Here is a 72,089-nt window from a genome sequence, read left to right as displayed (position 1 = left end):
TTAAATTAATCCCAGATTAGTTTTCCTGGAAGTATTTTCTGTGCAATATACTTAGGGCATTTGTTTTAGCCTTTGTGATGTGGAGCTCTCCCGACACAAATCCAGCTGTCAAAAAGCAGGCATTTCAAAAAATAAATAAACAAATAAATAAATAAATAAATAAAATGAAACCAGCAGGCATTTCATTGTGTGTGAGAGTGTTGTCTGACAGCCTAATGGATAAATGACATATTTAAACAATTTTATTATATTAAAGATTTTTGACTAAAGTATTTTAGGGTCATTTTATTCCGTATAGTAAATGACATATTTTAGAAACTTGGAGCTGATGTTCCGTGTTTAACCTGTCAATTTTAGTTTCAAAATCCACAGCATTCAGAAGTCAGGGTCATAAGCATAGCTCTTTACATATTTTGTACATTGTTTTTTGCCTTAATAACTTCTAAGATCTGGTCATGCACTTGTGCATAACCTAAAAATATTGATTACTGATATTGGATTTCTCATTAAATACATCCCTTAGGAGAGCGTCAAGTTAAACGTAGCCTTTGAATGACAGTCCTCATTAGAAACTCTTATTTCTTTTGATTCTCTGATACATAGCTTTCTTCCCCTTCAAAGCTCACAACTAATTCTTCCTGATTGCTTTCTCTTCCTCGGCCTTAAAGATCCCGTGTTCTTTTTTATGTTCTTTATTAGATGCATTCTCTCCTGCCTCCAGAATTTATATTTGGGCTCAAATGTTTAACAGTCACTTCTCCATGGATGAAAAATTGTACAATAATAGGAAGACTAGGTTTTGCTTCCATATCAGAATATTTCCCCATGCTCCATATATGAATAACTTGTTCAGAAGGGACTAAGTCCGAAGAATATTTCCTGGAGCAAAAATGACTCTCACCATAGCGTAAGAAAACTTGCCCTAATCATTCCAGTCCACTGGTAAAGCAGTGCTGCTGCTAAATTCAGGAAGCAGAGGTTTTTGTTACCTGTTATCAATGTGCGAACATTCTGTTAGTAAACTCTCTCTTCTGAGAACACACATATGTATGTGTGCATATATACATAATATTCCCATGCACATGTTCATTGTCTATTAGATACACATTCAGGGGCACCTGGGTGGCTCCGTGATTAAGCGTCTGCCTTTGGCCCAGGGTGTGATCCTGGAGTCCCGGATCGAGTCCTACATAGGGCTCCCTGCTACTCCTCTGCCTATGTCTCTGCTTCTCTCTTTGTGTCTCTTATGAATAAATAACTTTTAAAAAATCTATAAAAATAAGTACGTAAATAAATAGCCATTCATATCACACTTCATTTCATCAAATTCAGGATGCCATTGATTTTAAGCTGTGCTGTTGTTTTAATTATCATTCCAAATATCAAAGCATAATATTAATAAACAATATCACTGATTATCAAAGAATATGTTATTATTATAAATTATGATATTAATTTGTCATGTGAATACATATTAATATACTAAATCATGTGATATGGTATATATACATGCACTATGTATACTGTATAGAAATACTAAACTATGTATGGTAATGAATATAAATACTACATATGTAAACACTATATACATCTATACTATCATAGTTATAGATACTTTATATTCTATTTCCACAGACAGTTGGGGAGTCTGCAAGCACTGGTCATTTTTCTGGCTGGGAGTTTTTTTCATTTTGTTTTTTTTTTAACAGGAGCTTGGGAAGACGGGATGATGGAATTAAGTAATAGAGTTAGGTAGCAAGTCAAAGTGTATACTATACCATGGAAAGATGGGATTCTATGTGGTGCATTGGCAGGGAGGATGGAGGGAGAAGCTGATGTCTCTCAGACAAAATACTGGAAAAATTAAAGGATAGGAGAGAGATGTCCTGTTGGGTCCTGAAAGGCCATAAAATATGCCTCACATTAAGGACAAGAGCCAGATACCATTGTCGCTATAACCCAACCTGGATGATGAGGTTTGATTTGGTCGCGAAATAAGCACGAGAAGCCACCCAGCATAACTTCCCGTTTCCAGTCATATGGCGTTGCTCAGTAAAGAGATCTCTTTCTCTGTTGGACATCTTAGAACTATGGAAATTAGGGAGCATAACACTTTTATGGATTTAAGTATTAGAGGAACTATTATAAAGTCAGGCATGATACATGTGTTCAGAAAGAGAGAGAAATAGTGCAGATGGAACCTGGATCTTGAAACAAACACTCAGGTCACAGTAAAACTTGACTTTTTTTTTTTTAGTTTTTTTTTTAAATTTTTATTTATTTATGATAGTCACAGAGAGAGAGAGAGAGAGAGAGAGAGAGAGAGAGAGAGAGGCAGAGACATAGGCAGAGGGAGAAGCAGACTCTGTGCACCGGGAGCCCGACATGGGATTCGATCCGGGTCTTCAGGATCGCGCCCTGGGCCAAAGGCAGGCGCCAAACCACTGCGCCACCCAGGGATCCCTAAAACTTGATTTTGGATGGATATTATATTCATTTTCTATTGCTGATGTAGCAAATTCTCACAAATTTAGTGGCTTAAGACAACACCAATTATTTCGCAGTTCAGGTGCTCAGAAATTCCAGGTGAATCCAGTGGGCTCAACTAGTTTCTGTGCTCAGGGTCCCTCAAGATAGAAATCAAGAATTGCCTGGCCTAGGGTTTATCTGGGAGCTGTGAAGAAGAATCTACGTCAAGAAAATTTGGGTTGTTGGTAGAACTCGGTTCCAAGCAGTCGTAGGACTGAGGTCCTGTTCTTTTGCTGGCTGCCCACCGGGAATTACTCTCAGCCATTTGCATTCCCTCCCTGCCTCATGGGCTCCATCCTCCTGGTCAGCACCAGCGAGTCACTCCCCTCCTGCCTCATCATTCTCGCCTCCTGCAGGAGAAAGTTCCCTGCTTTTAAGGATCATGAGATTAGATTGGGTCCAACGGTGTCATCCAGGGGAACGGTCCCTTTCTTTTGGGTTCCATAAACCTAATTGCATCTGCAAAGTATCCCCTACATATTTGGAAGGACCACTCTGCTATCATCTCCGTGTGTGTGTGTGTGTGTGTGTGTGTAGCCAAAATTTTAGAACCAGAATTTAGAGAAATACTTGTCTAGTCTGAGACTAACACAATGAATTTGAGTGCTTTATTTCTCCTCACAACTCTGTCATTTGAGTCCCCTCCTCATTCCCTAACTGCTAATATAAATGAAATTATAATTTTCTGTCTTCTATACTTCATTATGTGCTCAGGAAGGCTGGAGGTGGCATCTTATAGAATATGAGTCATGTTTGCATATCTGCCTGAAGGGAAACCACGCACTCCATCCACAAGTTATTTACATAACTATTGGAGTTCTGTACTTTGGAGAAGTTTGTCATTTAATAGCACTAGTGCATTTGTAGAATAAATCAGCACCTTTGTTTGCATTTTTGTTTGGTAAGTTCTTAACACTTATGGACCTAAATAATTTTTGTTTTAAATTGGCCTATGTTTATTCATTTTTGAACAAATATTTATAGAGTGTACAGCACCTGTCATGGTTTCTACTCTGCTCTAACTATCGGAGATACAGTAGTTTTAGATATAATTTTTGATAGATTAAAGTAGTGAAGGAGAACAAAAAGGTTTTTTTTTTTACGTCTTAAAAATTAAATTTCTGATGTAACAGAAAAATAAGTTTAAGAAAGATTGGTTTTAGTAACACTGCTTTTTTAAAAGTGTAGTTAAAGAAAAAAAATGTCAATTTTCCCTCTGCTAGTCCTTCAGAGGCTATTGACTTACTGCTCGAGGCTACTGGTAGCAATTTAATGATGTTGAAGGTCTCTTGTTCTGGCAATTAAACTATATCAATCTAATTGGTATCTATTTAATATTTTCATCCAGGGTTTTACATACTGGTGGAGGACCCTGGGTCATGAGCTACAGTATAATATAACAGGTAAGTCTTTAAACAAGACAATGCTGGATGGTATATGTCACCATATATCAAGACATAATTCAACGATAATTTTATGAATGTGTGTTGGTATAAGGATAAAGAGATTTTTAAAAATTATAATTGTTCGTCCACAAATATACCTATTCTCATGTGAGCCCTTGATTTATAAGAAAGAGAGAAAGAAGAAAGAAAGAAAAAGAGAAAGAAAAAGAAAGAGATGGCCTTGTATGACAATGGAAAAAGGCTAATCTCATCAATAAGTTGTGTAGGTTCATTGTCTATCTATATGAAGGGAGAGGTATTTTATCCCACACCACACATGCAAACCAACAACAATAAATTCAGTAGACTATGGGACAAAACATTAAATATAAAACAGTAAATTATGGATATTTGAAGATGAAATACATTTCATGACCATAATAAGACTGTCAAAGGCTTCTTGAACTGGACACCAAAATGAAAAGATTGATGAATATTAAAGATAAACACCTCTGTTCATGAAATTACACTCTTAAGGGAATAAAAAAAAAGCTGGAGAATGGAAAAAAATATTTTTGGAATAAGTATCACAAAGAAAATGCTAATATCCAGATCATGTTGAGAATATATGCGAATGTTTTCAGATAAATTAGAAAACAGAAACCTAAATGGTCGGGGTGCCCGGGAGGCTCAGTGGTTGAGTATTGGCTTTTGGCTCCAGTCGTGACCCCGGGGTCGTGGGATCGAGGCCTGTATCAGATCCCCGTGAGGAGCCTACTTCTCCCTCTGCCTGTGTCTCTGCCTCTCTTTCTCTGAGTCTCTCAGGAATAAATAAATAACATCTTAAAAAAAGAAAAAAAGAAAAAAAAGAAACCTAAATCATCAAGTAGCTGGAAATGGCAGTTCACCAAATAAGAATAGCTAAAATGTCAATGAATGTACAAGAAGAATAGTAAACCTTGAGATGACGTGTCACTACACAATCACTGGAAGATGAGCACATGGTGTATGTGGTATAGTGAGGTTGGGGCTGAAAATACTACGTGTTGGTGAGGAAATGGAACAATTAGAACTAACCTACATTATTGGTGGGGGAAGTCAATAGTTCGACAGATCCGCTATAATGAACACATGGTTAACCCGTGACTCAGAAATTTTGCTCTGAATATAACAACAATGCATAAAAACACAGACCGATGTATATGTCTGGGGATACTCATAAAAGCAGTATTTGTGGTATCCCCCATCTGGAAAAACATATTTATCCTAAGTACACTCAGTAAGTACCTTTTGGAATATCCGTTCACTGTGATACTAAATAGGCCTTAAGGGGACCAACCAATCTTACATATGGCGTGGATAAATCTTGGAAAAGATCTTGATGCACAATAATAAATATTGTAGGATTTAACTCATATAAGGTTCAACAACAGGGGAGACGAAGGCATGATGGCTAGTCATCCCAAGGGAGAATTTGTGGCAGGCCCCTAAGGGCTGCTTTGGGGCACTGGAAGTGTTCTATTTCCTTATAAGGGCAGAGCTTACGTAGGCGTGCTTACTCCACACTTAGAAATTGCTGCCGTGTGTACTCACTTGTGTAAACGACTCTGCTTTATATGTGTTTATATCTGTGGGCCCACATTCATGCTTGAGTTCAAAATAAAGCAAACAAAAACATACAGGTTTGGGGGCTTGTATGAGCCACGTACACTTTCAATTCTTAACTACTTACACCTTATGAGAACATCGGACAAGTTCTTTAACCTCTCTGAGCTTGTTTCCTCCCGTGTGAAAGTCAGGAATGTACTACTGAAGTCTAAGTTCTGTGGACAATAAAATCCCTAACATCTTTACATCTTTTGGAGTGCCAGTCCTTGTGTGCCACGTGAGGAGTTCCATCTAACGTTCGTGACGATACCTCAAGCAAAGTGCTCATGGAACCTCTACTGCAGGCATGAAAACATGAAGGCTTAGCGGGGATTAAAGCTCTTGCTTAAATGTCTTTTATGGCTGGTGAGTGAAAAAGCCACGATCTTTTATTCCTATACTGTTTATCATCCGCCTGAATCTAGTAAGAAATGGTGCGCGCTTTTGAATTACCACAGTGATCAGGACTCTTTGGGTTGCAAGTAGTAGAATAACAGCTCAAATTGGCAGAGGCAAATGGTGGAGATTCTATAATAGTCAAGAAACTTACAGAAGAGAGCGCATTATCTGGGAATTAGCAATGCTTGGGATCCAGTAAGAGCCTGCTAAGATGTGTCTCACTGCTTGCTCTTAACCCACAGAGAAGGACACTGAGCGTGTTGGTCTGGTCCTAGACCCTCCCCTGTGGCCACTGCACCATAGTATCATGACTTCATGACTAAGTGGTCTCTAGTGAAACAACAGGAGGGAGAAACAGCCCCTTAAAGGCATTTGTATTTGTGTATTAGGGATGGGTTCTGGGAAGACAAATCCTACATGCCCACTGCAAACAGTAGCGTGGAAATAGCACCTGTCAGTGGTTATGGTTATTTGCATCATGTTCAGAAGAAAGTATCCTCATGTTCATCTCCTAAGCCTTTTTCATATTTTATTTTATTTTTTTAAAGATTTTATTTATTTATTCACGAGAGACACAGAGAGAGAGAGAAAGAGGCAGATACACAGGCAGAGGGAGAAGCAGGCTCCATGCAGGGAGCCTGACGTGGGACTTGATCCCGGGTCTCCAGGATCACACCCCAGGCCGAAGGTGGCACTAAACCCCTGAGCCACTGGGGTTGCCCCTTTTTTCATATCTTAAAAGTAAAAAATATGCCTCTTCTTCCATCACGTTCTTCTTGTCATTTCTTTACAGATGCTGTGGATACTATTTTTACTTCTAGAATCCCCTACATGTAAGGGTCTTTTAGACATTTTCTTTGTGGCCGGCTGTCTTCAAGTGAAGAATATAGAGAAGATATAGATGGGAAATTATACATCTTAGGAGGTAAAATTGTGATTCTTCCCCCACGAGACTCCATTTTACCCAAGATGAGAGGGAAAGTGACACTCATCAGGTAGTAAGTACGCTAAATAGGGCTCATCCTTGATAACATTTTTATAAAAGATTTATGGCTTCCCCACTCTCTTTGTCATCAGAGTATGTCTCAAGCTGCTGACAGTAGGGCTAAGTCAGGAATGGAAGTCAGATTGATCATATAATTGCTTTTATGTAGGGCTCCTTGGCGTGTCTCTGCTTGAATATGAATCTCAAATTCAAAAGCCAAAGACAAATAATCTTTTGCTGATTCATTATCGGAGATTAGGCATGTGGGTTTAGCTAATCTACAGCTGTCTCTAATGTCCTAATGGCCTACGGAAATTAATGACTTCCAAAATAAGTCAGAACAGTAGGGGGATATGTTCAAATAATAGTTCTCATCCTTGGCTGAGCAGTAGAAATGCATTGGCAGCTCTTGGAAGTATGATGCTAGTCTTCATAACAGACCAATTAAAACATAATCTCTGAGTGCATGTCCTGGAAATAGAATTTTCTAAATTGCTCCCTAAGTGATGGAAAATTTCCCCAAATATTACCTAAATCTTAAGAGAAATGGGGTATCTAGTTAGAAACCATTGCATTAATGCCAGGAAAAATTTAGCTTAATAATTACTACACTTTTCCTCCCTGTGTACTTTAATATACTCTGGAAATATTTTTATCTTAAAGCATTTGAATTTTTAAGCAGAGGGGAGAAATGGTTTAGATTTCCCTCCTCTTCAGTTCATAACACTAATGAATCTGAGCACAAATGCTGAGTCAGACCTCTGTCTTTTTTTTTCATTTGTCTCAGCTGAGTAGAGAGAAAATGTACACCAGTTAGGAAAAAAAAAAAAAAAAAAAAAAAAACCTCAAAATGCTGAACTTGCTTTTGCTAAAAGTAGAACCAATTACTTTCCTGGCTTTTCTACACACATAAAAGGTATCTGATGCTCAAGCAAGCTTCAAATTACAGGCACGAGCTGGTCTTACATGTAAGTCTTAATCACCAGTGGCAGTGTCATTTCTAGGTCATAAACATACTTTGTCAGCAATTAGCTTTTTTTTTTTTCCAAAGATCCTGAGACTATCATTAACAACATGCCTATGCATGTGTCCATCAAACCCATGAAGCTTTTGTAATAATACAAACATAAATAAAATACTTGTCTACCCATTCTCAGATGCATCTCATTTTTTCCTAGCCAGACCCTTTCTTCTCCAAACTCAACTAGCAACAGAGTTTCATTTTCTTAACACTTTTTCCTTGTAAGAATTTTGCTTTGTTCCTCATTTTTCCATATATATTTGAATATCTAAATGTATATGTGCATATATATGCACATCTATGCGCATATATGCGCATATATATATAGAGAGAGAGACAGAGAGGTCACATATTTCACCAGTAAACTACTTTTATTCATTTACATGGGCTTACGCCCAGGTTACTTACTTTTTTTTTTTTATTAAATAATGTGTATAAAATATATACTTTAAGAGCAAGAAAGTTAAATAAGATTCCGGTATTACAATATGTAGGTGTTATTGTTGTCATGTAATACATATATGTTTATGATGATGTTAAATATGTAGGAATTTCTCAGTAAATTACTACATAAATAAATTATAAAATAAAAAAAAAGACAAATTAAGGAGTTATCAATATTTCTGGATTTTCTGGTGTATATATAACTAGGTGCTAGGAAAAAGTGGATATTTTTATTTATACTCATGCTCTCTAAAAAAAAAAAAGTTCTGGTGAAAATAAAATAATGTATTTTAGTTGCCTTCTTATAAGTACCAATGTGCCACATAAACATTCAAAGCTTTCCACAAATTCTTTATAACAAATATTCAATCAAAACGTAATAAAATTCTAGATTCAGAGCTCTATGTTTCTTGTTATTTTATTTTAATTTTTATGATATAAGATCAACTGTAAGACTTCAATCAGGTCAAATGATAAAATTTTATTGAAAGATACTATAAAGACATAACGAAGAAAGATATATACTACATTATGAATACAAAGAATACATTGGAGCTATGGATTTTCTCTAAATTTAAATATATTTAATGCTGTGTAGGCTTCAAAATGCAATAATTCATGAGGCTTATTAAGAAAATTCTCAGGGGGCATCTGGGTGTCTTGGTCTGTGACGTAGCTGACTCTTGATTTCAGCTGAGGTCATGATCTCAAGGTCGTGAGATCAGGCCTTGTGTGGGGCTCTGCGCTGAGTGTGGAGCCTGCTTGAGATTCTCTCTCTCCCTCAGCCCCACCCCTCTCTCTTCTCTCTCCCTCTCTCAAAAATAAAAATAATAAATATACAAGAAAATTCTTAAATATATAAAATATTAGTATAGAGAGGTCATTTCTGGAAAGGACCAAAAGGGACAACTGGCAATTCATCATACCAGGATTTAGTATGAAGCAGGATTAAGGCTGATATTGTGGCATTAACTTAGGATTAATCAATGGAGTAAAATAGACATCCCATAAACAGGCAAGTTTGGTAGATGACATAGGTGGTTGTCAGGTCAAGGAGGAAAGAAGGGACAGTTGGAAAAAAAATTGGAGCTGGAAAAACATGACATAGAAAAAACCATGGCCTTGATTCAGCAATGCACCCTCTATTCAAAGATCAATTTCAGACGGAATAAAGTCTTAAAGTTGAAAACACCAACAATAACAGAAAAACACAAAACCCTTAGAAATACTGATTAGTAAATAGAGTTGAAATCTTTAATACATTGGGGTCTTACTAAAGATTTCTTTAGTAAGATGTAACAAAATTAGTCATAAAAAATTGATTGGGGGCAGCCTTGGTAGCTTAGCGTTTTAGTGCTGCCTTCAGCCTGGTGTGTGATCCTGGAGACCAGGGATCCAGTCCCACATCAGGCTCCCTGCGTGGAGTCTGCTTCTCCCTCTGCCTGTGTCTCTGCCTCTCTCTCTCTGTGTCTCATGAATAAATAAATAACATATTTTTAAAAATTGATTGTACATGTACCTAGACTTAATTGAGAAAATAACAGATAAGAAAAGAGAAATTCATGGTTTATCTTTGGATCATAACTCTTAGTATTTTAAAAATACTGATTTTTCCTACTTAATCTCAAAAGCATTCATTGATCCCTTGAATCTTCCCTTTAGAAGGCAAGCTCCGTGAGAATAAGAGCCCCGTCTCGCCGTTCACTACTATAGCCAGTGCAGACTGGGTGCCTCGTACTTGCTGGTACTGAAGGATGCTCTAAAATGCTGTGATTTTGTTGTTTGATGAACTAGGATTCACCTAGAAACTAACAACTATGGAATAATTTATTGAGTTTATTTGTTAGACTAATTCACCCTCAAATAAATAATGGATATTCCATAAGAACATCAGTAAATAACTGGGGTTAATAATGGAAGAAAAATGATAGCTGTAGGCCATAAAGAAAAGTTACAAATACTAGGAATATGTTTAGAAGTGCAGAAACCATATCATTTTTTTATAGTAAACATCACTTAAAGGATCTAATAAGAGAAATGTACAAATGGAAGAATGGACCTTATTCTTGCTTAAGAAATTTCAGAGTTTTTAAGGTGTTTTAAAATCATGTATAATTTCAAATCCAGCCATTCAAAATACCAGCCCCACATTTATGTTTATTTTTTATTTAGGCGTGTATCTACTTATTAGGTCTGATTGAATGTCCTGGGAAAGGATCGATGGGGGGATTACTTTTTATCATGTGGCTGATTAATTAACTCAGTTTTCCTCTTAAATGCTTTTAAAAATGTCTTATGTAAACCTACATTTTAAAAATACAATTTAAATATAGTACAACCTGTAAGTCAAATGTATACTTTTATAAATATCCAATTACATCAAAAATATCAGATAGTAGAATATTATTTTCTAATGATAATGAATATGGAATTTAATATGATTTTTTTCCTTTATTGCCTCTTCATGGTAATTTAATTATGAGAAACTGGATTTTATCTCTAATTAACAAGGCAAATTTAAATCGATTTAAGGATAAAAATTGATGATATTAATGTTCACCCAGTCCGTGCTTTATACTTTGAGTTTAGATACAGACTAACATATGAGACATCTTTCAGGGTAGCCGTTTGTGCTTTCTGAGCTTTTAACTGGCCTTGAATTATCTTTCACAGATGGCCAGGTTGTTAAGCAGATGGCTGTTTCCTTGACCTTTAAAATCTTTGTTTTTCTTTTCATAATTACCTGTGGTTTATAATGGATCAAATTCTCCATTTTCTATAACTAGCTTTCATATTTCCATCATGTATGTGCTCTAAAATATTACTTAAACAAGGAGAAAGAGCACACGTATTTACAAGTAGATTCCAATAAAATGCATTTTCTATTGGGTGGGGAATTTTAGAGTGGAATAATTTTTCTGAATTAAAAAAAAAATATCCATTCCCGAGCACAGTGTGTAGATGGGACACTTTTCCTCATTGCATTTCCTCAAACAAAAATGTATACCTCACATAGATGTGATATTGGAGGGAGGACAAGAGAGGCCATAGTGGGAATAAATCCATTTTCCAGAATGAAGACAGAGGACTTTTTGTAAAGGATCTATGACCTGATCTGGTTACAGAGAATTGTTTTGAACGCTTATCTAGGCCGTGTGTCCCGGAGAGCTAACACTTTGTGAACACCTGTGTTTGCTCAGAGCCCATTGTGCAATGCTCAGTGACCATGTCAAGTGAAGTCCCAGAAACCTACACTGGCATTTCATGGTAATTAGGTATTCCTTGCCTACGTGTTGATGAAAGTGTTTGAAATTTCTCTCTAGAGGGTTAACTTTTGCAGATAATTGGGTGATACTGAAGCAAGGCAAAATGTGACAGCCACACTATGACTTTGTGGGATTTGGGAGATTTTCTGTCGTTAAGAATCTAAACTGATAAAATGTCTCCCACGGCATGGTCGAAACGGTCCATTTCACAGTTTGAGACTTTGAGAATTATAAGGTCTACATGAGTCACTTGGCAGCTTGAAAGGACACTGTGGAAAGGCTCTACCTCGCTCAAGTCCGTGGGGAATATTGCAAAGTACACCTGCTAGAACACTGGAAAGACACCTGGTGGAGCGAACCTTGGTCCCGTGTCACCCCCTTTGACTCTTGGTTGTGCAATTCCGGGCCAGACTCCCTCTTTACCCATCTGTGTTCTGCACCTCGCCATCCTCTCGTGCAAGTGCTCACATCATCCGTGCCTGGTCTGTTCTGTGGTGGAGACTGGTCCCTACCTCGCCCTCCCAATTCATACACATCTCCTCTGCTCTAAATCCTGGCTCATGACCCAACATCCGCGGCCTTTCCTTTCAGGCAGCATCCCAAATGTGGCCGACTCTTTGCCTGTTTCTCGGGTAACATGATATAATTGTTTGCTCAAAATTTGATAAGCCAAAAACTGTTGGTTTTATGATTTTTACATTTTGCAAGATACCAAATGATCCCTTTCAAAACTTTAGTGGCCTTATATTTAACAAAACATAAACTTATCACCATTTATTTACCTGGGTGGGGGTGCTTCTGTATGAATCTGGCTAGAAATGGACATTCTGGGGTAAACATCATACAGCTAAAAATTTTGACTCCACCTCAAAACCTGTTCTCACATTATTTCTCATTTGTATGGTAGCACCATATTTTTAGTTCTGATCAAAATCACAGGTTTTTGTTTCCTTCTCCCTTCTCACATGCAAATGACCAGAAATCTCTTTTCTCAATGCCTGACAGCATCTGACCCCGTATCACTACCTCTACTACTGTTATGTTGGCTCAAGCCACTGTGTCGTACTGGGACTGTGGCAATAGCCTTCTATGAGGCCTTCCCAATTTCTTTCTTGGTCCATCTGCAGTTCCAAATTCTCTATAGAACAGCCATATCAATTTACTGAAATTGAGAGTTCTTTGCAGCAAAAGCACCAAGGCTCCCCTTTAAAATTAGAATGAATTTGAAATGTCTTACCATAACCAGCCTATGAAGTCACCTAGGATATAATCTCTCCTCCCTCAAGAACCTTGCCAACCAGCCCTCAGCCTCACTCATGACACCCATCCATACTAGTTGTCCTTCAGTGCTTACCACGGCAGGAAAGCTTGCACCTCTGAGTCACAGGCATTACCCATTTTTCTAGCGTGCAACACTTTGCCTCTGTATCTTTTCACAGTTGCTTCTCATCACGTATTTTCTTAAATGTTCCCCTTCCTAAACTCGGTTTTATTTATGTCCCAGGATTTTCCACAATGTGAAGTTCACTTATTTATCTCTTTGTTTACTTGGGTGTTTTATGTCTTCTGCTAGAGAAGGAAAATTCACTGAGGTCAGTGACTAACTTTGTCTCAACTTTAGCACCTTATCTCCAGCATCCAAATTAGTATCTCACAGAAAACAAGTGCGTAAGAAATATTTATTTAATAAATAGGCAGCTAGACTTTCATTTCTGTTTATTTATAAGCTATGATTCTACTTCCTTTTCCAGATAACTGTCTTAAGTTAACTTGAATTTCTAGTTGGTTTTGGTCATTTTCTAAATTATTGTATTCACATTGAATCAAAATTCTGTTATTCTAAAATTATGGTTGCACTAATATTTTGATGTATTTATGAGAAGTTTGATTTCTTTTGTTTTTTTTTTTAGAAGTTTGATTTTTTATCTCATCACTCATTCTTTTTGTTTTTTTTCAAGAATGTTTTTTTAATAATAAAATAAAATAAATTTATTTTTTATTGGTGTACATACAGAATAACACCTAGTGCTCATCCCGTCAAGTGCCCCCCTCAGTGTACTCAAACATTTTTTAATAGTGCTATTATAAAAAAATTAATACTTAGGTGATACTGTCTTCTAATTATGATCATTTTGTATATGAGGAAGAACATTCCAAGCACTTAATACACACCTAGATTTGTTGTGTTGTACACAATTATTCCTCTGTTTCACATGAATCTTATTATATGCAGTAAAGTCATGGAGAATGAAATCTATTTATACCAGAAGATTTCTCATTAACTTAGCTTTTTTGATTTTAGACATAGTAATAATACAATAAAAGCATGAGTTTTATAATATTTTCTAAGAAGTAAAAGTGGCTTTTTTCCTGCACAAAAAAAGGAAAATGAAAAAAAAAATGTAAACTTATTTTGCATGTTTCAGGAAAGCCACCATTAAGCATTGGGAATTAAATGGCTTAGACAAATGTTGTCGACAAATACATACATACATACACATCAGGACAATGCTTTATTTGGATCTGAAAGACTAGAACCCACTTCTATGTTACCAGGTTCTACCCATGCTGAGCTCATGTAAATCTACTTAGCTTTTCATGGGTTGAATTTTAACAACACAACTTGTAAACTTCTAGAGAGGATGAGTCATGGACATAATACATGTGACACTCTGCCTATAGCCAGTATTTAGTAAAGATCCAATTTATATAATCTATTATCACCAGTTCATTTTTGCTGTAGGCATCGTCAGTTATCAGACATATGCTATTGGTTGCACAAAGGTCCCGTTGGATTTTCATATACAAATGACCAGAAATCTCTTCTCAAAGCCCCACAGCATTGACCCCATCTCACTGCCTCTACTCCTGTTATGCTGGCTCAAGCCCCTATCTCGTACCAGAACATGGCAAATGTTACCTTAAATAAATTTCAGATCGAAGGTAAGGCTCATGGAACCAATGGCACCAGTCCGTATGGCACATGGACATAAAAAACACTGGTCGGTGTGATAGCAACGAACAACTAAAGAAAACAAAATGACAACCTACAGTAGTTCATTCAAACTACTGAAGTCAGAATCTGAAACCATGCAACAATACTGCTTCCGACAATTTCTCATTGTTATCCCTTTCCTGAAGCAAGTTAATGCAGTTCCTGGCACTCGATGTACAACTTGAGGACATAGGAAGCCAATTAACATAGGTCACAGTACTCCTTTGCTGTGACTTAAGTTGAAATTGATTGTCTTACAAGAATATCACAGAATCCACTTTATAAATCATATTGTGTTTCTAGGACCTGATAGGCAAAAAATATGAGGTACTCCAGCAACCTTCCTTGAGGATATGCGTGGTAGGAAATGGAAATATGCCCCCCTTCCCACAATGAGTGGGCCTGCTACCAAGTTGGAAAGTGCTTTGTCAAGCCAAAGTAAAGAACCTGATGCTCCACTTTGTACTGACTCTCCTACCATAAAGGAAGAAGAACGATTATTTGAGGGCCTTACTGATTTTTAAGGGAATGTTTGCAATGTTTGGTTGTGCAGCTCTGACCTATTTAAGACTTTGAATAGGCCCTAGAGTAAGAAAGATTTATTGAACTGGTCTAGGGTGCAATTCAAAGAAATTTTTCACTTGGCCTTTATGACCAATTTGATCCAGCTCTACTCAAATCGTGTGTGGCAAAATGCCATGCAGTATGCAGTCTGGGGTGAGCTGTGATAGGATATGCCCACGTCAAGTGCCTGTGTTTTTGGAGAAAAGCCGTATCCTGTTTGGTAAAAAAAAAAAAACAAAACACCCTATTCTCATAAGAAACTGCTTCTGGCTTGTCCTTTGGCTCTAATAGATAATAAGCAACTGACCATCAGAAAACAAAAATTCTGCAGCAGCCCAGGTGGCTCAGCAGTTTAGTGCCTGCCTTCAGCCCAGGGTGTGATCCTGGGGTCCCGGGATCGAGTCCCATGTCAGCCTCCCTGCATGGAGCCTGCTTCTCCCTCTGCCTGTGTCTCTGCCTCTGTCTCTGTGTCTCTCATGAATAAATAAATAAAATCTTTAAAAAGAAAGAAAACAAAAATTCATGCAAATGTAGCTGCCTATTGGGAGCTGGGCTTTAGCTAGGGTACAAAACCATGTGTTACGCACACCTAACAGGATTCTCTCATTTTTAGTTGTCAGTCATCTCCACTTTAGCCGAGGGGACTCGTGAGCAAAGTGCCATGGTACCAGGGATACAGATGTCAGAAACGATACTGAGGTCCCCAGGCTTCTTCGGACACCTCCCGTGGTGCTGAATGGTCTTCCAGTGTACCAGTCAGTGTCCAGTAAGGAAAGCACAAAGTACTCTAGGTATTTTAAACAGACATGGATTAAACATGCCCGTGAGCCAAAATACTCAGTTGATGTCTATGGTTTGTAGACAGGAAACCTGAGAGGTAAACATGTATAGTTTAGGGATATTAAGTATATGCAGTAGATACAGGTACTATTGCCATCCATTTTGCTTCATCTTTTCTGCATTTTTTTCATTTGCGATTCAGCAAATACTTTTGAATATGTACAGAATATATTTCAGGATCTGTACTGAATTGTATAAATTCAGAAGTGAAAAAAGACAGACATAGATCCCGATTTGATGGAATTTCACCGCAGGCCTTCGTGTCGGTTGTATTAATGGTAGTAGCACTAGCAGTTGTTTTCATTGTCGTAAATTCAGAGTAGGTTTGAGGACGTATTTCGGTTCTAGACATGGTGAAAATGCAGCACTTTGAGACATCAAAACGTAGAGTCTTGAGCCTCTTACAATGGAGCGTGGCAAAGCTGGACTGAAAACAGAGATCTGAGGTTGTAGACTTCTCACTCATGTTTGATGGGCTGATTTGGGACCAGAGCAACCGGGGAAACTACAGAATGACTTCCTCTGACTGAACGAGGGCAGTGGGAGGACTGAATCTTCCAGAACACTCACATCACATAAGAAGGAATCGTGGAAATGTCAGGACATAATCAGGGAGAAGGGTGTCTAACTCATTGTCTCAAAAAGCATATAAAATTTTTGTTTCAAAAAGCACATAAGAATTTCAACCTCTTGGAAAGTATTTCTGATCCATCATATACCAAAAATTTGATTTGATTCAATCTGTCCTAGCATATAAAGATCACTAATGGGGAGATAGTATAACATAATGATTAGAACATGGGTTCTAGAACTAGATTGCTAGCCTTCCCACTAACCCTGTGTTCTTGAGCAGGGCATCGGGCTCTTCGTACCAGCTTCCTCATCTGTGCCTTGAGAATGTTAGAATGTCTACGTGGTAGTTTCTTTATAACAGTTATATACTGTGCAGAACATGCTAAAGGTCACTTTGGTTCAGAGTAGAATCTCAGGACGTTAGTCATTAATTTTGCACTTTTACCTACAGGCATTGGCTATAAATATCCACCTTTACATTCATCTTCTCTAGAGTAGTGAGTTATTTATGGTACTTGTTCAATAAATCCTTGTGGAATTGGGTGATTTATAATTTTAAAGTCTATTTCACCATGACATTTGAGATTCATGCAACTAAACATTTGAAAGAAGTCATCATGGAAAACTACTACTACTAGCAAAATTACCAAGAAAGTGGATTTACAGTAGATCACGATAAATCCAAAATAAACAAGAGCTCTATATCCCGTGTCATCACCTCTAGCTATGGATTTGATTTCCACACCAAACCGCCACAAACTTCTGTTGGTTCCTGAATTTGCTGACGCACCGAAGGCAGAGTTTCCTGAGAATATTTTCCCTCTAGTCCTGCTAGGTGCCTTACTCTACTTTGACCTTACAGGTTTCCAGGCTAGCCAACGGAATTTATATCTGTTCCATTTATGTCTGTTGCTTTGTCAAATTTAGGTTCTTTATGACTCTGAAGATCATGCGGTATACTAATTCTGTCAGAATATCTCTGATATAAAATCATCTCAGAAGAATTAACTCTGGTCATCGGGTTTACTTCCTTGACTGCTGTGCTAAGACACGTTTCTGAGACCACCGTAGTTCATTTCCAATATCCCAACATATGTGGTAATACAGCTGTTACTGTTGGAGGCCTGAAGGCATCATCTCTTTACAAAGAAGCCAGTATTCTCCAAGTAAAATTTTAAGTCAATGTTGTGTTATATAATTATATAATTTTTGTTTCCTCTTTCATGTCCTTTGTCTACCCTTGTCCATTCTGATCAATGTCCAATATCCTGTAGATGTCCAATGTTCTACAGACTACGTTACCCAGATACCCGTCTCTAGCTCCCAACTGGATTGGGACAATAGAAGGGAGTGCCAGGAGATTGTAGGGTCAGAGGACAGAGATGGAGAGAGAGAGAGAGAGAGAGAGAGAGAGAGAGAGAGAAGGAGAGAGAGAGAGGAGAACACAAATGAGGGGGGTGAAGAGGGAACCTACTAGGTATTAGGTATTAAGGGAGACAATGGAGTATTGATTTCACATGATTGCACCCATCAGACCATTATGTTCATGGTGACTGTGTTTGTCCATCTCCATCTATGGCCAGAGACTCCGGAGCATACCCTGCCCCCTCGGACCTACTGGTACTAATGGTTTCCTACTATCACTCTCCACAAGTACTTCACCATTTCCTTATTGGCCCATAATTCTGTAACTGGTTCCTTTAAAAACTGGCTTAAGTTAAAATTTTAGGTGTACTTAATACCTTTTTTTCTTCCAATAATCTGATTGCTACAATCACCAATTTATGTGTGTATCTATATATATATGAAGATATCTCTGGGACCCTGGGTGGCTCAGTGGTTGAGAATCTGCCTTCAGCTCAGGCCGTGACCTAGGGTCCTGGGATTGAGTCCCAGGTTGGGCTCCCTGCATGGAGCCTGCTTCTCCCTCTGCCTATGTCTCTACCTCTCTCTGTGTGTCTCTCACGAATAAGTAAATAAATAAATAATCTTTTTAAAAAAGATATCTCCGTTGAGAATCTTGATATCCTGAATTTAAGCAATATATTATGTGTCCTCTGAACATGTCTTTATATAGCATTACATTTTTGGAAAGTAAAACAGAACTATTATGTAAATTATATTTTACATAATATCCCATTTTTAGACAGTTTAATAGAGTTTGTTATTTGTATTTTACATAAGGTTTCATATGGTGTGGTGACATATTTTGATTACAAAATCACTTCTTTGGAATATCTAATCTGTAGATTTTAGAATCTATGCTAAAGAAATTTCCTACAAAAAAATATAGTCTATACGGATGCACTAAGTTAGGAAAAGAGAGTTAATATTTTCACAAAACTCAAGGGAAACAGGAAAAATAGAAGTGGATGAAGATAATAAAAGAAAAAAAATTAACTTCCACCAAGAAAAAAGATAGTTGAGTTGGCTCAGAATGACATCATATTTCACAGCTGTATCATTTCAAGGGAATATGAGATAGGTCATGGTGACTCCTTGCTACTCATTCAAATTCATATGACTTAAAACCAGGCTCATGCTTCTAATTGGTGTGGGATCAGCTTCTCTGCACAATTGCTGATTTATTTTTTCCTGAGATTTACTCTTGGGTTTTTCTACTTTTATACTTCTAATAGAAATAAGTAAGATGAAATTCACAGAACTTGTTTTATTAACTGAAAGTGGCATATTCCACTTACTGGGAACTGAAATTATCTTCTTCACAGTTACATACAATCTTTTCTTTTATCAATTCTACCATTAATTAAGTGTATACTGGGCACCTAGGTGGCTCAGTCAGTTAAGTGTGTGCCTTTGACTCAGGTCTTGAACCCAGGACCCTGGGATCTAGGCCCCCAGTGGGCTCCTTGCTGAGGGAGGGGGCATGCTTCCACCTCTCCTCCCTGGTCTCTTGCCCTCTCTCACTACCTGTGTCACTCCCTGTCTCTCTCAAATAAATAAATAAAATCTTTTACAAAATTAATTGTAGGGACGCCGGGGTGGCTCAGCGGTTGAGCATCTGCTTTCCACTCAGGGAATGACCCTGGAGTCCTGGGTTCAAGTCCCGTGTCAGGCTCCCTGCATGGAGCCTGCTTCTCCCTCTGCCTGTGTCTCTGCCTCTCTCTCTGTGTGTCTCTCATGAATAAATAAATAAGACAGCTTGGTAAATATTTTATTGAACCAACTTTAACCTCTAAAATAGACTAAAATAGATTAAGTTATTATTAAAATCAGTAGTATGACATTGTATTACATGTAAACTCTGGGTCCTTTCTAGTATCCTCAGGAGTACCCTTTCAACTGGGATTTTTTTTCTCAAAAATTTAAAAAGGAAGGGATATGTGAATTTCATCTTTCATTCAACTTCTTGAAATTTTAAGCTTATATAATTTTCTAGTTGACATCTCTTTAAGTAGATAGGAATAACCCTTTTAGCATAGCAGAGAGTGAGAGAAATAATAGAAAAAAATTAACACAACATATCTGAAAATATTTACCCTGCAATTAGATCTTGATACAAATGCATGAGGAAAGAAGATGCCTAATTGTGCAATGTCAAAGATACCATGAGGATGTTCTAGCAACAGTATGTGAAACCTTAAATTAAGTTTAGATGTGTGTAGGATTGGAAACAAGTTTTAATACAGAGACTGGCTATAGAATAATATCCTTTACTTTGCAGAGATGTTTGAACTTAATAAATCTGATCCCACTTCCCTTACCACTACCTATCATACAGATATTGACTCGGTTTTTTTGAAATTTTTAAAATGTATTCTTTTGTGAAAAGAGTAGAAATTAAATCATATTGGATGGTTAATGTTATTATGCAAGGAAATTATACTTTTTTATTGTATGTGTCTGATGAAATATTTGATCTTAAAGCAATTTAACATTAGATGATACAACACAGCAAAACAAAAAAAAAACAATGCAATAAAAAATAGACTAAGAAAAATTCTCAAAACAAAAATTTCTGGTAACATTTATTTGCATCAAAACATATTCACTTGTTATGAAAACCATATAATTAGCTTAAAAACATGTTTTCATATTTTTTAAACAATTTTAAAGCAGTATGTCTTTAAATTTTTGAGCTGCACAGCATGTAATTACATTTATTGAAGCCATTGTATACTCTACAATTGATAGATGTGCAAGATTCTGGCATGAGAAAGCTCACTTTCTAGAAAACTATCTTGGTGTTTAAAAGAACCATCCATTGCATTCTTTTTAAGCTTTTCATGGTTTGCAAATGGCTTTAAAATAGAAAGATTCCTAGCAATTAACTTTCTTGTACTCCAGAAACAAGCAATCTAGGAGTTAATTTATTCTAAATGACATGCTGGGCTTGTTCAGTGGAAATTACTACTGATATAATTTGCCATGTGTAATTATTTTATTAACATGGAGTAATGAGGAAAGGCGGTGGCAAGCATTCTTTAAAAAACAATTTAAACAATACAAGCTTCTGTGTTTATTCTTGGTATTGAAAGAGCTAACCTTTTCAAATACTTTAAAATCCCACCAAGGAAGAAAGAGAGAATGAGAGAGAGAGAGGGAGGGAGGGAGAGATTTCCACAAAGAGGAGGAGCCCGATTTTGACCTGCTGTAGCCTGACTCAAAATAATACTTCAAGCCAGGAACAGCATGAACATAAAATATTAAGAAAATATTACATTGGCTCCTTCGTTTTTTTTCTTTTTTTTTCTTCCAAATTTTTATTTAAATGCCAGTTAGTTAAGATGCAGTGTAAATTTAGTTTCACGTATAGCAGATAGTGATTCAACACTTACATGCAACACCCACTGTTGGCTCCTTTCAATATCAAGTGATCACAGCAAATCCTCAAGTCTACCTGCTTCCTTACCGGTGAAGTCTTGACTCTTTTCAGAATTCTGGAGGGTTGAGCTTTCTTCCTGTGATCTCTCCTTACTCATATTTTATTTTGTGACTTCCTTCATCTTCTTCCTGTGAGTCTCTCCCAACGCATTTTTTATTTGTGATTCACTCTTTCAGCATCATCAGTCTTATAAATATCCGCATTAATATTTTAATCTCATCTACTGGACTCTCTCGTTCTTTTCATTTTTATTATTATTATTTTTAATTATTGGCTTTGTAAGTATGTGATTTTCTTTGTTTTCAATTGGATTGGTTATCTGGGACTTAGAAGGACCAAGCATTTGTGTCCAGTCTTTTCCTTTTTCCAAAAATATCCTATAAAAATGGAAATTAAATTCTAGTTAAATAAAATTTAATTAAAATAATTGAAAAGTATTTTAATACAAATTTATTACTTGCTACTCAAAAGATTACTCTTCAATTTTCCCCTAGATTTCAACCTGAATTCATATGTGTTAAGTGAAGTAGAAATTACAGAATCATATAATCTTTCTTTTTGATCCCTCCCAATTGCAATACCAAGTTTTATCATGAAGTTAAGATACTGATCAATAAGAAGATCCTAAAATGAAACCCTTTGCTCTAAGATGATTGCCATCTGAGCAGCTCTAGAATTAAACACCTCATATTTCTCTTATAGACTTAATCTAATAAAAGAAATTGACACTTTAAATAACCATCACCTACACTTTTCCAGTCTTGGTACAAATCCAACATATCATATATCACTTTAAACAGAATTGGAAAAAATAGCCTTTTCCAATATTTCATTTCTAAAACCAATCTCTATTCCTAAGAAATTAAAAAAAAATAGCTCAAAGTGAATTTACTGTATATATTAGATATAGCTATTAAATTGCTACAATAACAATTTAGGAGCCATGGTTTGCTACAATATTTGCCTTGTGTTGGGCTAGAATAACTATATAAATAAGATTCATTACTACATCATGTATCTATCAGATAAATCCTAGAGGTTGAATTTTTATACCTTAGTAGCTTAGAACTATAGCACTTTTTATGTTGAAATTATAAATTTAGAAAGAAGAAATGTTTTTTTTTAAGATTTTATTCATTTATTCATGAGGGACACAGAGAGAGAGGCAGAGACCCAGGCAGAGGGAGAAGCAGGCTCCAAGCAGGGAGTCCGATGTGAGACTCAATCCTGAGACTCCAGGATCACGCCCTGAGCCAAAGGCAGACGCTCAACCGCTGAGCCACCCAGGCGTCCCTAGAAATCTTTTTTAGTTTGGAGTAAATCAAAGATAAATTGGTTAAAACATATGGACTGTGAAAACTCTCATTACCTTGAACAATTTTATCCTTTGAGGGAGACCTTTGGTCCAATCCACCCTAGTTGGTTCTCTTTCTCTGTTCCTTTGATGACAACATCCTATTATAAAATCCAAATGTATATTTGTGTCCTTAATTATTAGTCTTAACTTTCTTAATAAGAGTTTTTCCATTCATCTCCATGGGATCTATTGGTAAGTACATGGTACTACTTCGGTGAGAAGAACAGTTTATTAATAAAATTTTTCCGCTATCTAGGATTCTAATCTCTAAAGCACTTCGAGTACACTTGTATTCTTATATCAATAAGGTCATATATTAGTAAATCAGTAATCAGTAGATTAGTTGGCTAGTGTTATAAGGTTAAACAATTTACTCAAACTACGTTCAGATGTGGGAGGACATCTCTCTAACTTATTATTTATAATTGATCTAATCTCCTGTATAGTCACCACCACCAGGATAAAAAAAGAGAAAAGCACTAAATTAGTACAAATCACTAGTAGGAATTTTGAAAAGTATTTGCTTGGTTAACTTATTGCCTCTCCATTCCCATTATACTATGCAAGATGATGTAATACATATGAGGTTGAATGTGGCTTTTGTGACCTTGTGATACAGAAGACAGGGTCTTCAGAAGCAAAAGGTATGTTCTTGCTCATTCTGGTCTCAGATTATGAATAAATAATTATTCAAGATTCAGAATTGTGGCTGCTAATCATGACTGTGTCCTTGTAGATCTCTGAGTTTGTTGGACTTCTCCTCACCGTTGCTCTGTGACTTTAGCTTATTACTCATGATCTTGAAATCCTTAATTCATCGATTCTCTTCTTTCTGACCCTGAATCCTCTTGCTAGATACTGTAACTTTCAGCAATTGGACATCTCATTGTGATCATCTATGAGAACCTTCGTTCTCTTCACACTGAACTCAAGCCATACACCAATTATATTCATATACTTTCAGCCAATAGTTATACGTAGCTATTAAACCACAATAATAATCATTTATTATTGGTCACAGGGAGTTTTGCTAAAGTCTCCCTTCCAAAGACCCCATGAAACAACACTCTTAATCATGTTTTCATTCCATCTCATTCACATTCTGAGATTCCAAAGCATCTCTTGACCCTACAACTACCTTGCTGAATAGAAGGAACAAGGAGCTTGGCATCTGGTATATTGCATATTTCTCTCTTCCTTTTTCTGTTTATAACCCACTGAGAACGGAAGAGGTAGCTTGTTGTCCTTTTTATTCACACCTAGTAGAAAATTCTCATATAAAACACTGCATAGAATATCAGGTTTTGGGGGGCTTTCTTCTACTAAAATCGGAGGCAAAAGTGATAGTTAAAAAGATGAAACATTCTTTTTTTTTTTTTTTACTTTCTTTTCTCAACATTGTCTGGACACTATGTCTTCTTTATTGCTAAGGAAGTCAAGAATGGAATATTCTTTCTTTTCTGTGTTATGGAGAGGAGAAGGGATAGGGTCAGGAAAGCTGCAAGAAAATATACCTTAAATAGAATATTAATACACAAATGTTTAATATTTGCAAAACTGCAGTCTCCTTGCATTTTCTCCCTTACGATAATTAGGGGTTCATTTATTCACATAACAGCTATTTTTGTAAAGTATTTACTATTGTCAAGACATCCTGCTGGACTTTGTTGAATAAGACCTAGTTCACCTTCTCAGAGAGCTTACATTTTAAAATAAATTTACAATCTAAAAAATGCATACATCATTTTCTTCTCTAAAAATACAAAAGTTTGTTTTTCATCAACCCTATATGATCATATATTCCATGAATTTCTTTTTAGATTCTTCTGATGATCAGATTTGTGAATTTTATTTCCATAGCTCTCCCATGATAAAGTGATATGCTAATAAACCTCATTTTGCACATATTTTGCTAAAAAGAAAAATTAACTTTAGAGTCATTAATTAGAACAGTGATATGTGTGTGTGTGTGTGTGTGTGTGTGTGTGTGTGTGTGTGGAGAGTGACAGAGAGAGTTGTTTTCGCTGCTTTTTTTCCCCTCCAATGTGGCAGTGAACTTCAAACGCCCCCTTAGGTGTCAATTAGTACTTGGCAATATTTATCTGTGTTTTCATGCTGCTTGACTCAGTTTTACTTAGTTATATTCAAATAAGGGCCAGTAAAGAGCCCCATGGGCAGAAATTCTTTGAAATATTGAAAAGATAGTTTCCTTTTTTACACACTGCAATGAAAGCTTAGATAAATTAATATAGGGTAGTACTCATGATTAAACCTGGTTATGTTTTGTTGGAAAGCCCATGTTTGTTCAGTTTTCAAATATCTGAAGAAATAACATTAGTCAATATGACATTTAAGTATTACAGTACCTTAATTGAAAGGGATTAACTAAGTACATTGTAATATGTGTGTGTTTTTAATAACTTTTAAAATAACTTTTAATAACTTTTAAAATAACTTTTAAAAGTTAATCATATGGATTAACTATCCATATGACATTTTTTCTTCCAGAGGAGTTTAGAAGCTTCAAGAACTTATGTAATTTGACTACAAATGAAGATATTATGTTCAACATACACTATAGTATTTCTACGACAGCTGTCTTGTATATTTTATTTTCTCCAATAAAAATCTAGTGGAGGGGACCATGGGAGATGGCTAAGTATGAAGATCATACTGGCATAGAGGCTGTGGATGACTCGTATTTCCAATTGGGAGGGAGGACTCTTTTGGTCTTATAATATCGAGCCAATCGGTGAATACGGCTCTCAATCAGAATCAGTCGGAATTTGGCATCCTTATCCTTTCTGTTCCTCTCAAGATGCTTTCGAACAGCAACAGCTTCTCATCCTCCTACTTTAATGTTGGATTCTGTGATGCTCTTAAGCTCCGTATTGATGATCTTTTACCACTTCCTTATTACACAAATGCAGTCTTTACCTAGAAACAATGGTCTAGGTAGAAGGCAATAATGTTAGAGAACAGAATCGATTAAACGTAAGGCACTACAACAAATACACATGCTTAAGGACCTGCAGATTAATTTCAGCTGCAAACCCTGAGAAGGAAGTAAGGTTTTGCTTTAAGCACAAAAGGAGATAATTAAACTGAGAGCTTCAGCACCCTTATCTTCCATGAATATGAATACTAGGTTCCTGTCTCTTACCCACAGCTAGGAAGGGGCTATCTTATTTTAGACTAAGTTGCAGAATGGTACCCTCTTGAAAAAAGATGAATTGGCATGTTCTCTTTTTGAAAGACAGCCTTCTTATTACTATACACAACTGAATGAGTTCCAAAGAAAAGGGGGGGGGGAGGAAATTTTGGATAAGCAGTAGTTGAGTGGAAATAGAAAAAAATCCCTCAGAGTAAATCTAAATATGAATACTTTGAGTTTATGATTGCTTACCAATTTTTATTTGCAAAAAGTTGCATATATCTGTACAAATTATTCTAAATGTTGGATATTGGAAAAGTGTACAGCAAAGAGATAATAATATAGCTCCCATTTTGAGTCCTTACAATATCACCTTAATAAATATTGAGTTATACACGAATGCATATATACATTTATATACATATAGAAATTAGTTATATAAAGATCAAAATATAAGATATTTAAGTGTTCTAAATTAATTAATGTATGCAAGATAGAAATTAAATCATTTGTCACAAAGTAATTACTGATGTCAACATATTTAATGCCTTAGAAAGGTTTGTATGTATGTTTGATGTAGCCTAAAATACAATTTTTTTCCCTTCTCCCTTAGAATATCACACAAAAGCAACAAGGAAAGTAGAAAGAAACGAAGAAAAACAAGAAACAGAATTTTAAGAAAAATCTGATTCAAACATGTATTATGGCTTCCAGAATAAATTAAGATTTTTCAAAAACAATACAGAGATAAACACTCTTTAGGAGAAATAGTCATAATTTCCATGTGTTTTAAATACTACAACTAGCAGTATATACAGATCTATATAGATGCCTATATAGATGGGTCTATAAGCTCTCTATATACCAGGGTATTTAACCCTTGTATCCTCTCTATGAGATAGGTGGCATGATGCAAATAAGGAAATTGAGGCATAGAGACATTAAAAAACTGGATTAATACCATATAAGTCAAGGGTAAGTGAGGAAAGCAGGATTCAAATTCTAACAGCTTCAGCTCTGGAGGCTACACTCAAAACCAATGAACAGACTGAGTTTCCTAAGATTGATGTCAAAGGCTATCCAAATGATAAATTTTATGATTTTAGTAGCAAAAATTAGCAAATGCATAAATGTTATTTCTAGGCAATTCAGTTTAATCAATCAAGCCACACTGATTCAATGGAAAACTGTGAAATAGAACAAGGTAGATCGACAGGTTCTAATGAGAACTAACCCATGAGATATAGAGTTAAATAGAAAAGCAAAGTTCACAATATCATGGGGTAGCATGTTTTTGAACAAAAAAGTACCGAGACAGAGAGGAGATCTCCAGAATAGTTTAGAAAGGACTCATATCCATGACTGCCTCTGAAGAGGGAAACTAATTATCTAGATGTAAGAGACTGGAAGTATAATTTTCATTGTTAACTTTCAAAAAGAACTTGAATTCTGTACATGATCAAGTATCAGACCTACATCTTTTTGTTGCTTCTAATTAATACATATTATTTTTTAGAGCAGGCTTCAGTATATTGAAATAAGGCTTCACATTAAAAAAAAGATAGATTTCAGTTCCCACAAAAGACAGCCCAAGTATATATGGGGAATTCTACCAAATATTGTAATAAGAATGAATATCAGTTCACCATAAAGGCTTCAAAAAATGTACATGAGGGAACACTTCCCAACTCATTCTCTGACGCCAATATTATCAAGATATCAAAACAGTGCATAGCTTTGTAAATATACTAAGATCTTTTAAATGTTAAATACACTTTATCACTGAATTTTGTGATATGCAAATTACATGTCAACTTTTATTTTTTTTTTTAATTTTTATTTGTTTATGATAGTCACAGAGAGAGAGAGAGAGGGAGGCAGAGACACAGGCAGAGGGAGAAGCAGGCTCCATGCACCGGGAGCCCGATGTGGGATTCGATCCCGGGTCTCCAGGATCGCGCCCTGGGCCAAAGGCAGGCGCCAAACCGCTGCGCCACCCAGGGATCCCACATATCAACTTTTAAAAATAAGATCTATTAGAAGGAACCATAATATGGGAAGTAAAAAAATAAATTAAAAGAATCCTTATCCTCAAATATGTCTTTTAACAAAGGAAGAAATTGGAAAATGGCCCCAATATTGACAGATAAGATAAATCTTTAATTAAAAAGTACTAAAGCATGTAGGTAAAGATTTAAATATTTACTGAGGAAATATATAAACAAATAATGAAAAACTATATCTATAAAAATAAGTTGCTTAAGCAGTAACATCAAGTAGTTATGAATCAGTAAGTACTAGAGACAGAAAAAAAATTCTCAAAATTTCTCGCTCAAAAATTCCAGGCCCAGATAGCTTTACTGATAAATTGTACCATACATTTAAACAAGAGTCAATACCAATTCTTTACAAACTCTTCCCAAATACAGAAGAGGAGAGGAATATTTCCCAACTCATTCTGTGTGGCTAGTATGATCCTGATAGCAAAACTACACAAGGATATCATGAGAAAAGAAAACTATTTCTTAACAAATAGCTGTAACTGAATCCAGCCACATATAGGAAGGTTTATAGACCATGACTGAGTAGGATTTATTCCTTGAATGCAAGTCTGCTTCAACATTGGAAAAATCAATAGAATCCACCATACCAATTAACAAGAAGAAAAATCACAGGATTCTATCAATTGTTACAGAAAAAAAAATGACAAAATTCAACACCCACTGATACAAAAAAATTCAGCATGTTAGAAATCGAGGGAGATTTCTTGAAATTAGTAAAGAGTATCTACACCAAAAACTGCAGCTAACATCGCATTTAATGTTGAAAGACAAAAGTACCCACCCCCTCTAGTAAGACTGGGAACAAAGCACGTAGGTCTACTCTCACCATTTGTTCTCAGAATAGTACTAGAAATTTTTAGTTTGCAGCAATGAAGCAAAGAAAGGAAAGGAAAGGAAAGGAAAGGAAAGGAAAGGAAAGGAAAGGAAAGGAAAGGAAAGGAAGGAAGGAAAGGAAAGGAAAGGAAAGGAAAGGAAAGGAAAGGGAAAGGAAAGGAAAGGAAAGGGGAAAGGGAAAGGGAAAGGGAAAGGGAAAGGGAAAGGGAAAGGGAAAGGGAAAGGGAAAGGGAAAGGGAAAGGGAAAGGGAAAGGAAAGGAAAGGAAAGGAAAGAAGAAAGGAAAGGAAAGGAAAGGAAAGGAAAGGAAAGGAAAGGAAAGGAAAGGAAAGGAAAGGAAAGGAAAGGAAAGGAAAGGAAAGAAAGAAGAAAGAAAGAAAAAGAAGAAAGAAAGAAAGAAAGAAAGAAAGAAAGAAAGAAAGAAAGAAAGAAAGAAAAAGAAAGAAAGAAAGAAAAGCTTATAGGTTGGAAAGGAAGAAATTAACCTGTTATTTGCAGATGGTACAATTGTGCATAAAAAAAAGAGGTCTTTAAATAATAAATGGGATCAGAAGAGGACTTTTTTCCATTCCATTTCCATTTTTCATTTTTTCCTTTTTGCCACCTTATGTCTACCCATCCTTGAGCATCTTTACACCCGTGAATTTTACTTTTCTTCCTTATACTATGATAAATGAGCCTCCTTTTCTCCAGGGCCGACCTATTCCTTGCCTGCGAAGTCTCATACCCTCTGCAGTTATGAGGAGCATCACCAGGGCGCCCTGTATTTTGTTTCTACATTTGGCTTCTTGGATATTACACTTTCATAATATTTGTAATCACTGGTCACTATTGTTCTCTCTTTTGCTGGTTCCTCCTCATCTTTCCAGTCACTTAATACTAGAGTCCTCAAAATTCAGACATCAAACTGTTTCTTTTCTTTTTTCTTTCTTTTCTTCTTCTTCTTCTTCTTCTTCTTCTTCTTCTTCTTCTTCTTCTTCTTCTTCTTTCTCTTCTTCTTCTTCTTCTTCGTGGTTTATTGCTTAGTGATTTTATCTCATCTCTTTGAATTAAACACTATGCACACTTTGGACTCTGCCTTTATTAGTATTGATTCCCCCAAAAGAGTTCTTGAGATGAGGATTTGAGTACAAGTAGATTATTTGGGAAAAAAAAAATCCTGGAGGTGGGGCAGGGAGAGGGGCATTAGGCAAATAGAGAAGTTTGGAAACTAATGGAGGCAAATAAACTTGTTATTAAACAAGTTATCAGTAGAAATCAGCTTAAAATCCCATTGGGAAACGATGAGAATCAGAGAAGTGCATATGCCTGGGTTGTCCCACCAGGAGGGATGAAGAGAACGTGCAGGAATATTTATCCATTCCGAGGGCTTCTCCAAGATGATGTTAGTTCCTCCACAGCTTTGACCAGTTTGGGCTTCCGCCTCCACCTGTCAAGGAACCTAAGGCAAAAAATAATAGCTGCCAACAGTTGGAAATAGTGTGAATTTGCAAGTATATGAAAAATGTAATCTCTACTAAGATTTCTAAGGCATCTCAACAGTATGTTCATTATGGATTTCCTGATCTCACATATGTCCCACAGTTGTTTCTCCTGCAATTCCCATTTCACGAAATGGTAATTCCAACCTTGCAATTGCCAAAAAGATCGGAGTCACTCTTGAGTCTTCTCTCACACGACCCTTCCCACCCCCATCCAATCTGTCCACACATCCTGAGGGCTTCTCTCTCTGTGTCTCTGTGTTCTCTCAATCCCTCGCCTTTCCTTGGCTACCACCCCATCTGAGCTAGCATATGGTGACAATCTTCTAACTCATTTGTCTCATTCGGCTATAGCTTCCTGTATGACATCCAAAATGATTCTGACAAAAACCTAAAACCCATCGTGTAATTCCTCTACTCAAATCTTCTAGTAGGATTCCGTATCACTCATAATAAAAACCAATGTCTGCAAAATGCCTACAGGAACCTTACAAGGTGTGTCCTCAGGATTAACCCCCTAAACTCATCTACCACTTTCCTATATCCTTGCTCCAATTCAACTGGGATGATCTCTAAGCTTTGCCTTGGGCAGGAGAGCATGATCCCTTTTGGTGCCTTTGCATGTACCAATCTCTCCTGAGAATATTCTCACCCCACGTCCACCAGCAACTTCACCTTCTACCTATTTGGTTATAATACTTTGCCCAAAAAACTAGTTAAAAATTCTAAATCTTCCACAGTTCCCATCTCCCTTTTCTGTATTGTATTCTCTTAGCATTTACCATTGAATGGAATTTTAGATAATATTTAAATTAAACACTTTATGTCTTTCCTCCATCTTAGAATAAATGTTGCAGGTAACTAGTTCTTTTAATTTTTTTTTTGGTTTATTCATTTATTTATTGCCCAAACCTAGAATAGTTTTAGTGCTAGTGGCTCCTCAAATAAACATCGATTGTAGGAAGAAATTCACTGAATTGTATATTTATTTGAGGATTAACTGGAAGACTCTTGAAAAGCAATTTTATTTCATCCACCAGAAGAAAATGCTTATATTCAAAGGTGTTTATAGAATGCACAATAATCTTAACACCAAAAAGCATACCAAAACAAAAACATCTCTGCAATTCATTTCAAATTCAAAACACTTTTGCATTTTATTATAACTCTTTTATATTAGTGTGTCTGGTTTCCTTTCACCTTCCGTTTACTAGTATTGTTGTAGTTTTATAGGCAGCGATTATACCAAGAGTGAATTCAAAAACAAATTAAAGGAAGTATGGGGAAAAGAAGACCAAGTGAGGGAAACTTCATTTACTGTTCTCATCCAATCCAGACTAGAAAACAATTGTAAGCTGTGTTTAGTGATAGTAGACAAGAAATTTGATATATTTGCCTAATAGATATATTAATCATGATATTAGCATTTGTTTAAAAATTTCTCTCAGAAGTAAATGTGCTTTCTTTCCTCACCATTTTGTCTGGATTTGTTGTATAGCTCTGTGTGTAGTAGAAAGCAAAAAAATAAGCAAAATACATAATATTGATTGATCTCTTTGGATGCATATCTTTTGAAAGTAACATGCCTCTAGAAGAGCAGAATATACTCACACCCATGATACTTTTACTGTAGCATAAAAAGCAATTTATTCACTAGTAAGTGTTGGTAACCAGGGACTACAGTGTCTGACCCACGGTAAACTTGATAAATATGCAAATGCATAATTGAACAAGAATTGTTGGATGCTAAAGACAGTGGCAGGGAGAGAGGAAAATGAAGTTGCCCATTTGATCAAACAAAGACTTCTTTAGGGTAACAAAATCTAGCTAAATCACCTAAATCAACTTAATCAAATTACTTGATTCATTTATTTCTGTTCATAGGACTGTGACTTCTCCATTATAAATTTATCAAAATAGCAAATAAACAGAAACATTTGCTTATTTAATACTATTTCTCAGTCTCTAGACTATATGATTTTTTTTAACCTCTATTTTTACCTTGGCTATAGGCGGAACAGTCCCACCTGGGACGAGACACCCAATGAAGCTTAGTCAGACATACAAATGTGTAGAAATGTGAGTTTTGGTAAAAGGAAGAGTGACGCGGATAGAAATAAATTTGGCGTGGTACCAGAGGGGAGGTTTTCAGTTTATGTAAAGTACACTGCTAACAACAGTAACGACAAACCCTGGGAATGATGGAAGGTAAACTTGGGGGCAAAAGGGAGACACTCAGGTCATAAGGGGTAAAGAACAAAAGAGTGGAGTAAAAAAAAAATAGGTAGAAAAGAATAAAAATAAATACGTAGAAAGAACTTTGCAAATTTCGTTCTGGCTCCATTGTCCACAATCATTGTCAAGACTTCCAACAATGGTCCCCAGAGAGTCCTTGAACACAGTTGTGCGTCTGCTTCATCTACCATGGGGTGGTCTAGAAGCCTCAGGTGCTGTAGGTCCTCTGAAATGCTGTTTCTATGTTTGTATTATTTCTGGAAGTATGTAAAGCCATTGAATACTGGTCAGGTTGATTTTACAGGTCCCCAGATCACATCAAAGTTCTTGTGCTAACTGGACAGAGTAATCAAAGAGAACTGTATATTTACTAGGCTTAATGATAATAAATTAAAAGGATTTTTTTCCTTGCAAATTAACTCCATAAAACTGAAAATTCCTTGAAACAAAAAAGCTTTTCATTAAATATCCTCTGGATTAATGTTAGACACAAGTTATGAAATCAATCACTAGGCTCTTGAAAAAAAAAAAGAACAGTAAATACCTTCCTAAAACATATTTCCTTATTTCCTTTTTCCTTTGTATGGTCTCATTATCTTAACAGAAAAAAAAAATGTGTCGAGGGAAGTGCGATAGTGTTGAGTTTGTACACAATATCATCCCACAGAGCACCTCGCTGGTTAATAGAAACATTGCTAAAAGTTACAGCAGTGCAGGATTTTCCCTTAGGCCATAAATAATAGATTACTTTGGTGTTTAATCCAGTGCTGACAAGAAGAGGAATGAGTTGGCATCCATATGGTGAATATTAACTACATTTCTAGCTATTGTTGCACTTAAATATTTAAGGCCTTATTTATAGATTGCAATAAAATGAAATAAGGAATTAATATATTGAATATAAAATTGTAAACAAGATCGTGTGCAGCAAAGGCATTATAAAGCATTTCTTCTCCACAAAACCTGCCTTGTCTGATTAATAGAGAACCTGTAAAAGCATAACTTAATTATTGAGAGGTTGAATTTATCTCTCTGTGAACAGCTGGGATCCTGATGTAAATATTAAGTGAGACTACGTGGCCTGATGTCATGGATTCAAAAAATTGTTTTGGTGTTCTCACTTCTGCTGCTGTGTCATACGTGGAACCCCTTTTGCAAAAGCCTGTGTTGGCAAATGTACAATAGGGGGAATGATCTGTATTCTACATTGAAAGCACCCTTGGAACAATTAAAATAGATATTTTTCTAAAAGAATATGTAGATTGTAAAATACTTTAGTAGTATTATTTTCTGCTTACTTGTTTCCTATAGACTTTAGTTCCTCAGAGAGCAAGATCTATTTTTTTTCCATCTTTATATAGCTTCCTAGTGTCTTGTATATAAGAAATTCTCATTCAATATTTATTAAATGAATAAATGCAAGAATGAATAGATAAATAAATGAATGCATAATTTTGATCAATGGGTTAAGTTTTCCAATGTCTACAGTGGAAAATTCACTCTTGCCAACACACCCCATTGAAAATGTTATTCTCCATAATTCCAATCATAGAATTAATTCTGATTTCCAACAGAAACAAAGTTGTCTCTGTACATCCTATGTGTTTTTGAAATCAGGTTAATTATATCCTGCTCTATTTGTACTTCATGCTTTTTTTGGTGGGGGAGGGGCATTGAGATGTGAAAGAGGCTGGAGAAATGTTATAACTTCACAGAGATTTTCATATTTCATCTCAATTTTCTGGATAAGTAAATCTATATAGTGTAGTTCACTAGGAGGTGTACTTTATGTGGAATCATATGAACTTGGTTTTATACCTGGACCTGCCACATACTAGCTGTGAGGTGTAGGTGACTCACTTCTTACTTATTAATTTAGGATACTAATATCTCCTACCTTACTCACCTAGAGAGTGGAAAGTACTAACTGGGCCAATGTAGATAAAGGGACATTGACAAAAACAATCATTTCTAGAGATAAAACCGATTATTAAAATTAGACTCATGATCCCTAGTTTTGAATTATTTTTTAACATGATATCTTTATTGTTTTTAGTTTATTTCAAATAGTGTACTCTTATACAATGCTCAATACAAAGCTATACATGAGGCAGTGGTCAATATTGATTATTAGTTTACTATATGAATGATTAAAATATTCTTGACTTCAACAAAGATTAAACAAAAATGTCATCATGGGAAGAGCAAGCCATCTTAAATGTGATTTTTTCATTGAAGGATAAAAATGTAACAGAAATAAATTTAAAATATACTATAATGCCAAGTTGCCCTACTATAAAAATAGTCACTATCTTGTTTGTGACCTAGAATAAAACTTACAGTGATGGATATTTTAAATTATTTTACTGTATTTTCTGATTATGTTCTACAAAGTAATTTGAGTATTAGTGCTTTATTAAGATTAAGCTAATTTTTAAATTTAAACCAGGAAGTTCACACTGACTCTATCATCTTCTAAATAAAACTCAGGATCTTCTTTTTCATACATGTTGGTGGGAATGCAAGCCACTTTAGTAAACAGCATGAAGTTTCCTCAAGAAGTTAAAACTGGAGTGATCCTATGGCCCAGCAATTGCACTACTAGGTATTTAACCAAACTCTGAAAAAAGCCCAGATGTCCATCAACAGATGAATGGATAAAGATACGGTATATCTTTATATATATATATCATTATATATATATATATATATATAATGGAATAATAGTCATCAAAAAGGATGAAATCTTACCATTTATATCAATGTGGATGGAACTAGAGGATATTATATTAAGCAAAACAAGTCAATCAGAGAAAGACAATTATGATATGATTTCATTTGTAGGTGGAATGTAAGAAACAAAGTAGAGGATCATAGGGGAAGGGGGAGAAAAATAAGATGAAATCAGAGAGGAAGACAAACTATAAGATACTCTTATATAGAAAAATAACTGAGGGTTGTAGGAGGGGAGGAGGGTGGAGGGCTGTGGTAAGCAGGTGATGGGCAGGCATGTGCTGGAATGAGCACTGAATGTTATATGCAATGGATGAATAACTGAACTCTAGAAACTAATGATACACTATATGTTAACTAATTGAATTTAAATAAAATAAGCTTAAAAAAGAAAAAAAAAACTCAGTATCTCCAAAATGTTACAGATTCACATATTATTTTTATTGTAAACAGAAAGATATAACAATGTTATGGGTATTAATATTTGCTTTTTATTTGTTTTCCACTACACATAAAAGATCCTATTAATTTCTATTAGTCTACTTAAAGCAAATAATTTGAGCTGTAAAAAACACAATGCAAAACTTTTTCTCATTTTTCGTTGTTATTTTAGTATTATATTCCCAGATGACGCAGGTTGACTGTGAAGGGTGGCCTATGATGAACGGTATTTATTTAGGCTCCCAAAATCATCATCACTAAGAAATATTTCATTTGCGATGACCTAGGCAGCAACGATCATGAGGAATAAGGCATGTACTTACGTCACAATGGTTTTAGACAGTTTCTATTCAAGAAACGATGGTATCAGAAATAAACTTTGTTCATTATCAATGTTTTGATGGGACAGGGCTACTACCATAAATGGGTCGATTTCTGTGGTTCAAAAATATCTCCTGAGCACTTTTCCATTAGGCTCACTATGGTACTTCTCTTCCTACAGATCACTCTGCTGGGCAATGCTCATTGTGTGGATATGTCAGATCATGATGTCCGACTGATACTCCCATCCTCACATCATCCGTGTATGTCAACCTAGAAACAGAAATCAGATCATAATCTTAAGTACTTCCCCCATCTATGACACTAGCAGACTGTATTGGTTAGCCTGCACAAGCAGGGAACCCATCACCACAAAATTTGGTTCACGCACTGAGACTAATGATGCCACCTGCATTAAGAGGGTATGAAGAAATGTATTACTCACATAATGAGGCTTTCTGGGGAGAACAGGGCAGGTCTCCCAAGCTGTCCAAAAATAGCTTGACAGAACAGGGAAGGGTCCCTGGCTTAGAGTTTTCTGGCTTTTAGGGGGTAGAACTAGAGTAAGGATTCCCTGACATGGATCATGGCTTCTGTGATTTGAGTTTCCCACCAGTACCCAAAGAAGCACCCATGCTTTCTAATCTGCTGATCCAAATGTGGGGCAAAAGGGAAACAGGAGTGATGGGGTTTAGAAACTCTAAATAGGCAAACATCAATAATAGAGTCAGACAATTTATTAAATTTAACCCCTGATATTTAAAAGAAAACGGAAATGTGTCATGTTTTATTTAGTTGAATTTGGACTTGCTTAATTAAGTCATTATGGTGCACTAGGAGGCCTGTAGCCTGAGGCTGGTAAGGGAGATGAGAGTTCCATTGAATGCCTTATTTAGGAGCCCGGCATTGTGTATTTTGAGAAGTTAAATGAGTGACTTGGTAGCTGTCAGTAATGCCTAGGACTCCGAAAGGCCTAAGTTATACCTTGAAGAGGACTTCGATAGTTGTATTAGAAGGGGTAGAGACTTGTTCGACCTGGGTTACATTAAGGCAGCTGTGAGGCAAGAGATTTGCAGAGCTCTGTACCCCAGAGGTAGCAAGCTTGGAAAAGGAATTACTGTGGCTGCCAGACCATTGGCAAGGGATGAAGAATATGCAAACATTTGCAAATGGATCGTGTGTTTTGTTTCATTTTGTTTTGCATGAGCATTTGGGGCCAAGGTAAATTCCTGAAGTCTGAGGAATTTTGTTGATCATTGGTTCTTATCATTTATCAGGGACATCTGATCCGGTTAAGGTGTGAAAACCAACAGCTCCTCAACAGGCTCCAACACGTGTCATTGTAATGGTCTCGTCCATTAAGTATACAAATCCCTTTTGCTGGTCATTTAGTTGAATCCAAAGGACTACCAAAGAGACAGGGAGAGGACTTACACCCACCAGCACCATGACCTTTCACGAGGAACTGAAGGTAGGAGATATGCTCTTCTGGAAATGGCACGGACAGAGGGCTCAGGTTTGGCTCCATCTTGTAGTTACAATTTACATGTTAGCAAAGAGGACTCGATAACCAATTAGCTTGCAGGGTACTGATTTCAAGTTTCAAAGAATAATGGGAAGTTGAATATGGAAGTTCAGGGTCTCAAGGCCTGGGAATGTCTCTGTTCTAGGAGAATAAAGGAGGGTGCCCTGTCATTCTTACAGCAGATAGCATGGGACTGAGGAAGTCAGCGTTTGAATAGCAGTTATTGAGCAACTTACAGCCGTCATGGATAGTCGAGAAACTGCTGAGGGTATGAGTGGAGGTTGCTAATACTCGTGTCATGAAGAAGTGTCTGGGATACTAATGCCTGTGACTGTAGTATGGCAATTTGAGAAGATTCTAGACCCTTTCGTAGTGAGGTATTGCAAGTAAATGGCATAAATGGGCTTTAGGAAAATTTATAAAATTAAATATACTATCTGTAAAACCAAAAAAGTCTAAAAGATTTTGGATTAGGGTTTTTTTTTTTTAAGGATTTTATTTATTTATTCATGAGAGACACAGAGAGAGGCAGAGACATAGGCAGAGGGAGAAGCAGGTTCCCTGCAGGGGGAGCCTGATGCAGGACTTGATCCCAGGACCCCAGGATCACACCCTGAGCCGAAGACAAACACTCAGCCACAGAGCCACCTAGGGTCCCCTGGATTAGTTTTAATATCATAAATGCTGAGTGGGTCAATAGTTGTTTCTTGACAGTGTTTATATAATATGCTTTCGTTTCAAGCAGCTTGGGGTAACCTATAAATCTTACCTCCCTCTGTCTTTTCATCCAATTTCACCAGGAAATCCTCTTGACACTAATTTTTTGTTCTATTAGCACTCCTTTTAAAATATAGCTTTAAATAAATAACTGCAGAAGCGAAGCACAAATAAAGAATTATATAAATTCATTGAAGAATTAAAAGTTGAAACTGGCTTTGCTTATTTGTCATGCAAGGGAACACATACAAATGAAGAACTTTACCGAGTGGATCACTAAAGGGAGAAAAATCAAGGACTTTATGAGCAGAAAGATGAGGGCTTGTGATCTGTTAATTAGGGTTGAGAAATGTGTAGTCTGGTTGAGGTAGAAAGTTTGCACCTGGTTGGTTCAAACAAGTCCCGTCGTTCATTGGCCAGGGAAGATACTTAGCTGAGGTCCATTGAGGATCTGATGAGTGGGCTTTAACTAAAAGTACCGAGTCATTGCTCAGCCTCATCTGGTGCGTCGCTCAAAGTGCATCATTGTTTAACAGTCTGAGTTCACTGAGATACCACTTGGTTTTGTTCCCACCTAGGCAACTGCTACTGTACGTGGACATTAGTCTTATTATAAATCTGAATCTCTCACTAATTACTCTGCTGCTTGCCTCTATAAGACATCATCATTATCATCTGGGTAATTCCCACAGCCTCCTTCCTGGTTTCCCAGCTTTTGGCTTTGTTCCCTTACGAACATGATCATTGAGAACTCTAAGTCAGATCACGTCACTTTTCTGTTCAAAAACCCAGATTCAACTACTCATTTCAGTTGCAGTAAAAGCTGAAGTTCTTATAATGGCTAATAATACTCCAAAGTTTCTATACCACCACCCAGTATATCTGAATTCCATTCTGATATCCCTCATCACTTACTTGTCCCTATGCACATATTTTTCCCCCTATAATTCAGCCACTCTAAGGCCTTGAACTAGCTGCTCCCACCGCTTGGATCTTATCCCCCACAGATTTACCTGGCTTACTCCTTGAACTTGTCAAGTTCTTGCTTCAGTATTATCTTCTCTAAGGGGTCTAACTTGGTCCCCCTGCATATATTTGCAAACTATTTATTGTGTATTCAATTATTTTCTTAAGAAATTCAATGATATGCTTCTAATATACTTTATAATTTATTTATTCATACATCTACTCAGTATGTATCATACAGTTCTTATCTCCCCACAAAGGAACTTAAGCTACACAAGAAGTATAGACAGATGCTTTCTGTTCACAAATATTTCTCAAGCATATGAGTGATTAACAGATGTTTCAGCAAACTCTCATAATTTAGCAGAACAGCATATATGAGGTCATAATGTGATGCCAAAATTGCAATAATTTAAATGATATTCTCTGACAATAAGCAATGAAACTGAAAATTAAGAATGAAATACCAAAGCAAACTTCCCCAGCTGCAAATTTGTTAAATAAAGTAAGTCTTATTTAGTGAATAAGAAAAATAAATTATTAATATAAACTTAAAATGCATGTTAACATCTTTTTCCCTTTGAGAAATTTTGTTCTTTTTGTTGTTCTGTTTTTAAATTTAAAATTTGAAAAAAAAAATAAAATAAAATTTGTGGTTACTCTTCTATGAGTAAACTTTAGCTATATTCAATTTCATTTTTATTTTTTTCCAAATATCCTGATATTTCTGATTTGCTTCTGACTTGAATCTAGTGTCACTTAAATTTTTAAAACTTTCATTTTTTGAGGGATTTTTAAAAAATATTTCAACTATTAAATTTTACGAGTAGTATGCTATGGTTAAATAATCTCTACTATCTCTATGTTTGATAATTTTTAACTCTTTTGTGGCTTGATAACTAGCTATTTTTGAAATAAATATTCTAATGGAGGGCATCTGGGTGTCTTAGTGGTTGAGCATCTGCCTTTGGCTCAGGTCATGACCCCAGAGTCCTGGGATCCAGTCCCCCATTGGGTTCCCTGCAGGGAACTTTTCCTTCTGCCTATGTCTCTGCCTTTCTCTCTATGTCTCTCATGAATAAATAAAATCTTAAAAAGAAAAAAAAAACAACTGTGGGGTGGGTTTATAAGAGAGATGACATGTGCTAGAGATATTTAATACATCTTATGTGGTGTATTTGAAAAAATACTATTTTGATAATCAAATGACTATTCTTTAACTACAAATTTTAAATTAAAATCCAAATTAAATTAGATTGAGTTAAAATTTTCCATATTAATTATTAAAACTAAGTCATTAGTAGGAACAAAAGGCCAAGTTTATTGAAAACTTTCTGTTGTTGTTGAGTATTCTAAAAAACAATATCTGTGATTTATGGAAATATGAATAAAAGGTATTAAACTTAGCCTTTGAAAACTACACCTTTGTACATATCAAAGAAGTTATCATAATCTCTCCACACCTCACTTTTCTTTATACAAATATGTTTGATAAGCTGATTTAAAGGTTTTTACAATATTAGAGTAACATGAGAGAATTTTTTCTATAACTCATTTTGTTCCCAAACTGTAGTAAATCTAAGAATTCACAGCATGAAAATTATATATATATATATATATAAGTCAATAAGAGTCAGAGCAACAAAGTCTCTAGAAACAAACTTAATTCTTAATTCTTCAATATAAACTGACACTGTAAAGACAAAATTATGTTTTATTTTATTTTATTTTAATTTTTATTTATTTATGATAGTCACACAGAGAGAGAGAGAGAGAGGCAGAGACACAGGCAGAGGGAGAAGCAGGCTCCATGCACCAGGAGCCCGACGTGGGATTCGATCCCGGGTCTCCAGGATCGCGCCCTGGGCCAAAGCAGGCGCTAAATCGCTGCGCCACCCAGGGATCCCCCAAAATTATGTTTTAAATGGTGTGTGTGTGTGTGTGTATGTGGTCCTATATTACATTGTATACATTATCAGCAGCATGAACAATTGACAACTGTTATTTGTTTCATCTCTTCTTAAAATTAAATGATCACCATATATTAGAATAAATTATCACTGCATAGTGATTTTACAATGGCATCATTGAAAAATATTTTGTTAGAATAATTACATTTTCCTCAAATTACCCCACAGCTTGATTAGGTCCATATTGCTTATATCTTTCTAGAGTTCCACTACACTTTCCCTTTTTCCCAACTGTGCAGTGGAATATATTTCTGCTTTGTTACTTCTGGTACCTTCACTGAAGAGGCATAGGAAATGTTATTATCCACCCAGGAGAAAAACAAAATTCTTGCTAGAAAAATATTGATTTACTTAACTGGATGAGACATATCATGTAAAACCTAGACCTGAACACTAAGGGGTTGGCATTGGAAAAATCGATTAAATAATTATGTACAAATGAAAGAATTGATATAATAATACAATTAGCATTTACCAAGCACTTTCCACACATTTTGCTAAACATTTATGTGCAATATTTCATAATTGATGGGTGTATTTGAATTATATTCTGTCTGAAACTTAGCCTATGTGATTAAACTAAGATATTACCTTCTATTTGTCTAGGAGCCCAAATTGCCGGATAGTTCACTTTTCAAATAAAGACTGACCCGCATTTCACTTCCCATTTATAATTTGAGTGATCATTAAATGTAACCAGATGGAGTGAATAAGAGAATCAACAAAAAGTGGATTCTATCTTCTACGAGCTTTTTGTTCACAATTCAATTCATGAAGAAAAATCACTGGTAATAGAAAATCTCATTGAATATGAGCATGCCATATTAAAGTAAGCCGAAAAGTCTAATCCATCTAGCTTTTCTCTAGTGTTTAAATAGCTTATTGTATCCATGTATGTGTGTGTGACTGTGTATATTTTTGCTTGAGAAATAGATGGAGATTTTTTCGTTGTTTTGTTTTGGGTAGACATACTGACTTGGGGAAGCAATAACTAGGGCAGTAGAATCAATTATCATACTCACAGTGTTTTCTCTGGTGATTAAGTATCCCCAGAGCTAACATCAGCTTAGGAAACTACTGACTCTGGAGTCCAAGGTCATGTTTACTTTCATACAACTCTCATTAGGATCACATACAAACTCTCATTAAAGGGTGCAGTGAGTGGAAGTATTTACATATTATTTTATTACATAGTTCTTTTGGCCTTTTCTCCTCCATAATTCCAGGACGCTATTTTCACCAATTAAAAATATGTTGAGAAATACTATCAGGATTTACGAGACAGTGTAGTCTGTTAACACTTGGCCTTCAAGCATATGTGATACCACTGTTACTATAATACTCTCCTAAGTGCATAGAGACTTACTCTATTTAGTAGAATCAATCTGTGATCTGGGAAGGTGGGAAAATAAAGGAGAGGATTAGTTCATCAATAGTAGAATCTGAAGGGAAATTACGCCAAGGGGCAGAGTAATTAGTGCTGTTATTTTGTTAGAGTATCCCTGTCCTAGAACACTAGAGATGGGAGTGATCTATACTTCCCATCTGTAGAAAGAATTCTGAATTTAGTGACTTCTCATGGGAGAATTTTTGAAGGGACAAAGAGATTGGAATATTTAGTTATTAACAGTATTATTAGAAAAGATGGCAGGTGGAGAAAAGCTTAATAAAATGATAGTTGGTTAGATTTAAGATTTCTAAGAACTTCTCAGATACTAACCATCCTTTTAGTTATGGAAAAATATGCAAAAAAATATTTCTTGAGAGACTACACAAGGGTCATGCAATACTCAATCGAATCACTCACCTCAGCCAAGATTCAATTGAATGTAAATTTGCCTCCATTTCTCATTAAGGGTGGTTAGCTAAGATTTTGTGCAGAATGTCATGCTGACATTGTGCAGTTAGGTGGTTCCATTCATAGAGCCAGAATGAAGTCTGCATCCTAGACATTCTCGCCAATGGGCCAACATGGGGTTAAGACCACTTTGGCTTTTCAGACCAGAACAACTGGAGACTGCAAGTAAAAAGATTCTCCTATTTTACTAATCTTCTTTGAAAATGGGCTGTTTGGATGAAAACTTTGTTCTGGGCAGGATCTAGACTCATCCCTCTTCACTAAAAATCAAGTATGTAAAAGGGACACTGTCACTGTCATCTAGATGTCTTCTTTCCAGTTTTCTTTATTCACGAAAATATAGACCAAAATTGCTAAAAGAAAGAAAAGACATGGGGCGCCTGGGTGGCATAGTTGGTTAAGCGACTGACTCTTGGTTTAGGCTCAGGTCGTGATCTCAGAGTTATGAGATGGAGCTCCCTCCACGTTGCGGTCCATGTTCAGAGTGAGTCTGCTTGAGATTGTCTCTCCCTCTCCCTCTGCCCTGCCCACTTGCACTCTTTCTCTCTCTCTAAAAGAAAGAAAGAAAGAAAGAAAGAAAGAAAGAAAGAAAGAAAGAAAGCAATGTACTCCATACAACAAACTGTCACACACTGTGAATACTCTCTCTGACTCATCTTCAGGTTTATTTATCTATAAAGTCACATGTTCAGGGGATCCCTGGGTGGCTCGATGGTTGAGTGTCTGCCTTCGGCTCAGGGCATGACCCCAGGGTCCTGGGATCGAGTCCCACGTCGGGTTCCCTGCGTGGAGCCTGCTTCTCCCTCTGCCTGTGTCTCTGCCTCTCTCTCTCTCTCTCTCTCTGTCTCTCTCTGTGTCTCTCATGAGTAAATAAATAAAATCTTTAAAAAAATAATAAAGTCACACATTCCTCTGCAAAGGAGTATCTTCTACATAAAATAGGAGTTGCACTCCTCAAGACTTTTATACATTTCCTCACCAAAACATGATCACATTCATATCAATTGCCACTTATCCTTGTCTCACCCAAATTTATCATAGGATTTTTTAGATTAATAAGTATAAGCTGCCTTATTTTATTCCATTGGCTGCCTAACATTCAATTGTGTGGCTATGATTTGACTTATGGAATTATTCCTCTTCTGTATATCACGTAAGCTTTTTGCCCAGATAAGCTATTATTAAAAACAAAACAAAACAAAACAAAAACAAGCAAAACACTGGCTTGATTCTCTTTATATGTAAATCTCATGCTCTGTTCTACACAAAACAAATATTTCTAAGGGGAATTGCTGAACACTAAGAAATACATATTTAATACTTAAGGAATAATAGTAGGCTATTTTTCAAAGTTGTAATTAATTTATACTCTCCTCAGCAATGAGAGATACTTCTAATCATTTCCTTAATTCTAAGTACTCTTTTGAATTTACCAGTATTTTCACTTAAAACCTTTCTCTATGTATTAATTGACATTCTAATGGTTAAGATAGTTGAGAATTATTTCAAATATTTATTGACCATATGTACCTTCTTTGACAAATTGCCCTCTGTTTTGATTTTGCTGCTTCTTGATAGTTCTGGCACAGTACGCAAGGAATTCTCATTAGAAATCACTCTGCTTCTAAACCAGAAAACAGACTGTTAATTATAGAGAACTGATGGTCACCGGAGGGGAAGGGAGGAGGGGGCAGGTGGGCTAGATGAGTAATAGGGATACAGGAGGGCACTTGTGATGAGCACTGGGTGTTGTATGGAAACGATGAATCACTAACTCTACTCCTGAAACTAATATTGCACTGAGTGTTAACTAATGGAACTTTAAATAAAAGCTTAGAGGAAAAACAACAACAACAACAACAAAAAAAAAACCCTAAAACATACTGTGAAGTTACTCTCAAACCAAAAAGAAATTACTTTGCTTCTGAATGAAAGGGAAAGAATTCAGAAATGGTTGGGTAGATTTGGACACTCAGTGGAGATACTGACTGTACCGCCAGGTCCATAATCTACATCATCAACATTTTGGTCTCTCTTGGTTCGGTACACTCAACCTTTGACCAAATGTTGGGAACTTTTGCAAAGATTAATAGGCTGAAGAATTAAGCAGGGGTTGGACCAATAGTACTTTGTAAAGCACCTTAAATCCAACCTAGGACTTCAGTGACACTATGTGGACTATCAAAATGTATTCAGAAAGATGTATCATGAGTAGGTGACTAATTTTAAAAGTTCATTCTTAAAAAAATAAATGATTTATATATGATTTAGAAAGGAAATACACTCGCCTATGAGAAAATTTTACCTGTGCAAATAAATTAGGCAGGGACTTGGAGTCTGCTAGAGGCAATGGAGAGATTAAGGGAATTGGGACTGGGTCTCGACAAACTTTGAGAAAAATTGATCAGCAGAGTGTGATTGGATGTGGGATGGGAAAAAGAAAAAAAGAATTAGGAATGATACCTTGCTTTATGGTTACATAAGGACATTATTTATTAAACAGGAGCAAGTTCAAAAGAACATATGAAATAAGCTAACTGGATGGACATTTGGATAGGTTAAGGTGAAATATATCTAAAGCCTATTTTCGTATTCCATAGGGAAATGATTACATATGTCAATACAGATTATTTGTTATCTTCATAGACTTACCAATGGTGAATTCATATTAAGTCACAAGGTACAAGACAACCTAATTAATTAGGTATATTTATAGATTAAATTACATTGCTGACGCTGAACTTCAAACAAGATAAGCACTTTCCATTAAACAAATGATATATTAAATATATGTATATATATATTTATAAAAGCCACTGTCCGATTTATTTTATTAGCTGTTTTACGATGGAAGACACAAAAGTGAAAGCCTACAGAATTCCAAAGAAATTATTTTAAAGAAGTCCTACATTTTTTCCCCCTGAGATCTTTTGTTCCTCGATTATTTTTGCACAGCTCAAGTGACTCTATTTACTTTGCTAAAACAATCATCTTTCAACAAAGGTGTTACAGATGTAATCAAAGTGGTTTTCTTCTGTAATTTTACTGAGTAGAAAATGTTGGCATTACCGTTTAGTCACCCAAAAATATTGTGACAGGAAAGAGAACAGCACATCACATGTCTGCATACCCGGAAAAATAATGGCCAGATTTACTAAAATATTCTAGAGGTAAAGAGGCAAGATGGGAGGGAGAACAGATGGAAAGGAAGGAGGGAGAGAGGGAAAGACAGGGAAAGAGAGGACGAGAGCAAGCACAATTGTTCTTTGATATTTCTCTCACAGAACTGTGCTTCCTTCGGACTCTTCTTGAACATCAGCTTTATATCCCAGGGTGCGGTTAAATATTTTAAAAGAGGAATATAAAAAGATCAACAAGGTTCTTTCTGAAATTAAAATGGAATAGATCAATGAAAAGGATTTCTTCTTGCAAATCCCTTGCTTTAAAGTTCATCATTTCATTTTGCTGTAAAATTACAGTAGCCTTTGAGAATTTGATGCCATTTATGCCTAGTCTCTCATTTACCCTTGATTTTTAAATTCTGTTAATCCTATTTTATGCTGTATTCCATCCTACACAGTATTTTATTCTCAGCACATTTTCTCCGTGTAAAATTAGGTATTTGTTTTGTTATCAGTATCTTTCCGTTTCCTTTTCTTTTTTTTTTTTATAAATTAATTTTTATTGGTGTTCAATTTACCAACATACAGAATAACACCCAGTGCTCATCCCGTCAAGTGTCCCCCTCCGTGCCCGTCACCCATTCACCCCCACCCCCCGCCCTCCTCCCCTTCCACCACCCCTAGTTCATTTCCCAGAGTTAGGAGTCTTTATGTTCTGTGACCCTTTCTGATATTTCCCACACATTTCTTCTCCCTTCCCTTATATTCCCCTTCACTATTATTCATATTCCCCAAATGAATGGGAACATACACTGTTTGTCCTTCTCCGATTGACTTACTTCACTCAGCATAATACCCTCCAGTTCCATCCACGTTGAAGCAAGTGGTGGGTATTTGTCGTTTCTAATGGCTGAGGAATATTCCATTGTATACATAAACCACCTCTTCTTTATCCATTCATCTTTCGATGGACACTGAGGCTCCTTCCACAGTTTGGCTATTGTGGACATGGCTGCTAGAAACATCGGGGTGCAGGTGTCCCGGCGTTTCATTGCATCTGAATCTTTGGGGTAAATCCCCAGCATTGCAGTTGCTGGGTCATAGGGCAGGTCTATTTTTAACTCTTTGAGGAACCTCCACACAGTCTTCCAGAGTGGCTGCACCAGTTCACATTCCCACCAACAGTGTAAGAGGGTTCCCTTTTCTCTGCATCCTCTCCAACATTTGTGGTTTCCTGCCTTGTTAATTTTCCCCATTCTCACTGCTGTGAGGTGGTATCTCATTGTGGTTTTGATTTGTATTTCCTGATGGCAAGTGATGCAGAGCATTTTCTCATGTGCTTGCTGGCCATGTCTATGTCTTCCTCTGTGAGATTTCTCTTCATGTCTTTTGCCCATTTCATGATTGGATTGTTTGTTTCTTTGCTGTTGAGTTTAATAAGTTCTTTATAGATTTTGGAAACTAGCCCTTTATCTGATATGTCATTTGCAAATATCTTCTCCCATTCTGTAGGTTGTCTTTGAGTTTTGTTGACTGTATCCTTTGCTGTGCAGAAGCTTCTTATCTTGATGAAGTCCCAATAGTTCATTTTTGCTTTTGTTTCTTTTGCTTTCGTGGATGTATCTTGCAAGAAGTTACTGTGGCCAAGTTCAAAAAGGGTGTTGCCTGAGTTCTCCTCTAGGATTTTGATGGAATCTTGTCTCACATTTAGATCTTTCATCCATTTTGAGTTTATCTTTGTGTATGGTGCAAGAGAGTGGTCTAGTTTCATTCTTCTGCATGTGGATGTCCAATTTTCCCAGCACCATCTATTGAAGAGACTGTCTTTCTTCCAGTGGATCGTCTTTCCTCCTTTATCGAATATTAGTTGACCATAAAGTTCAGGGTCCATTTCTGGATTCTCTATTCTGTTCCATTGGTCTATGTGTCTGTTTTTGTGCCAGTACCACACTGTCTTGATGACCACAGCTTTGTAGTACAACCTGAAACCTGGCATTGTGATGCCCCCAGATATGGTTTTCTTTTTTAAAATTCCCCTGGCTATTCGGGGTCTTTTCTGATTCCACACAAATCTTAAAATAATTTGTTCTAAGTCTCTGAAGAAAGTCCATGGTATTTTGATAGGGATTGCATTAAACGTGTAAATTGCCCTGGGTAGCATTGACATTTTCACAATATTAATTCTGCCAATCCATGAGCACGGAATATTTTTCCATCTCTTTGTGTCTTCCTCAATTTCTTTCAGAAGTGTTCTATAGTTTTTAGGGTATATTTTGAGAACCATTTGAATGGTAAATGGTTCTCCAATCTTTTATTTTCAGGTTGTAGGTGTCCTTCTGTCTAAAATGAGTCTCTTGTAGACAGCAAATAGATGGGTCCTGCTTTTTTATCCAGTCTGAAACCCTGCGCCTTTTGATGGGGTCATTAAGCCCGTTCACGTTCAGAGTTACTATTGACAGATATGAGTTTAGTGTCATCATGATATCTATTTAGTCCTTGTTTTTGTGGATTGTTCCACTGAACTTCTTCTTAAAGGGGAGTTTTAAGAGTCCCCCTTAAAATTTCTTGCAGAGCTGGTTTGGAGGTCACATATTCTTTCAGTTCCTGCCTGTCTTGGAAGCTCTTTATCTCTCCTTCCATTTTGAATGAGAGCCTTGCTGGATAAAGTATTCTTGGTTGCATGTTCTTCTCATTTAGGACCCTGAATATATCCTGCCAGCCCTTTCTGGCCTGCCACGTCTCTGTGGAGAGGTCTGCTGTTACCCTAATATTCCTCCCCATGAATCCGTTTCCTTTTCTTTCATGTGTGTTGATAAGCTTTGGTTAATATTTGCTTAAATAATGAATATCTTTAGTGCTTAAATCACCTATTGAGACATTAAAGGATCAGATTACTTACAATTACTTATGTTCTGTTTGTACTGACTCACTTTTGGAACCATCCTGGACTGAAGTTATTGAGTGAGTTCCCAGCATTTAATCTCCATGGACTGTCATGTAACTGTATTGACATTTTAGTCCATATCTTTTGTACTATGTCATGGCCCCACTCACAATTTAGTGTGATATGACAAGCAGAGTTGCCCTGATAGGACCGTGGACACTTCCCTGAGCTGCCTGGACAATGAGCTAGCTGGAAACACTTCCATTTTTCCCAGAAAAAAAAAATGCTACCCCTAGGCTAGCTTCCCACATGACTAGTGACTTGCTGCCATTGCATGTACCTAAATCCAACTCCCAAAAGGGTCCTACGTCCATAGAAGCAGAGCTGCTGCCACTTAAATCAAGACCTTAGTTGCTTCATTTGTACATTCGTCCACCCTGACAAAGTCACTATCGTTCTGAATTAAAGAGAGAAAGGAGAGTACCTGAGTGGCTCAGCAGTTGAGCATTTGCCTTTGGCTCAGGTCATGATCCCAGGGTCCTGAGGTTGAGTCCCTGCATGGAGCCTGCTTCTCTCTCTGCCTATGTCTGTCTCTCCTCTCTCTGTGTGTCTCTCATGAATAAATAAATGAAAAATCTTTAAAAAAAAATAATAAGAAAGAAAGAAGAAAAGAAAAAGAAAGAGAGAAAAGAAAAGAAAGAAAAAAGGAAAGGAAAGGAAAAGAGAAGAAAAGAAAAGAAAAGAAAAGAAAAGAGAAAAGAAAAGAAAAGAAAAGAAAAGAAAAGAAAAGAAAAAAGAAAAGAAAGAAAAGAAAAGAAAAGAAAGAAAAGAAAAAAAAGAAAAGAAAAGAAAAGAAAAGAAAGAAAAGAAAAGAAAAGAAAAGAAAAGAAAAGAAAAGAAAAGAAAAGAAAAGAAAAGAAAAGAAAAGAAAAGAAAAGAAAAGAAAAGAAAGAAGAGAGAAGAAAAGAGAAGGAATCAGAGCCTGGGTTTCTTTTTCTAGAATGCAAATTCATGCCTTTGCCCATCAGCACCCCCTGACCCTGGCTTATGTCTTCCTGATTATAATGAGAGTCCAAGACCTAAGTCACCTCTATTTTGCTACTGCTGATTTGTAAGTTTCTTCAATGAAGCCTTTTTTCTTAGTGCGTGCCATATAAAATGTGGAACTGCTCAAGAGCCCCCATTGTCTATCAGGCAGTCACTGCAGGGAGACCTATCTCACAGGATGCTCACCTGGTTTAATTTCAGTGCTGCTTTTTAAGTTAAAAAATACATAAACTTGTGATTCATTTATTTTGTGCTCATTTTATTGTAATCCTCTGGCAAAACCGCAATCCTAGTTAAGTTTATCTCTCAAGACGTTCCTTCAATATGGTGGAATCTTTCTTCTGAAACAACACACAACCCTGGTGATTGGCGTCCCTTGAATGATGATTTATCTAAAGTGAGTCATCACTCGTGCTGCTAATCTCTTACCTTCCCACCAAGCATCAACTCTTTTTCTCCATGCTCAGATCCAGCCATTTTCTCTCTCTCTTTTTTAAGATTTTACTGAGTAAACGGAATTATCAGAAAAGAACCACAATCTTCTATCATCTCATCTGTGCCAGTGAACTTTGCCTTCATTTCTACTGTGAAAACGTTCAGCGACTCCAATCCACATATAGCAAAATGCCTTTGAGTTTCCAAAGGCTCATATGGTCTATGGGATCTGGCTCCTGTTACCTCTTGGATCTCATCCCGTCAGTCTCTACCTGGCTTGACAGTCATAGGATAGGTATCGATCTTTGCTGTGCCCTTTGCTTGGAATGTTCCTCATCAGATAGTCACATGCTGCACTTTCTCACGACCTTGAAGCCTGACTCAAAGGTCACCTTCTCAGTCACATGTCTGACCCCTTTCTATTGAAAATTGCGTCCTTCAATCTTTCTCCACATGTCTTCCTCTCAATTTCTGCAAAGCACTTATAACCCTCCATAAATATGTACATTTCCTCTCCCTCTCTCTCCTCTCTCTCTTCCTCTGCCTCTCTCTGCCTAGTGTTTCCTGTGTAACTCCAAAAGGATCTGGAATTATCAGTTGATCCTTGGTCCTTTTATAGAATGCTGCCTACTACTTAAGAAAGACTCGCAGTAAATACTTTTCATTTTAATGTCACTATGTTTTCAACAGAATAATTATGCATTTTTTTAGTGGCTGATACAAAATAGCAGCAAACACAAAGGCTCACAGTAAATTTGATAATTATTATCATATGTTATGATAATTTCACATATTTGATACTTTAACATATTTCAAGTTTTTTTTCTTTACTTTTATTTATTTTATTTTTTTTAAAGATTTATTTATTTATGGGCATAGGGGCAGAGGAAAAGAATCTTTAGGCAGGCTCCCCGCTGAGCATGGGAGCCCAATGTAGGGCTCAATCCCGCGACCAAGAGATCATGACCTGAGCTGAAACCGAGTCAGAAACTTAACCAACTGAGCTACCTAGGCTCCCCCATATTATCAGGTTTTTAAAAACAATACTAGAACACATGAAAATATATTAATGAAAAAAATGTTTTACAAATAAAATGTTTTACAAATAATTATAAAATAAATAAATAAATAAATAAGGTTTTAAATAAGGTTTTACTTATTTATTCATGATAGACACAGAGAAAGAGGCAGAGACTCAGGCAGAGGGAGAAGCAGGCTCCCTGTGGGGAGACTGATGCGGAACTTGATCCCAGGACCCCGGGTCATGCCCTGGACCAAAGGCAGACACACAACCACTGAGCCACCCATGTGCCTCCTACTTAACAGTACTAACTTTGTACCCAAATAAAATAAAATCTTCAAATACACATATAGAACTTGATGATTCTTCCTAAGCTTAAACTAATAGGATCCGAGAGACTACCAAAATGTTGTGGAGATATAGTCACTGAGTAATATATATTTGCTGATACCAATTTTGTGGGATTTTTCTCTTATCAACGCAGGCAGGGTAGAAATGTAATTCTTAAAAAAAAAATATTCAACTATTTAAAATAATTGATAAGTTCATGCATTAATTCAACTAGATTTTGGTGAACACAGCCATATCTACTCTGCTAAGGAAAATAAGCAGTACAAGACTGAGTAAGACATAGATATTTACTCTGAAATCTTAAAGACATCAGCTATTTGAAAGACTCATTTTTCAAGGAGGAGTTATAACCTGATATAAGTGGCCAGGAGGAAGCTTGGCGAGATGGTATTAAACTTAGTCAATTTGACTAAATATTTGTCTGTTTGTTTGTTTTTAAGTGCCCTTGAATTGACTGGATCTGAGAATCTGACTCAAACATCTACAAAAGCTGTCATATGTAGCCCCATATGTCACACTTATTGTCTAACTTATGTCAGCTTGATAGTTGGGAATTTTCAGTGGTTTCAGTGAAACCAAGTTATCTGGTGGGACAAAAAAGTCTTTTTTTTTTTTTTTTTTTTTTTGATGGTTGTTTTTAAAGTAATCTCTACACCCAACATAGGGCTTGATCTCACAACCTTGAGACAAGAGTCACGTGCTATAGGGGCTGAGCCAGCCAGGCACCCCCAAAGACTTCAACTTCCATCTAGATAATCCTTTTAACAAAAAAAGAAATAAATATGCAAGGAAATAGGATGGAAATGAAAGGAAATAAATACAATTATTTTTAGTGAAAAAAAAAAAACAAGGTTTTCCATGTAAAAAAAGAATTTAGCTTTTGCATTGAATTCTATAGCAATGATTTGAATTGTTTCTCTTAAAATGGAGAGACACAATATATGTGAGGACTTAGTGTTTATAATAGATTCCTATTGCTGCATAACACTTTTCAAAAACTTGGAGGGTCCAAAAAAGCACCCGTTTATTATCTTACAAGTTCAATAGGTTAGAAGTCTGACCACAGCTTCGGTGGGTTCTCTGTTTAGATCTTATAAGGCCGAAATCAAAGTATCAGCTTGGTTGTTAGCTCTTACCTGAGGCTAGAGGCCTTTTTTTCAAGATCGTACGAGTTCTTGACAGAATTCAGTTATTGTGTTTGTAGGACTGGAGTCCTGGTTTTCTTACTACTTGTAAGAGGCCAGGGATGCCGTCAGCTTCTAGAGGCCACCCAGAGGTTTTGTACTTCCATAGTTCATCCCGTGGAAGTTAGCTGCCTTCTTCAAGGCCAGCCAGAGAGGATCTCCCTGATTTCTTCTTGTCGAAGTCTTACATAACAGCTGTGAAAAAGTCTCCCTTACCATTTTTAACAAGCATCAGAATAACTGTTTTTTTTTTTCCTTACGAAATGAAGTGTCTCATAGTCAAATAAAATGACTATAAAGTGTGATAAGTCTGTGAAAGGAAACCAACACTTAAACATAATGTGAAAGGAACAGAGGGAATGATTGGTCAAAAGTTAGATACAGGAGTGAGGGAGGGATTCTCTATATAGGTCAGGATCTCAAGTGAGATCTGATACACGGCAAGGAGCCAGATATTTGAAGGCTTTCCAGGAAAACATTCTTAGGCAAAGAAGAGTGAATTCAAAATATGGGAGGCAGAAAATGTTTAAGGCCTCAGAAAGGGGAGCAGCATGGGGAGGAGAGACCCTGGTAACTAGAGTCAAGTCAATGAGGGAGAACATATGGAGATTATTGGCATTGAGAATGGAAATGAGGTTGATATTATTATACCAATTAGGGAAATATGGCTTTTTTTTTCCTTCCATGTTAGTAAGCTGCAGGAATATTTACATCATGTATGTACAGGTTTGCTTCAGGGAAGCAGTTTTATGGAATGAGAAATCTACTGTAAAAATCATGCATTACTTATTTTGAGGAAGAGCTGGAGAAGTAGGTCCAGAAAAGGGAATTTGAGGATTGAGGAAAGTCACAAATCAGATCACCAGAAGTACCAGACTATACGGTACAAAATCTAAGTTAGGTTAAATCCCTTATTACTGACATTTAGAGCACAATCAGCATTGCTTCAAAGAATGTATAGAGGTTGTCATTTTAAATTTACTCACATGGTTTTAAAAATAATTCCCCCCAAAAAATAAATAAAAAATAAATAAAAAATAAAAAAAAATAAAAATAAAAATAATTCCCTCTTCTTTATTCAACTGTAGGATTCCTGTGGGCAGAGCACAAAATCATTTTTTCAAAATATATCCCTGAGTCTTAGCACAATATCCAAAACTTGTATCGTATGTTGAATAGATTAAAATACTTAAAATTTCTAGGCTTTATTTTATCCAAATATAAAATAAGAATAATTGTCTTTTTTTAATTAAGTCTAACTTTTAAGTGTTGATATAAGAATTAAATATGGGGCACATGGGGGGCTCAGTGGTTGAGCATCTGCCTTCGGCTCAGGGTGTGACCCTGGGGTCCTGAGATCGAATCCCACATCGGGTTCCCCTGGAGGAGCCTGCTTCTCCCTCTGCCTATGTCTCTGCCTCTCTCTCTCTGTGAGAGAGAATGAATAAGTAAATAAAATCTTAAAAAAAATGAAATGCAATAAGGAGTAAGTCGCAACAGTACCTGGCATATAATAAACACTGAACATTGGTAAATCAGTTAAGATCTCATAATGATTACTTTTTAAGACGGGAATTCAGACAGCATGTTTTTAATGAACACCATGACACTGCATTGTGCTGAACATTGAAAAACGAAAACTTTTAAGACATCCAAAGCACATACTGTTATTATCATGTGGAGTTGTGAAAATTGTATGGAATTGGATTTACAGACAGATTTTAAATTTTCCTTCACTCATTTAACAGGCATCTGAACTTGGTAAATACTGCTACTGTCTGAACGTCAGTGTTTGTATAAATATGGTTTTATTGGTGACAATAATTTGTGTTTACAAGAGTTGTTGTAAGGGATAAATGACTTCATATTTATAAGGCCCCTTGTCTAAGGAAGACACTCAAAAGTATTGCTTTTATATGCTATTGAGGATAAGATGAATCTTCAATGAAAACTGACTTAACGGTATTCAGTACATTTGGTATTTTTGTTTTCTCAGAAGCTAATTGGTTATAAGAGAATTCGAATTCAATGTCTATACTGCCCACACATCATTTCCTAAGGTGACCCCAAAAGTCTATTTCTCAAATGCTGCACCCACAGACTGAAATAGACTTAGCAGTTTGAAACTAAAATAAAAATAAATCAAAGGATAGTTTTTATGTAGAAAGATAGACCTATTTTGTAACCTAATAAGCGGGTAAAAAACAAAAACACCTCAAATATTACCACCCCAGGAAGTGGAGTCTGGATATTCCAATTAATTTTAACGGAAGAGTTGAATACTTGAAAGATTGCATGAAACTCTGTGTGCAAATGATGACATTTCACAACCCATTCATAAACACTTCTGGAAGAAGAGTCCATGTATCATTTGAAAGTATATGTCAGTGCAATCTCATCTAAACCAAATGGCATTTTCAAAAACTTTTATATCTTTATTTAATGGTTTCTTCCAGCACTCTAAGTATTAATAGATTATCAAATTGAAAGATGTTTGTTCTGACCTTCACATAACTCCATTTCTCTGGTGGTTTAATGTCTCTTACAAAGTACCAGAAGTGCATTAAGTAATTTCTCATTTCTCTGTGATTCCATGATGCCAATGTCACAAGACAAATGCTGAATCAATTGATGGGTAAAAACCCAAAAAAAAAACACACAATAAAATATTTCCTATTTTCCTCTGACACCTTAATTCCAACTCCTACAAGAGGAAAACATCCAGATATTTCAAATTTATAGTTTTCCTGAGAAATTTTGTTTAGTTAATTGTTAGATATTTGGTAGAGGAGATTAAGCTGTATATTTGTACAGCATTTGTGTATATATATATTTTAGAAAATTAAAACAAGATATTTAAAAAACTGTTGGGGGAACAGAGGTTTGGTACATAAGAAAAGCTGCATGAGGGATCTTTGAAGTATATGCCACAAAGTTATATTTGTAAAGCAAACCATATCCCATAATCTTGGAGGCATTTTTAATTAAGAAGAAGATGGAGACTGTGCTCCCACAAAATAAGGAAACTGTCGAAGAAGAAGTAGACATGTTAAGAGAATAACAACAGAGTAGTCCTTGAGAGTACTATGAAGTTAAATCTGCCTTCAACCAGGGAGTCAAAAATTTAGGTAAAATCAGAAAGGAGTAGGGCCATGAGAAGTCTACAAAAAAATCATGTAAATTTCTAAAGAACTCTATTAGAACATAATGTGAGAATTAATATAGGAATAGGGCTACAGAAAACTAACAGATTAGAACAGAGAGGGCAGGTATTAACTTCAGCAAAATATAGAATAAGAGGAAGAAAAGTGGACAAAGGTGCACCCAGGCAGGAGGTCGCAGTACGAGTGAGCGCAGTTGTGGAACCAGACTCCTTAGGCTGAAACTCAAATTTGCAACTTAACAAAAGCTCTGCGACCTTGGACATATTCTCGGGGCCTCAGCTTCCACAAGTGTACGTTAATAATACCTTTATCATTAAGTGAGTTCATAGACATGTTTAGAACAGTGCTTGACGCTGTTTTGTGTGTGTGTGATGCTACATATGGGATTGACTAAACGTATAAAATGAGTCATACAAAGAAGATCACAGGCATATGCCTATAAGACAAGTTTCAGAAGTAAATATTTAATCACACTAACAGAAACACCACAGTGGACTATCCCTTAGTCAATGCTTGAATTGACAATTTAAAAATCCTAAATAGTAAACACGTTTTGAAATATAAAGGAATATATTGATATTTGAAAGCTTGCCATGGAGCGCCTGGGTGGCTTAGTCCGTGAAGGAGCGGACTCTTGATTTTGGCTCAAGTTATATTCTCAGGGTCCTGGGATGCAGCCCTGCATCAGGCCCCATGCTCTGTGAGAAGTCTACTTGCAGATTCTCTGTGCCCCTTCCCTCTCTCGTGTTCTCTCACTCTCTCATAAATATAAACAAACAAATAAATAAATAAATAAATAAATAAATAAATAAATAATAAATAAGCAAATCTTTAAAAATAAAAAATAAAGATTGCTATAGACTTTAAAGTTTCTTATAAGCAGCAGGCCTAGAAGGTACAGGGGATTGCATTTTTAATAGAAACCTGTAACTTATCTGACAATTATTAAACCAAGCCCATGAGTTATATTTATAAACAATTAAGATATACTTCTGTAAATATATTTTTGAATCATTATTTGTAAAGGGTTTTTTACATCTGATTGATTCTCAAACGCATAATGAGACTAAAAAGAAAAAAGAAATGAGGAGAAATACTGGATAGTTATTCTTGGAATAATTCTCCATTAGTTTTCCACACATCTTTTAAGAACATTTTTTTCCAGACTACTTTTTAAGGATGCTTTTACAACAAACAGTCTTGGATAATAGAAGTAGGGTTTCTTTCTAGGGCAGAAGACAGGTTCATTTTCTGACTAGGATACGAAGATAATGCATCCCTTCAAGGGCAAAAGTTGGGCAGCTTTCTAGCTACCCTCTTACAAAATTGGTCTTTTTTTTTTTTTTTTTTTTTTAGTTTGGGATTCTTTGGCCGTGATACAAACCTATTATTTGTACAAAATCCACTTATACTTCTCTGTGGGAAAAATACCTGTGTGAAATGGGAACAGGGCAAAGGGATACAAACATGAATGGCATGCAGCAGCATGGCAAGCTCTATTGTGAGTAATAAACTATATGGTTTCTGACCCTGAGATCTCATGTCTTCTAGAAGTATATATGAAACTGCGTTAGGCTAACCTGTCAGGGTACTCACAGGATAAAATCTCGTTCTCTTCACAGTTCTTGATTTTTTTTTCTCTTGTAAAAGAGGAAAGATTGATTAAAAGATTAGCTGTATGTAGCTGAAGCAATGAACCGGTCCCTTTGCTTGAGTGACACCAAGTTGAGTTCATTGGATCTGATTGTTGAAGTGGCTTGAAGCCATCCTGGGGTAGGCACAAGCTCTTATTTTAATTCTGATGTAATCCATCCTGTTTGTGATAGGGTACAAGATATTTAGAGTAATTTTTAGAGAGCACGGGAAAATCTGGATGGTGCTGTTAAAGTAAAAAGAAAAGGAGGAAATAGAATGTTTTAAAGATTAATTTTATTTAATTCTGTAATTGAAACGAATGGTCACACATTATAGATAACAGTACATAAAACCATGGTGCAGGGCAGCCCTGGTGGCACAGCGGTTTAGTGCCGCCTGCAGCCCAGGGTGTGATCCTGGAGACCCGGGATCGAGTCCCACATCGGGCTCCCTGCATGGCGCCTGCTTCTCCCTCTGCCTGTGTCTCTGCCTCTCTCTCTCTAGCTGTGTCTCTATGAATAAATAAATAAAATCTTAAAAAAAAAAAACATAGTGCACAAAACTGATTACAGAAAAGAAACTGCATTACTACCACACAGACCATTCCTAACACTCTGGAAGTTCCTGGTTTCCCTCCCAGTTGCTCCCTTTACTCTCTAAATCAAAGAGCAACACTATTATGATTCCATACATCAAAGAGTAGTTTGAATACATGAAAGAGACTTTTGAGGGACTCCTGAGTGGGTCATTTGGTTAAGTGTCCAGCTCTTGGTTTTGGCTCAAGTCATGATCTCAGGGTTATGAGATTGCCCTGCATCAGGCCCCATACTCAGCAGGGGCAGGGAAGAGGGCGTCTGCTTGAGATTCTATCTTTCATGCCTTCCCCCTACTGTGCTATTTCTCTAAAAATAAAATAAATCTTAAAAAAAAAAAAAAAGGAAAGAAAGAGAGAAAGATGGATGCCTGGGTGGCTCAGTTGGTAAGTCTCTGCTTTCATCTCAGGTCATGATCCCAGGGTCCTGGGATTGAGCAGAGAGCCTGCTTTTTCGTCTCCCACTCCCCTTGTTTGTGCACGTTCTTTCTCAATATCTCTCTCTCTCTCTCTCTCTCTCTTTCTCTCAAATAAATGAATAAAATTTTTACTAAAATAGATTTTCTCTCCCTCTGCCCCTCTCCTGCCTCAATCTCTTAGAGAGAAAGAGACTCGACCATTCTGAATATATATATATATATATATATATATATATATATATATATGTTTCATTCTGAATATTTTAATCCGACCTATATTTCATTTCATGTAATCACTCTTCAATAGAAGTTAATCACTTATTAAACATACCTATAATGTTCTAAATCATATCATTGTGTTTTTAAATTCTAGATTGTGGTTTCACTGATTATTATTTCCCGCAGATTTTCTTAATCTCCTTTTTTCATAACACATAAGATGCAGTTTTTTTTTTAAGTCTCTCAGATAACTTTATTATCAAAATTCATTTTGAGGTCAATTCTAGTCTCTATTGTTTCCTTTGCTTTCTTCTTTTATCTTGTAATCTCACATCCTTGATTATTTTTGACTGATGCATAATTGCAGTAAAATGGAAGAAAAAAATAGCCAAGATCATGTTTTCTCCAGAGAATATTTACGATTGCTTTAGGCGGGAGATAAGAGAGTTTAGCAATCCCTGATCACTTCAACTTCATTGTAACATTTGGCATATTTTGAATCTTGGCTGTAGTTTCCCAGAAAGCCTTACTATTTCCAATATCTTTATTTTAACGGGGATCATTTCGAGTCCCAATCTGAAAATATATGATGTTTGCTAAGAATCCATTTACTTGGTAACATCTGAACTCCAATTTTTATGTCTCTATATATGACACACTCAAAAGTTCTATCCCATTGATTTAACCTCTCAGCACCTTCTTGCTCTTTTTCACCCATGTTCCCTGGAACAAGCTACCTAAAACGTAGCCAAATTTCTTTGCATTTCCTTCTCTCAAAATACCTTGGTTCCATAATTCATCCCGACTGTTCAAGTTGATCTCAGAAGATTTGTTCTTCTGCATCCCCTAATCCAACATTACTAGAAGTAAAAATTTAAGGCAATTTGTCCATCAAGGATAAGCATGAAAGAAAAGCAATGAACACTTTCTTCCTTGCTGTGATATTAGTTTCCTATGACTGTTGTAATAATTTCCATCAACTCTGCCATTCAAAAAGAGCAGAAGTGTTCTCCTTAGAGTTCTGGAGGCCAGTAGCTGAAAATCAATTAGCAGGATCATGTTTCCTCCAAAAGCTCTAAGGGAGGATTTTTTCTTGCCTCTTCTAGCGTCTGGTAGCTCTAGGAGTTCCCTGGCTTATGGCTGCATAACTCTAATTTCTGCCTCTATTTTTACATGGTCCTTTCCCATGTGTCTGCGTCTTTTCCTCCTCCAGTCTATTATGCGAATACTTGTCCTCGGGTACACCATCCTCCAGGAAAATGCAGGATATATTAATCCCAAGGTCTTTAATTATATCTGCAAAATGCCTTTATCCAAATAACGTCACAGTCAGGGCCTCCAGGGATTGGAATGTGAACGTATCTTTTGAGGGGCCACCATTCAATGCACTACACATATGTTGAAACTTAATCCAAAATAATCTCAGGGTATAGAATGTTTTGAGGACTCTGGGGTTTTAGGATTCGAAGTCAAGACGTGAAACTCAACCACAGTGTTAAACGGAGGATTTGAATTACATTAATTAAATATAATGTATCTTTTCTACTAAACTGAAATGGAAAAACAATAAAATGTTGACCAGTTTTCTTCTTTCATTTAGAAGTCAATCAGTATTTGGTCTTCTTTATACATTGGAAAAAAATCATAAATATAAACGCGTGGTGAATTATATGCATTGCAAAAACTTCTAAAATGCATATAAAATACATATATAAAAATGTTATATAATTTGAATGGGCTTTGCGTCTGGGTCCGTGGGGGATGGTTTGGTCCTGGAGAGGGCTGGAGCCTGGTTTCCCAGGAGCCGGCCTGCAGGCTGGGACCACAGGGGCTGTCTGGCCCTGAAATAAGCCGACCACATGGACCTATGATTGTTGGCCTATAACTGGAGCCTCAGAAGCGAGCCTGTAGGTGTGATCTGGCAGGGGGTGGGTGGGAGCCTGAGACTGACGGAAACAGCCCTGAGGCTGACGCTGCAGAAGCTGCCCAGGTGTTGGGGTGCGCAAGAGGCCTGACCTGCAAGAGTCGGCTTGCGGTTGAGGTGGGTCAAGAGCCTACTTTTGCTCATCAGACTTGCACGGGGCCTGTCTGGCAACCTGGGTGTGTGGGGAGCCTGCCAGGAGCCTGGGGTCACAGGAGCACCTAGGACACAAGAGCTGGCCAGTGCTGGAGTGAGCCATGGCTTGGGATCACCAGAGCTAGGTTCTTTAGAGTACCAGGCGCCCGGTGTCTGCCTGGGGCTGTGGGAGTCTTCAGGTACCTGGAAGCCTGGATGTGTGGGAGCCCAACAGGAGTCACCTTAGATGTGGGGGGTGGCCTAGTCCTGAGGTCCATGGTGAAGCCAGATTCTCAGGTTACTCTCTTCCTCCCAGGGGGCAGGTGTCTCCCTCCCTGCATCAGGCTGCCTGCGCTTGGGTGAGGAGTGATGGGGTAATGGGAATCTGTCTTTTCCTGTTTCCCTTAATGTATATTAAAAAAAAAAAAATCTGTGCTTCCTCCAGGTACTACAATCTCTTACCTGGAATTCTTAGGTCCTGCGAAGCTACATTCATGTACAGTTGATTGTGCAAGTTAATGCTTCTGGGAAAGACAGGCACAACTATTGCTCTGCTCTATCCTTTTGCTTTAAAATTTCAAAAGCAAAGTAGCATTGCCCCACCATGGACAGACAATGTTCTATCAGGGCTTCCTACAAAGTATTTGACTTTTGAAGGAAGAGTCGCTTATGACAAGGTGGCATCCCACTGCCTCACTGCAGGCTGGCTGTTTACCAACATTTGACACACGTTAAAAATGAGAACTTAATAGGTTATAATTATGCTCTGGCTGTGTGTGTGAGTAGGAGAGTGGCGTATGCAAAGTCACGCAACTGGCGACTCTCAAGCATACGCAAAAACAATTTTGTAAAATGAAATTTGGAAACCAGATTTAGTAAGGGCGATTCACTAAGGCATATCAGTAAGCTGAGGGAAAATACTGGACGGTCAGCTTAATCCAGGGCAAATTCTCATGAACTCACACTGCCCGACTTTGTAGACATACTGAGGATGAGCACACACTGCTTTGAGGAAAAACTCCGTTTAGGAAAAAATGTCTCTTTATTCTTCTCTTCTTAAAAGAAAAAGAATTAACTTTTGCAAATCACGAAGCCACGTTTAAAACATTTCAAGGTTGGTGTTCGCTGTACAGATGTCATCAGAATGCCCCATTCTTGGACATTTTTCTTGTCTTTTCTTCCTTCTTCTTACCTGAATGTATTGCACCTTGAAGTTCTTACCCACTTCCAAAGTTTTGGCACCATATTTTCTAGTTCAGGTCTCTTTCCTGGGTTCTACACTTTCCCTAAACTACACATTCCACAGGATTTTCAGTACTTAGATGACATAGCTGCACCTTAACTCATCCTCTTCTGCTGGACTCTCTCTTCTTCCAGAAAGACTTTTTTTTTTTTCCAGTTAAGAATATCACCATCCACTAAGTAACTAAAAAGAATGTGTATCTAACTTATGTTCTTTCCTTCCTTTTGATGCTGAACCTGAGTCCATTACTAGGGACACAAGGGAATCTCTTCAGGGTGTGCTCCGGCCTCCACGTTGGTAATCTGTCCCACAAACCCTAACCTTGTTGACCTCTCTGATCTTCAAAGTTGATAACTTCCACTCAGCATCACTGCCTGCTTCTGATGGAGAATGTTTTCCCTGCAATAATCGCATCCTGAAACTTTCCAGGCAGCGAATTGGGCACTCCTAGGGCTCATCCTAAACGTTTCCTTCCTCCTGCAAACTGGTATCCTTCTCTCTTTATTTCAAACCTGAAAACCCATGTGTGTGTGTGTGGTACATGTATGTGGTTTTCTAGTTGTTTAAGGCTAGATGGTAAATCTAGTTCTTCATATCCCATCATAGGCAGAAATGTTTGCTAGTGAGAATTTCTCCTTAGAGTTGGACATCTGTAGATTTTATTTTTTTTTTAACAAAGCAATACATATTTTCAAACAAAAGTCTGTTCCATTACAACAACAACTTTTGCTTATTTATTTCCTTTAAGTGGAAACTATAAAGAAACAAAGGGGAAAGTGGTAAAAAGTACATTGTACCTACTGAAGGGATCCTAGACAGGAATTTAAGACTCTTGCTTCCACTCAGCACAGGTAATGATCTCTGTTCTCAGATGCCATCGACCTGGTCTTCAGTAGGGTAGGAATCATCCTATATGATCTCTATGCTCTGGTACTCAACAGGCTTGGCACACTTTGGAAAGTTGGAGGGAATCACTGCTCCCCATAGTCTGGTTGGCTAATCCCACGTACTGAGTGGCCTGGATACTCTTGACATGTCTTCTTTTTTCTTGGCTTTCAGTTTTATCAGCCTTATTTTGAATGTTTAAACTTAACATTTCCTAATTTATTATGTATGAAACATTATTAAGAATGAGGCATTCTTTGGAAGGGGAGGTGGGCGGGGGGATGGGGTGACTGGGTGACGGACACTGAGGGGGGCACTTGATGGGTTGAGCAATGGGGGTTATACTATATGTTGGCAAATTGAACTCCAATAAAAAATATACCAAAAAAAAAAAAAAGAATGAGGCATTCTTAAGAAAATTTCATTTCACACATTTTAGTATGAAACAAAGTGCTAGAACTTAAAGGGGAAATAGATGTACAGTTATATTTGGAAATTTCAATGCCTCATTTTGCGCAGTTGGTATTGGAAATAGGCAGATTGTGAGCAACATTTTGCCTAAGAATGACAGAACACATGTTTTTCTAAAAAAACACAGAAAGGTTAAATAAGGTAGACCATATTATGGACCATAAAACAATTCCCAGTAAATTGTTTAAAACTGAAATTATTTAAAAAGTATATTCTATATTCTTAGGAGGAGATAAATATAAATTTGAGAATAATAGCAGAAATATATCTGAGGAATCAACAAAACATTTATACATGACAGATTTCAAAGAATAAATTTTAAGGAAAATTATATTTTGAATAGAATACAAAAATTACATGTATACAATTTTCTGGGGTGAAGCTAGAGTAGTGTGTTGGGGGATTATAGCATTAAATACTTGCATTAGAAAATAATATATGTATCAGATGTTTTATTTTCTACCTTAAGGAAGAAAGAAGAAGAATATTTTAAAATAAATCAGATGGAAAGAAATAATAGCAGACATCTAAAATATTTTTTTTATTCTTTTAAAGATTTTATTTATTTATTCATGAGAGACACAGAAAGAGGCAGAGACACAGAAGGAGAAGCAGGCTCCATGCAGGGACCCCGACCTGGGACTCGATCCCAGGACCCTGGGGTCACACCCTGGGCTGAAGGTGGCACTAAACCAGTGAGCCACCTGGGCTGCCCAGACATCTAAAATCTTAAACAGAAAAGAAAAAAAAAATCGATATTCGAAATGATATGAGAAACATCGCCTCATTTCCTATACATTGTAAAACGACAGTAAGGATATTGTGAGCAATTTTATGTAAATAAATGTTATAAAGAAATGAAATGGAAAAATGCCTTCAAAGACACAAACTCCATCACCCGTTTGAAAATAGGTAACGAGTTTCCCTGTATCTATTAAATTGAATATAAAATTGAATTCACAATTAATTTTTTTCAATACAATAAGTGCAACAACAAAATCTTGATTTGCAGATGGAATCACTAATCATTCCCCAAAACTTTGGTCAGAAAATAGAACAAATCATTCTGCTGTCAAGATTACACTGACCCTAAAACCAGACTTCACAAGGGACTTACTTCACAAGAGATGCCTTTATGCCATGGTTGAGCACCTGTCTTTGGCCCAGGGTATGATCCTGGAGTCCCAGGATCGAGTCCCACATCGGGTTCCTTGCACGGAGCCTGCTTCTCCCTCTGCCTGTGTCTCTGTGTCTCTCATGAATAAATAAATAAAATAGTTAAAAAATATATAGACATAGAATCCCTTAAAAACATTTAGAATATAAAATACCGTGCTACACAACACAATCATGAGAAGTTTATTCAAATATTGAATGCAAGGTTGATTCACCCATTAAAAATCAAGCAATGTAAGTAATTCATAATACATATAACATTATCCATGTAATTTTAAAAAAAAAAGTCATCTTAAAGTTGAAGATCAAGCATTCAACAACATTCAATGTCCATTATTCATTAGGAAATCTTTTAGCACACTGACTATAAGGAAACTTTTTTTTTTTAATCTGATAAATGGTAACAAAAAAAAATTAGCACCCAAGACCACACTTGACGGTGATTATTGAATACTTTCTCACTAAAACTAGAGGAAAAGCTAGGATACTCGGTTTCTCCATTTCAGTCTTATCCTGAAGTTCCTGTCCTCTGCAGTAAGACAATAAAAAGAAAGAAACCCAGGTAGATTGGAGAGGGAAGGCAACACTTCTGTTATTCACAGAGGACATGAGCATGTATAGAAAAAATTCTTCTTTTAAAAGAATTTATTTAGTTAGAGAGCATAAGCAGGGGGAGATGCAGGGGGATATATATAGAGAGAATCCCAAGCAGACTCCATGCTGAGTGTGGAGCCCAACATGAGGTTTGATCCCATGACCCTGAGATCATGACCTGAGCTGAAATCAAGAGCTAGGTGCTTTACTGATGGAGCCATCCACGCTCCCCAGAAAATTCTAAGGAAAATATAAAAACTTATGAGTTTTATAAGATCAGGAGATAAAAGATCAATAAACAAAACAAAAATCGGTTTTCTCTTTATATACTAGCATTGAAAAATCTATTAAATAAATAAATGATATATATTTAAAAATCACATTCACAACAGCATTGGAAAGAATCAAATAGGAATCAATGTAACAAAGAAAGAGAAAGCATTATACAATGAAAAACTATAAAAATTGATGAAAAAACACAGTAACGTAAATAAATGGAGAGAGATTCCATGGGAATGAATTGAAAGATGATATTATGGTAGTTCTCAAATTTAACTGTAGGTTCAATATGATCACATCCAAAATCATAGCTTGTGTGTGTGTGTGTGTGTGTGTGTGTAGAAATTGAACAGTGATTTTAAAATTTACATATAATTTGAAGGTCTTGAATAGCTGGAACAATGTGAAAAAGCAAATATGTTCTCGTACTTGGGTCTCAGATTTTTCTTCCCAGCACTTCACCCAGTCTTGATGAATTTCCATCATCCCTCTCTGCTTATAAGGACTTTACTTCTCAAACCTTTTAATGCTGATTTTTATTTTATTGAAGTAATGGAAACAATTAGAAGGAAATCTGTATACGCTCTCACCATCAGAGCTACTGTGTCTTTACCTTTCTTTTTTCTTTTCCTATTTCAGTGCATGGACCACCCATACCTAAAGTCACCCCTACTCGTCCACTGGATCCCGCCTCCTCTTCCACTTAGGCAGTAATACCTTTCCTGAGGACCTTATATAAATAAGCAAACTTGCATAATTTCAAATCATCCTTTCTTAATTTTTATGGCGTTTTAAACCAAGAAAATGTAATGTAGAAGATTGAGTTATTTTTTTTTTTCAATTCTATCTATGGAATTTGCCATTCCATTGAAGTATGTGGTATACATAATGGGGACTTTGTCTTTTTACTGTTATGTCTTCATTGTCTAGACCAGTTCCCAGCATCTGGTAGGCTGTTAATATACTTTTCAAGGTCATCACTCTAGCAATTTTGAGGTTTTTCATTTATATCATTAACATCATCCTCTCCACTAATCATCACCATCTGCATATACCATGCTACATTATAACTCATTTTAAGGACAAAATACAAAACAAAACACAGCATTAATTCCAAGTTATAGCTATTACTCTTTTATCAGATCATTTTTTTTCAGCTGAACTCCCTTAAAAAGTGTTGCTATACTCTACAATTTCTATCATCTCAAATATTGAAAAGCATCTTGTGTTTTTTTCATTGCTTCTACTCTTGTCCAAGAGATAATATTCAGTTATTTGGATTATTGTAATACATTTTTAACTGGTCTCTGGCCCCCACGCCTGGACATACTTCAGTGCCAGATTGATCATTTTAAAATAAAATAAGTCATACACTTGCTTGAAATCTTTTTGTTTTAATATTTTATTTAAATTCAATTTGCCAACATGTAGTATAACACCCAGGGCTCATTTTAACATGCATCGTCCTTAGTGCCTGTTTTTTTGTTTAGTTGGTTGGTTTCATTAAAAAATATATATATATTTCATTTAAATTCAATTTGCCAGCTTGAAATCTTTTGATTTTTTTTTTCATTTTACTTATAGTAGAGGCAAAACTCTTCATCAAAGCCTCCTAAAGCCATATGCAATCTATCCCCCCACAGGTTTACTGACTTATTTTCCAGTTACTTCTTGTGCCATAGCAAACACACAGCCTCAGTGTTGGCCCACAGCATGCCATAATATCCTGAGCCTCAGGTCTGTCTGTTGTAAAGAAATATCAATATCTTAATCTGTCAAATACAGAATTAGCAGCATTATTTTCAATAGGCCTTATTTTGGAGCAGGCAGCAAAATTTTTATAACTGAACAGAAATTGGAGATGCCATTGACATTGAGAAATTATTGTTGAACATGTCCTTTAAAAAAAATCCCATACCTTTAATACCAATGATTTATTTTAAAGGACACAGGAGGAAAACGTAAAAATTGGAAAGGTGATCAGTTTTTGGGAAGCTTTTGAGGGAGATGAGAAATAATTTTTGCTACTTTGCCCTAATGAGAATAAGGTGGTCAGTTGGATAGAGGTCACTCATTTTAAAAGGTTAATTAAAAGAATTGCAGTATTTCTAAAGGAAATTTGCTATATGAGGAGCCACTAAATCACCTTTAAATAAATGACAAGAAACCAAGATTTAGGGGACTGCTGTACCAGTATTTGGAAATAAGAAGAGTAAATATTTTATAGGTTCTAAAAATGATAGGCAACAAGTACAAAAAAAAGGAAAACAAATATAGCTCAAAATAAGGAAAATTTTCTATTAATAGGATCTGTCTGGAGCTGTCATAAAATCATAAGGAAATGGCTTTATTTTACTGGTTGTATACTAGTATATCCTGAAAGACTCTTTGGCAAATAGTTTCAAAAGCATGCAATAATCAGTTGAGAAGTCAAAATAGAACATATTTAAGAATAAAATCAAACTTGAAGTTATTTTATTTTCAGCATTACAAGTATCTCTAGGCCTAAAGCACTTAATGACACGCCCTCATCCTGGCCTTACCATGCAGTCCTTATAAATCACCCTGAACAGGTTTTCCTTGGAGATAATAAAACTACTGACTTCTCGAACTCCTTTTTAATTAAGTTACACATAGCACGATTTTAAAACACATAGGCCAAATGAACACCATCAAATAATGTTTAATAAGTAAAATTTAAGTGGAACTAAAATGCAGGTGTTAATTATGCTAGCCTAAAGCAAGGTAAGCAATAACAGTTCATATTTTTAAAGCTTGTAAATATTTAATAACATATTAGAACTGTAAAGGAAGTCTAACTCAACAGCAATGAAACTTGCTCCATGTACATGAAGTAAAATTGCTTTATGGAGTAAATAAAGGAACCATTTATCCTTACTTGTGGGATATTGCTTCTGTCGTTTTTAATAATCATTGGTAAACTCAATTATTTCATACACATTTGTGAATATATGTCTTGAGAGAGAAATTGAGTCCATTTTAAGTTATGTCAATAATAGTCTCCCAAGGTTTGAGCTTTCCTAAGTCCTAAAATCCTAAAGAAATTTACCAAACATGAAAAGATTATATTTTTCTGTTAACATCTAGCTCTTGCCTGGGAAAATTAATTTCCTTTTCTCAAATAATTTCCTCAAATGCATATTTTAGCATGAATAGCTTTGTTTTAATAACGATTTGGATTTAAATGATGACTGACATATGTTTTGAAGTGAAGTCGAGAATCTTCATTTCACTTCTGAAACTGTCCTGCAGAGCTAGAGTGGGACCATGCTCAGAGGTTTTAATAAATTGGCATCATTAATCACCCATAGTGGATCCATACAATCTGATTTCAAATATAAGCCAATCACCTATAGTTCTGTGGCCCAAAGTAAATTTCCATATCTAATGAGTTAAGAATCTTTACTTGTAAAATGAAAATAAAATGGAAAATGTAATTTTTTCCTTTTGTACATCATTAAATATTATTAAGAATTAAATAAGAGTACAGGTAGAAAAAAACTAACAATGTCTTTGAATTAATTTTGGTCAATTCCATAAATTTTATGAATTCTGAGTCTATCAATCCCTTTTCCTCCTACAACTTCATGTAGGTAATCTAGACCATGATTCAAAAAACTATGTAGGGTGTTCATATAATGTCCGTTTTTGTAAATAAAATTTAATAGAACACAGTCATGCTCATTTGTTCATTTTTAATTTCCTATGGCTGCTTTCATGCAAATTCGGATAATTGCCTCAATATGGCCCACAAATTTACTATGTAGTTCTTTGAAGTAAAGGCTTTCTGATCCCTGACCTAGAGATCAAGAGTAATCTATGAATATGCTTGTTTTACCCAAACTTCTGATGAATTCATTCACAAACAATTTTATTATAACTTCACTTACTGTGTTTGAAATGGCTTTGAAAACAATATTTATAGTTTCTGATCTATTATTACTACTACAGTTACTAAAACTTATAAGACTTCCACAAGTCAGTAGTCTAACAATTATAAGTGTATAGATTTGTGATTTTCTAAGATTTAAGTTGTACAGATATAGTAACATTTCTTAGTTTTAAAATGTTTCTGAATTTTGCCTGTTATTGACCTGTCAGCTGTTAGCCTACCCACTCTTCTTTCAATGTTATTTTACATTTATTCTATGACACTTGATCTGTTTTAATTTTGGATCTCCTCTATATCAAAAAGAAGAATGAAACCAGATCATCCTTTTGGAAATACAGAAAATTACTCTCCTCCTTTGGATGTGTGGGAATCCTAACAGCAGATGGGAAGAGACTCAGGCTGGTGCCTATGAGCAGGATATAACTTACCTAAATCTGTAATTCTGGATAATATTATTATTACTAATATTAGATTTACTTTTTCCCTCAAATTTCAGCCAACTCAATGAGGTGAACAATTTATTTGCATGTGGCGAAGAAAAGTATTTCTCTATTATTATTGTACTCTCCTCCATATCTATTATTGCAGCTCCATCCTCATTATTATTCTAAATAATTTTTAAAAATTACTATTGTGCCTTTTCAAATAATTTTGTGAATTCATTTTGTATTTTTTCTTTCAAAACTCAATATCTTGTTTTGTGTGGTTTTATATTTTAATTTATTTTATAATTAATTTAGTAATTTTATTTTTGATCTCTATTTAGCTTTTTTAGTATGACTCTCCTTTTTATCTGAATGCTTAGTTCCTTTTTTTGAAAGACTGTTTTAGTTTCTTGTATTTTATTTAATATTGAAGTTGATACTATGAGTTTTATTCTGAGCATCATTGTAGCTAAATCCTTTCTGCTTTAACACATAGTACTCATTTCAGTGTTATATTCTTGAAAGTGTTTGATTATTGATTTATTCAAGTATTAGTTATAAAAGACTTTACTGATGAATATTAATTTACAGATGAGATTTATTTCTGTTATGAATTTCAAGTTTAATTTATGAACAGATTGAGATTGTGTGTATCTATATGTTACATATATTTTATATGTATATATAAAATATGTTATATATATAATATTTGTATACTTATTCACAAAATTATATGGAGCTATCAAAAAAAAATTATATGGAGCTATCCCACATATCTGTAGGACATAGATATATGATATCCCCCATTAATTTTTTTAAAGTTTTTTTTCTGGTTTTCCTTGAAAGCTGAAAAAATTCCCAGAATTTGCAGCTTAGACTAGTAATATTTTTAAATAGTGTTCTATTTTTCAGTTTGTTAAATAACTTATTTTTTAATTTATTAAGTTTATTAAATTCTAATTTATATATATTATATATAATTTATTAAATTTTAATTTATTTAATTTATCGTTTTAATTGCACAAACCATTTCTTATTCACATGTAATTCTCTTTAACTGCTTAAATGCATTGCACTTTATATTTTACAGTGTTTTAAATTTTTTGCTTTGTCTCTACCACTAGGTCTATTCAAGTAGTAAGCGTGTGCTGTAATAGTTTTGTCTTTTGCTTTATTTTGTTTCAGGTTCTTGAATCACATTAAACATTTGACAATAATTTTATCTACAGGTATGACATTGAATATACTCAGATCCAGTAGCCCCATATAAGACAATTGCTTTCCCTGGACAACTGTTGAGTGTCTCAGATGGTAGCGGGCTGACAAGCCATGAGAGAGATCTGAGGTAGAAACATTACATTGGCTGTGGTCAGTAAATGTCTAGATTTGCTGACTTATGTTCTCCGCTAGAGAAGAGCACAAGTAAGTCTAACTACAAAAACACTTCTCTCCTGAGCTTTCTCTATTAGACCCTTAAATTAGTAGTACATGAGGGAACTGCTGCTTTAGGAAAAGTAGTAGTAGTAGTAGTAGTAGTAGTAGTAGTAGTAGTACCACAAATTGGCTGTTAGTGGAATAGATAAATCACCCTCATGGGAATATAGAAGATACATATACAACTTTCTATGGGTTAGCCTAACCTAATATCTTCCACAGAAATACTATCAGTGACATTTGACCAGTTGGTTGTCCATTGTCAAGATAGAAATACACTGGGAAAGCTGATTGAATTTTTAAGTAAGGAGAAACACATGGATTAGAACCAAATTAATATCAATCTGTATATTATTCTATCACTTCTGGAATTCCTTGTATTTGAATACTAA

This window comes from Nyctereutes procyonoides, unplaced genomic scaffold (assembly GCF_905146905.1).
Source record: "Nyctereutes procyonoides isolate TBG_1078 unplaced genomic scaffold, NYPRO_anot_genome, whole genome shotgun sequence".
Taxonomy (NCBI): domain Eukaryota; kingdom Metazoa; phylum Chordata; class Mammalia; order Carnivora; family Canidae; genus Nyctereutes; species Nyctereutes procyonoides.
This window is presented reverse-complemented; position numbering follows the sequence as displayed.